This window comes from Nymphaea colorata, chromosome 11 (assembly GCF_008831285.2).
Source record: "Nymphaea colorata isolate Beijing-Zhang1983 chromosome 11, ASM883128v2, whole genome shotgun sequence".
NCBI classification, from domain to species: domain Eukaryota; kingdom Viridiplantae; phylum Streptophyta; class Magnoliopsida; order Nymphaeales; family Nymphaeaceae; genus Nymphaea; species Nymphaea colorata.
In genome coordinates, this window is record NC_045148.1 from 4,899,324 (window position 1) to 4,971,412 (window position 72,089).

The window sequence follows — 72,089 nt, forward strand, 5'->3', positions numbered from 1 at the left end:
ACTTGAAGATGCTGGAGGATGACAACTAGTTTCCACTAGCAATTGGAAGAAAGGAATCCTTAAGAGCAAAGGGATGAGTACGAGCAAAAAAATCTAGTGTTGGCGGTGGAACTGCTCCTCTTCAAAATAATGAGAATGCAGGGAACTTGATGTGACGGAAGAAAGGGGACTCTATCAAGGGCTTGTGTATGGTTGACGCCTCTAAAAAAGAAAATTGTTCTGCCCTGTTTCCATATCAGGGTTGGGTCACTGCTAACTCCCCTCTGCTATGGAAATTTTATCTTGGAATGTGAGGGGGCTCGTTTCTAGAGCTGCCCAAAGGGATTGGCATAGACTGGTTCAGTCCCATTCTCCTGACATATTCTTTTTGCTGGATATAATGCTAGTTGATGAAAAGCTAGCCTGTTTTAGAAATCATCATACTGATTTTGATATGGAATTAAATTTGGAGGCGGATGGTAATTGGACAAGAATTTTATGTGAGTGGTTTATCATGGAAAGTTGCAGGTATAATTTGTACTGAATGGATTGCAGGTTCAAGAACATCTATTCTGGCGAATGTTTTGATGTCATTGGTGTGTATTTACACACTGATTTGCGAATGCATCGTGACCAATTGGTGATGTTAGGGGCTGTTTTGGCAAATAAACTGGGGCCAGTTCTAGTGATGCAAGTCTTTAATTCTGTGAAAGATGGCTAAGGAAAACAGGGCAAAGAGCTTGCAAAGTATGCTTGCAGAGAGCTTTTAATACATTTATTATTCCATGTTTAATGGAAGTTAGTGACAGTAGCACACCTTTCACCTGGTCTAACCACCATCAATCTTCAGCCGTGGTTCAAAGCAAAATAGACAGATGCTTCATGAATTTCTTATTGCATGAAAAATTCATAGGGAGGCACAGAGTGATGGTGGAGCACATGACTTCTTTTGATCATGCAACATTATTATAAAGTTTCTGGAGGAATGAATATTTCAGTGCAGGCAGAGCTGTTTCAGATATTTTAGGTTTTTGGAGAGAAGCACTAGTTGTCATTTGGTTATTAAGAGTTTGGAGGTTGGACTACAGGGGAATGCCTTATGATTCGGTTGATCTCTAAGCTGGACATACTGCAGTCCTGCTTGAGGAATTAAAATAAATATGGTGTAGAGAAAGTGGATCAGAGAGTTCGAAGGTTGCAGAGGGAATTAAATGATTGCTACAAGGTTTCAAATATGAATGTCCAGATTTGGACAGAAAAAGAATGAGGTATTCGGCGTTGTGGATGAGGAGGAATTTTGGTCGCAAAAGGCTAGAGCATCTTTGTTTGAAAGAGGGAGATGGTAATATCATTCTTTGGTTAAGGGCAGAATGAGCAAGAGGAGGATTGTGCAAATTGAAATGGATGAAGGCACTTTCAGGTCCCCTCATCATATTCAAATTGCTTGCAAGTAGTAGTATTATGAGAATTTCTTTGCTAAAGATAATTCTTCAGGAGACCTACCCAATATGCTTTGGGAAGGTGAGAAGGTTACAGCTTTGGAGAACATGGATCTCCTAAAACCTATCCTTGATAGTGAAATCAAATGGGCAGTCCAGGGTGTAAAAAGCGATAGCTCCCTGATGCTTGACGAGTTTTCAAATGAGCTTTTTCAAAAGCACTGGGATGTAGTCGGGCATGATAAGAACATGGCTATTAAAGGCTTTTTTGTAAAAGGTAAGCTTGTCATTGGGAAAAGCTTACTTCTTTTGATTCCTAAAAAAGAGGGTGCTAGACATATCACAGACTTTCATCCAACTACAATGGAAAACAACATTCTGAAATTTATTTTCAGGATAACGGTTCTAGAATGCATACTATTTTGGAGAGGATTATTTCAAAAAATCAAGGTGCTTTTCTTGAGGAATGCAATATTCATCATAGCTTCTTGCTAGCTCATGAAATGGTCTATGCCATGCATAGTAACAAGGCTGCGAGTATGTGTGCTAATTGGACTTGTCAAAGTCAGTCTGACAGACTGAATTGGGCATTTTTAAGGAAAGTTATGATTTGGTTAGGCTTTGCGCTGCCTTGGATTCATAAAGTTCTCATTTGCATGTCTAATGCTTCTTATGGCCTTGTAATTAATGGAAAACATTGGGATTTTTTTGAAGTCAGCGAGGATTGCGTCGAGGCGATCCATTATCACCATATCTTTTTGCTATTGGTGGTTGAACTATTCTTGAGGAGTCCGGGCAGCAACCTTGAGGAGGATAATCCAAACACCAATCCTTTGTAGAGGGGTAGCTACAGTCCCATCTTTGATAATATGTAGATGATATGCTTTTATTTTAAAAAGCTGGTAGGAAAACCCTTTGATCGATGAATGACATTTTAAAGGATTTTTCTAGAGGCCTGGGCATATGGTTATTAGTGCAGATAAGTCTCAGTTTTTTTGCTTTGGAATCTCAGCTGATACATCTAGTTTTATTGAGAATTCCCTTGTGTGGAAATAAGGTTGTTTCCCCATGAGATATTTGGGCTTACCTTTATCTCCTCATCCAATCAAAGACTCGGATTGGGACCCTATCATCTCTAAAATGCAAAAGTAGTTAAGCTTATGGAAGGAAAAGTTACTACCTTTCGCTGGGAAAACATGTTTGATAATGTGTAGGTTCCTTTGGGGGGATCCAGAAGGAAATCATAAGTTTCATCTCATCTCTTAGAGTGTTCTCTCATTTCAGACTTTAGAAGAAGGTGTAGGAATTAGGAGAATTGATGAAGTGAATAAAGCCACCTTGGCTTTCATGGCAGTTTCCGTCATTGTGCATCCAAGCCCCTGGGAGCATTTATGTAGGCAAAAATATTTTTGTTCGAAAAGCCTGTGGGATACCGGGATTAGGTAGAATGTTTCTCCATTGTTGACAGCAATTCTGCTGTCTTGGAGGAAGATCAGACAACTTATTTCTTGTAACCTAGGCAACGGGCAATTAGCTCTATTTTGGCTAGACCCATGGTAAGAACAAATTCTGATCTTTGCCATTCCTTTCGATAGATATGGGAAATTTAGAGAAGGATTTGAAGCTGAATGTGAAGGATGCAATCTCCAAGTATTCTGCAAAATGTTGGAAAGACCATCACTATGTTTGGGTGGGTTGTGGCATTAGGTTGAACAATGATGTTCATAAGTTAGCTTGGAGGAATGGTGGTGGCATGGCTTCCACAAGACGTCAGATTTGGGAGCAAATCCAGGACAAGGGGCCTATAAAGAAATAGAGGAAATGGATCTGGTCCCCTAAATCACGCTCTAGGGCATGTTAATTCTCCTATGTGGGGAGTTATAACAGGTTGTGGTTTGAAGGAACTTTGGTGAACAACATCAATTGGTATGACTCGAGTTGCTTGGGTTTCATAGGGACTCAGCAATTGTTGCAACGTTTGCTAGAAATTCCAGCAGGGGTTAGACAAGTTCGGTTTTGATCGAACAATGTTAATTGGTGCAAATGGCATCAACAAATGTTGTCAATACTCATTTTTTGAATGTCTACGCAGAATGGCTGCTGGGATCATGTTTGCTGTAGCTATTATTGTTTGTTCTGCTTATATTTCTATAGAGACTATCTCTTTTCTGTTAGGCAGGGAAAGTTCAGCCTAGTAGAGGCTTTTGTTCGTTTTGCGTCAATTCTTTATTCTTTGTATTATTTTGCTTTCTAATGGAGGGGAACCACCCCAGCCCGCTTTCACCGTGAGAGGGCCATGGATCATGTCTAATAGAGGTCAGCCATGCAAAATCCTTATGTTTCTCACTTCTTTTATCATTAATCATCACATGCATAACATCATTCCATGCGGTTACGTTTAATAACATGCTCCTCGTATGCTTGTTATCATGAAGCTTGTTATTTCTAAATTTCTAGAGATTCTATACTCCCAATGGGAATTAAGCCCATCCTGTAAGACGTCTGGTTCATTTAACTGTGAATTTGCATGTCCACCACCATCTCAATAACCCCTTTATTGGCAATTGAAACTTAACAACTATATTAAATTTACAGCTAACATATTTCCATAAAGATCTTAGCCACTTTGGGATTGATTTGATCTATTGTTTCATCTTCTATTTCAAAGTATAGATGGTAATATTTAGTATCATCTAATTTGCTTAACATTTTTCGACAAGTTTATCTTCATCTACTTTTTCAATTTTTTTTTGAATTAGATAACTAAAATCACAATACACTAACCTCATTATTTGGATTTCTATCTTCTGGATTGCACAAATAATTTTTGGTTTTAAACTTTCAACCAAGCAAATGAAAAAAACATCCCATATTTATGACTACTTATCTTTTTTGTTTAACACATATACACAATATTCTGTTTATTTTTAGAATGGTATATATTTCATGTTATGTGTGCATCTTAAGAAAAAAATCACGTTGACAAGAAAATTGTATGACTTGACTTCAATACTCACCAAAAAAGGACCTTTACTGATGCTAAAAACAGGTCAATAAAAATATTTAAAACATTAGTGAAACATTTACTGACATTCCTGATGACAGAAAGAAACATCCTTGTAGCAAATGTCACCGATTTATTTGCAAACAAAATGTGAAAATGTCAGTAAAAATAGTCATTACTTATGTTATGGAAGTGTCTGTCAGTAGGACTTTTAAAGATGCCAAAATTTTGATGCAATGATGTAAACTAATATAATATATGAAGATCAATAGGTGGCCATTCCATGGCTGCTACTATTGACATTAATATTGCCTTTTTCACTATTGGTAGGAGAAAAGCCAAATTTTGTCTTAAATCTTTTGTGCAAGATTCCCTCATTACTGCTAGCCTTGATCTCCCCATGTTTTTAGAAATGGCAAAGTTGAACACAATCAATTCTTGGGATTGTAACTCGTTGCCTACTATTCATGGGGCCATATCTCAAGATCTCTCTCCTCTTCCCCTCGAAATGGAAATTGCTCCCTTACTAGTGCCTGGCCTGACTATTACGCCAACTTTCTTGAAAATAAGGGAAACAAAGTTGAATACCTTGATTGTTGTCCATTGAGACAGGACAGACATGATGTCCTGTTCATTACACTATTGTCATGTTCTCATGAACAATTATGTTCCTTGTCCACCGTTTGATGATTTTAAGAACAAAACATTATGTTCTTCTTGTTCGGCATTTGTTTCGCATATGTTTGTTCCATATGTCCTGTCTGACGTTTGTTTCTGTCATGTCTGATCTATCTGTTCTGTTCGATGTTTGTGTCTTCCATGGTTAGTTTTGTCTGTCTTATCTGGTGTTTGTTTATGTTTTGTTCAAACTGTTTGTTCTATCTAGTGTTTGCATCTTCTCCAATTGTTTTGACTATTATATTTGTTCTATCTGCTTATTTTTTGAATACGTTATATCAAAACATGTCAAAAAAATGATGTACCTGAATTTGTTAAAAGATCAACAATTTTAGCAATTTTCGAGAAATAAAATGTGTGGCACAAAGGTTTGGTGAAATTTTCTCAAAATTCAAAAAGAAACAGGGGCGACATTATAATTTTTAGTTCTCAAGTGTAATACCATTTCGCCCGATTCTCTCTATTTTCATTGTTTGTCTTCTCCTGCTTCTCCTAAACCTTCTCCATTTACTCAAAAATCAAAATGATAGGTATTTGGTAGTGCATACCTTTCAGGTAGAACAAAAGTATCAATTCCCATACCCATGTTGTTTACTATTTTAGTTCCATGTTTGTTCATGAATGGAACTAAAATTCCACATGTTGGAAGGCAACCATGAAATATGTGTGTTAAAATAGCAAAGTAATTTTGCTTGAAGTCCTTCAACCAAATAAAAAGGTGTTATACAATATGTCCCCACCATTAACATTTCAAACGAACTAAGCAACAAATCAGTGAAACAAAGCAAAAAACGATTATGTTACAAGACTGTTCAGATTTGGACAGTCGTAAGTAGCAAACACCTAACCTATAGATATTGGAACCATCAACCTTTGCAAAATTTCAATTGATCTATCTAATTGGTCATTCACGGCAAATTGCTTCCTGAAATAGATCTCAAACCCCTTCTAAAAAAGGTGTCAAACAATCTGTCTGTATAATTCTCATCTTAAACAAATTAAGCACTTAGGATTCAAGGTTAACATGCACTCAAATGGCGACAACAATCAGTTATAAAAATCAAGATAAACTTGTGTAATATAACATCAACTATCATAAAGTCCATTCTCCTAACTTTGATAGGAAGAAAACACTATGGCTTACAAAGCAAAAGACGATGACATTAAGTTGATAAATGTCCTCATTTCTGTCAACTATCAAAAGAATTAGTTCTCTTTCATATTGGAAATCATTTATTAATAAGTTTGAAAGTAGGGTTGTTGTACAATGAGAAGCGAGTCCATGTAGCAGAACCTATCCGTTTGGCTCTACCGCCAAGCGGGGCCGATTGAGGGGCAGGCAGGCAGCAACATCTCCTCTTCCTCTTCCTCTTCCTCTTCCTCTTCCTTGGGCTCCACGTGCGACATCCCTTTCATGTATTTCGTCAAACAGATCCTGTGCATGTTCAGTACTCCAAGAAATAAGATATGAATATATGAATAAAGCAGGTCCAATTCCTTCTCTGCAAACACATACAACAGGTATATTTCCAATAGAATCTTTTTCATGGTTCCAATTTCTCAGCAAGCAACAGAAGGTGCTGTTGGAGAAAACTTAAATCAATACTAAATAAACTGTTCTTAAAGCAATCTGCAAGCATTTACATGAGCACTGCACCAATCAATGTCCTTGGTTTTGTTGCTAACACACAAGATCTTGAATGACATATATCATTAGCATTGTTATGAGCTTGCCCAATATCCTATTCCAGTCCCTGAGTTACTGTCCTCCAATATAAAAGTGGCAGAGAAATTAAATGACAGCAAGAACTTTAATCACTTCTGAGAGAGAAAACGTTTTTGCAAAGAAAAGTAAGTTCTCCAAAGCAATGAAACCAGCACCCTTGTAAAGTTACAATTACTTCCTTCAGTTAGTGTAGATTCAACAGAAACTCACTTGAACATGTAGGGTGGAGACTACTGACCAAAGCAGAGAGGGTGTACACAGCGGAGGTATTAAACCAGTTGTAATTTGTTATGCTTTCAGACATTAAACAAACCCCTAATTTAATTAGGGGTCTGTTTAATACCTCCGCTGTATTATGCTTTCAAAAGAGATTTGTTATGCTTTCAGAAGCGTATTGTTTGCTTCTGCAAATCAAAGACAAATAGAGGGACGGAGTGACAGAAAACAAGAGAAAGAGAGAAAAACTCACCTGGAAAAAGCTATTCACGGCAATGGAACTCCTTGCAGCAATGAAATGGGCATAGAGAGCAACAGAGAGAACAGGGAGAAAGGGGTAGAGCAGCGGGCGGGAGGAAGACTCAGAAGAGAGAAGGGGGAGAGACAGAGGAGGAGGAGAAAAAGAGAAAGGGCGCAGCTCGAGGGGTGGAGACGGAGGAGAAAGAGCTGCTCGGAGGGTAGAGACGGAGGAGGAGGAGAGGAAGAGAAAGTGTGACGACAAGGGGAGCTCGGGGTCGGGGGAGGGCTGTTTCGTGAAGCGTGTGTTGATTGTTCCTGTTCGATGTTCCGTCGATTTTACTAAAACAGAACGCGTTCCCTGTCTTCCGTCATCAAACGACATTTGTTATGCATAAGGAAAGTTCTAAATCTTGTTATTTCAACGTCCCACGTCCCAAGGTCTTTCTCACCAAAGCCTCTGTTTTTGTTAAACAATTAAATGCCACTTAAAAAATCAGAACATGCTGGTGCGCATAACCTGCTCCGCCCCTACCCCTGATATTTGATTAAGAAATCAGATTTAATAAATGACATCTGATTGGCAGATATACATAAATATCCTACCATATTCAACTTCAAATAAGATCTAGTTTAAATAATAAATATCCTTTCTTTCATATTTTGAAATTCGGCTAGATTCAATTCAAATTTTGGATTCATAAATGTAAAAATCATATTTTGGACATATTTTGGATTCAGATTCAAATATAATATAACTTTTCTTCGTTCATATTAAATCCAAATTTGAATTCAAATATGTGAATATATGATAAAAAAATACATTAAAAAATGTATCCGATTCAAATCGAGACCAATGACATCCCAAACCATCTCGTTCGTAGTAAACAACTTATGTGCCTTTGCCTATCAAAGATAGGGCTAGCTGGTGGGCCATGGATGCTTTGAGATTTTGGAAGTATGTATCGTCTCTCAAAAATAAAATTTGGCCTCTAAAAAGATTGGACAAATAATATAGTTTCAGAAATTCATTTACTTCGCCTCGTGGCAAATAAGAAAGGGTATCTTCATTCAGTTGGAAAAATTTTCTCGATTTTAGGAGCATTTGTCTTTTATAATATCAAATACATTTTAGTAATATCAACTTCAAAACACGCCATAATGAAGTCTGATCCACCCCGCATCCGGTTGGTCCGGCTCCATAATGAGTCGGATCCAAGGTTGGCCCAACATTTAAAACTCTAGTTTGGGCCCAGACCTGTCGTGACTCAAAAAACCGAGTCCGAGTCGATTACATCAAAATTTTTTTTTAACATAAAATAATATATAAAAATAATTAATGGTAACAAAATATTATAAATATATATATATAAAGTAATAAAAAATTAAAAAATTATTTTCGAGCTCGATCTGAAATTATCGGGCTCACCCAAACGAGCCCAACAACAAGCCCGGCCGGCTAGAGTCAAGTCGGGCAGGGTACGGGTACCCGGCACCAAGGGTGCGTAGGCTTAATCGACCCTTTGTCGCCGGTGAGATCCAACGCTCATCGTGACCGATAATGGATCTGGGTCCACCCAGTAGCCAAATAGGACCCTACCATCTTCCAGTACCTCCCAAGATCCATTGACCATTCAGTTTGGTATCACTCTTGAATAACCAGGATCCGAAACCCGTTACCCGCAATCTCACCCAACCGTTAACAAAGAAAAGAGGGGTTTGTCTCCAGGAGTCAAACTCAAACCCCAAATAAATGAAACGCGGCTCTTCGTTCGCGGGCAGAGCGGCAGATTTTTTAAATACGAAAATTTCACTTCCCGCTCGCCGGAAACGCGACCAAGGGGTGAAAGAGAGAGAGATCTCCGTGATGAGCACGATCCTCTGTTTTTCCAATTTTATCGAAGTCGATCGTCTCCCTTTCCAATTTTATCGGTTCTCTGCGAAGAGACAATGGCCGTCTCTTTTTATTATTCTTCCTGTAAGTGCTTGTCCTCGGTCTCGATTTCCTCCGTCCGTTCTCGGCTCCAAGGTTTCCGACGGAGTCCGAATTTTGATTTGTCCCAAAATCTGTTCTGGGGAGGTTGAATCGGTAGGCATAGGTCGACGGAAAGATGGGATCGGCGACGGCGATCGACTTGAGCCGTACGAAAGTGGCTAAAACTGGTAGTAAGAGGGTGTCTGAGGCTGCTTCGGTGGAGGTGGTTCTCCCCCGGAAGACGCCTTGCCGGGCGGCAGTGATCGCGTCGCGGCCAAACCTCAAGGAGAAATCGATCCGGTTGCCGGAGAAGCAGGACCTTATCGTCTCAAAGACAGATCAGGTGGTTGAGGATGAGGTTGCTGCCGTGAGCTTGACGGTTGATGGCCCTGAGGATGATTCCGGCGTCCCCCAGAGGGGGCTATTTGATTTCATCATCCATGACGAGGATGGAGTTGCTCAGCCATTGGAGATGCTCGAAGTGCAGGATCTCTTCGTCTCTGGGCTCATCCTCCCACGAGGCAAGGGGTCCCCGGATCGTTCTTTGGGCGTTATGTGCGAGGGTTTTGGGCGGATCGAGATGTGGTCGATCTCTGGCTTTGAGACAGGATCGCCAACTGTCTGGGTCGGCACCGAGGTTGCTGAATACTCATGCCTGAAGCCGGCACCGTCTTACAGGAGGCACTTCGACTTGTTCTTTGACAAGGCCTTGCTGTGCGTTGAAGTGTTCAAGAAGCTCTCCAAGTCATTTGGAGGAGACCCAAGAGTAGGGTTGGAGGAATTGATTGCCGGGACCATTCGGTCGTTGACCGTGAATGATAATTTCTCTGGTGGGAACCCAACAAAGGAGTTCATCGTTTCCCAGGGAGAGTTTGTGTTCAATCAATTAGTAGGATTCGACGAAGAGGAGTCCATGATGATGGCAACTATCCAAAATGGCCGTTTCTCTGAGATGCCTGCATTGATTGCATTGCGAGACGATTGCAGACAACTTCGATTTTCGTCATTTAGACCTCCCGGGAGCATAAAGATCTGTGAAAACTCTACTGGTGGTTCAGTTGATGGGGAGATGCACAAGAGTGAGAAAATGGCCAGGTTACTGCATGAAGAGGAGCTTTGGAAGGCGATGAAGCAGCAAAAAGTGAAATCCCGAGGTAGTTCTAGGAAGACTCAGTACTATATAAAGATTAATGAATCTGAGATAGCTGCGTATTATCCATTGCCAGCATTTTATAAACCGTCTGCTCATGAGACTAATGAGTATCTGTTCTTAGAGGATGACGTTTACATGCTCACTCCTGATATGCTCCCTCGGCGGACTTTGCATGATTGGGCTCTCTACAGTTCAGACTCAAGATTGGTTCCACTGGAGGCTGTGCCCATGCAGCATGGAATTGAATCTGATGTGCTCATTTTCGGCTCTGGTTACATGCTAGATGATGATGGAAATGGGTTCTGTGACTACGCAGAAAATGGCGCTGGAGGATCAGATGCAGATGGCGTGAAGGGGATTCCCGTTTATCTCAGTGCTGTCAAGGAATGGGTGATTGAATTTGGTGGGTCAATGTTATTTGTATCAATCAGGACGGACGGTGCATGGTATCGACTAGGCAAGCCTTCAAAGCAGTACTCTCCATGGTTCCAACCTGTTGTCAAGATTGCGAAGGTTGCCATCTCCATTATCAAAATGCTAAAGAATGAAAGCCGGGTGTCCCGCCTTTCTTTTTCTGATGTTGTTAAGAAAGTTGCTGACTTGGACAAGTCTGATCCTACTTTTGTTTCAAGCAGTCCAGCGGCGGTCGAGAGATATTTGGTCGTGCATGGGCAAGTAATCCTTCAACAATTTGCTGAATTCCCCGACGAGACGATTAGAAAAAGTGCATTCATCAATGGCCTCTTGACAAAAATGGAGCAAATGCGCCACACCAAGCTGGTGATGAAGAAAGTGACATTGAGAAAGGAAGCTAATCAGAATCCTGTAGCAAGGAAAACAACGCGGGCAACGATGACAAAGTTGATCAATCGTATTTGGGGTGAATATTATTCAAATTACTTGCCTGAGGAGGACGCCCAGGAAGGGACTCCAACGGATGAAGAAAAGCCAGGAGAAGAGGAAGAGATGGAAGACAATGAGGATGATGAGGATGAAGAGGAGATAACTGATGTAGTGCCAAAAGCATGTGAGAAGCCTTCTCCTTCAATAAAGTCATCAAAGACCAAGCCCACAGCTAGTCAGGCCAAGTGGAAGGGAGCCTCACTTGGAAAGCTAAAGTCTGGTGAATCACTGTATCGTGAGGCAAACGTTCGTGGGACTGCCATTGCTGCTGGTGGTGCCCTGCTGGCAGAAACTGATGATAGGTTGCTTATACTGTTCGTTGAGTACATGTTTGAGAAATCCAATGGCTTGAAGGTGATACATGGCAGGGTCCTGCAGAGAGGCTCTGAGACTGTACTTGGTAATGCAGCAAATTCAAGAGAGCTGTTCCTGACAAATGAATGTGTCGACATAGAACTCGAAGGTGCGAAGGAGACATTAGTGGTTGAACTTCGACAAAGGCCATGGGGGCATGAACACCGAAAGAAGAATGCTGACGCAGATAGACTTGATAGGTTGAGGGCAGAAGAGCGAGAAAAGAAGGGCTTGCCTAGCGAATATTACTGCAGGAGCCTTTATGCACCAGACAGAGGTGCTTTCTTTTGTGTGCCTTATGATACATTGGGATTAGGGAATGGTTCTTGCTATGCTTGCAGTGTCAGAGAGGCTTGTGCTGAACATTTCAGTGTACTTCCTGGAAAGTCGGGTTTTGTTCACAAGGGAGTGCAATATTCAGTCAACGACTTTCTCTACGTAAATCCACAGGAATTTTCAGCAGAGTCAGGGGTGCACAGCGAGAAGTTTAAGGCAGGTAGGAACGTTGGTCTAAGGGCATATGTGGTGTGCCAATTCTTGGAGATAGAAGTTTCCAGCGGGTCCAAGCATGCCGATTCAAAGTCCACAAAGATCAAAGTTCGAAGATTTTTCAGGCCAGAAGATGTTGGGCAGGAGAAGGCGTATGTTTCAGATATCAGAGAAGTATGATTTATTGACTCTTCTTTCTTATTTGGTTTGTGATTTACACTATAGTGTTCTTGGTTGCCAAACAACCACTAGTCTGTCCTACCAGTCAACTTATTGGCGACTAGGCTTGGGCATGAAAGGCCTATTTGGGCGACGAGTTTACTCACTAGGCCCAACTAGTCATTACCTTAATTTCTTTTTTCTTTTTGTATTTCATTAGGTATAATAACTTTAAAGAAGTTAAAAAAATGTTTGCATTTTTGACACTAGATGAGAGAAACTTGACTTTTAAGGTTTAAAATCCGTTTTTGGTCGGAGGTAAGATGAGTTAGATCTGCTTCTTTCCTTCACCGTGATTGCAGAAAACCAAGGACTAGATCTTTAACGTTAAATGAATGGCCAGACATGAATTGTTATGATTCTAGTATCAGCGTGATTTTGTGTCTTGACCTCTTTGAAAAGCTTTAGTTTGATGCTTTTATGCTCTTGTTTTATGCTTTATTTACAAAACAGAGCTGAACTTTCTGCTTCTGTTGCTCTTCAAGGTTTACTACAGCAATGAGACACGAACCATCGCTGCAGAGAGCGTTGAGGGGAAATGCAAGGTCAGAAAGCAGCACAGTCCCCCTGATACGAATACGCTTGCTATCTTTGACCATGTTTTCTTTTGCCACTGTATCTATGATCCTGCCAACGGCTCTCTCAAGGAGGTAATACTTTTTGCTTTCAGCGCCTTTATCGGCTCTTAATGAACCTTAAACTGGTCAAATGTGCTTATCAACTAATGTTAAACTGAATTCAACTACTGGATCAGGTGGCTTTGTTTCAGTAATTTAACAATTGCTGCTTGGCCTTTTTGCAGTTGCCTGTCTCTCTGCGATTTGAGCCCTCTAAGCGCAAGGCAAAAGACAAAGGAAAAAGCATTCAAGGAGAAGAAAGACAGACAAATGGCGAAGATGCAGAGGGAAATATTGAAACATCAGAAAGGTTGGCTACACTTGATATTTTTGCTGGATGTGGCGGTTTGTCTGAGGGGTTGCAGCAGTCAGGTAATTCTTTAAGGAAGAAACCTGTGACATTATTCAGGTGTCTTTGGTGACTGGAATAATAATTTTTCTGTTGTGAATCAGGGGTTTCAATGACTAAATGGGCTATTGAACATGACGCTGCTGCTGCTGAAGCATTCAAACTTAACCACAGAGAAGCACAAGTGTTTAATGAAGACTGCAATGTGATTTTGAGGTGATTTAGCTCTTCTGTGCTTTTGTTTACTTCTTTCTTTCTTTCTAGTAGGTGGTGGGAAGAGGAAGGTCATGCATGTCACGTGTCCTCTATTTCTTTTTGGTAAATATTACGTACCATTAATTGAAATGGAGATTTGGATTTTTTTCCAGGTCCTTAGATGGATTTGTCTATGCTCTTTGATATAACTACATAAACAAAATATGATGAACTCAGACTGGAAGCATGGCTTCATGCCAATACACCTGTTGGGATCTTGAAAGAGCATATGGCATTTCTTTTTTAGTGAAAGTGTTTAAAAGAATTTAGCAAGAACCTATATACTAGTTTTCTTTCTTATGAAATGCTATCTGAGCTTTCCTAACATCTCCACAACATTTGGATAGCATTCTTTGCAGTGACATGAGAGGTTAGTTCAGGAGCATAAGGAAAATTCATAATTTTAGTTTCAAGCATATAAATTACCAGTTTCAAATTCTGTACGTACCGCTACTCATGTATTAGGTTCTACTAACTTATGAGGGCAGCAAAATAAGAAAGCAGAGCACACTTCGTAGAATCCTACTTTCCACAAATGGTTTCAAATTCTTTTTGGCAGGGAAATAATGGAAAGATGTGGTGATAAAGATGACTGCGTTTCTCCTCCTGAGGCAGCTGACCTTCCTTCCAACCTGAGTGAGGACCAGAAAAAAAATCTGCCTCTCCCTGGTCAAGTGGATTTCATTAATGGTGGACCTCCTTGTCAGGTTTTTTATTTTGTTTTGCTGAAGTTATTTGTTTATTTTGTTCCTCATATAGTTCTGGAAAATTGCTGAGTGCTGGTCATTTTTCAAGGGATTCTCGGGAATGAATCGACACAATCAAAGCACCTGGAGCAAGGTCCAATGTGAAATGATCTTGGCATTCCTCTCCTTTGCTGATTACTTCCGGCCAAGGTTCTTTTTGCTGGAGAATGTAAGAAACTTTGTTTCCTTCAACAAGGGGCAGACTTTCAGATTAACAGTGGCCTCGCTTTTGGAAATGGGTTATCAGGTAAAAATGATTTTTGTTTCTAAATTATAAAGTAGTATTTCATCAAGCAGTTAGGGCAATTCTTCAACTACATATGGACCAACTAGTGAATTATAATTGTTTCCGGATTCCTAGTCAATGAACAAGATTGTAACTACTTGTAATAATCAGTTGGATGTCCACCAACAGACGAATATAGTTTCAATTGTGTTGCATCAGCCAGTCTGGTAAATGCTTGTCTAGTGGTGCTCAAAATATGCGGGAGTCCTGATGGATAACATTCTTGGTAAAACAAGCATAAGTCTTGAGGAAGCAAGATATATTGCGAATATTGTGGTCAATGCTGCACAATGTCACATGGGTATGAGTACAGGTGCGAGTATGAGTGCTAGTACAGGTATGAGCGTGGGCATTTTTCAAAAACCTACCGTACATATATATTGTGCATATACCAATCTTGATAATAATAATAATATTTTAGCTAAATAAACACAAATTCATTGCTTATATTTGTAAAGAACATAACACCGGACAAAAATAAAAAACTAAAATATACCCACAAAATATAAAAAATAAGACTACCGTGTTCAGGCCTGCACCCGCGTCGACATGGGTGCATGGCCTTTGAGGTGTGCCCATGTTTCATAGATGCTGCATGTTTTTATAAAAACAGCAGCTTGAAGGTCTCTCTGGACACGTTGTACTTCTTCAGTCATGCATTATCTTGCTAATACTAATTCCTCAAGAAAACTTCAGTGGTTATCCATGATTTAAATTCATCGTGGATGATTTCTCTTCAATGATTCAATCAAGCTTTTGATTTGGAAATGTTTGCCCTGTTTCTTCAGGTAAGATTTGGTATCCTGGAGGCTGGTACATATGGTGTTGCTCAGTCTCGTAAACGTGCATTCATTTGGGCGGCTTCTCCAAAAGAGACATTACCAGAATGGCCTGAGCCTATGCATGTGTTTTCGAGTGTTCAATTGAAAATAAAACTTGGTGAAGGCTCATATTATGCTGCTGTGAAAAGTACAGCAGGTGGGGCACCTTTCAGATCGATAACCGTAAAGGATTCAATTGGAGATCTACCTCCTGTTTCAAATGGAGCATGCAATCAGAATATTATGGTAAGTGAACTCCGGACATTTTTTTCCTTTTTTTCATTCTTAAAAGAGAGCATTTCATCTCATTTTTGTTTTCTTTTCAATTATAAAGTTTGCTTCTAAATATCTCTGCTAAATAATTAGCTTCATTAAACAATGTCTATTCCATGCACTTATCTTTTATGCACACTGTTCCCTTGCGTTTTCTTCGTTTGCAATTTGCACACGTATCTGAGTGTGGTGCTGTTTGGTGATGAAATGCTAAAGAAGTTCCAAAAATCAAACTAGTGATGTTCTAATTCCTTTTTTTAGCACCTTAGCTATCAAAAGTGTGCCTAGGCAGGTGCCAATATTGCAGATATGTAGTGGGCCCAGAATCACTAGGTCCCAATATTGCAACCCGATTTTCATACCATGTGAGAAGTTCTTAGAATCCAATTTTTAAAAACTCGCCAAGTCAACCCATTGACTCACTGACTGGACTCGACTCGGCCTCTACTGGTCAACCCAGTAGGGAGACTCGTCTGTGTGTGAACCTCGGTCTAACTCGACCAAGAGTAACTTAACTCGGCCATGACTCGGGTGGCTTTCACGTTCAACAACCTATCTGGGTCGTAAAGATTCACATGATTTTAAAATCAGTGCCACTCAATGGCAGCGCTGGCAGCCCTGAAAGAAAGAAAAGGTAGCACTTCATGGGATTTGTGTTAGAAAAGTAAGAGGAACCAATGGGTTTCGACGGCGTTATGGGACTTTGTGTTGAATTAAGAGAAACCCAACAGATTTCCCTTCTAGTGCCTTTTTCTTATCTATGGTGACTGGTGAGGGCTGAAAATGCCCTCTTTTCCATTGCATTAACTACTGCACATTCATCTGTCAACCGGATTTTGGCAGGGGCAGGAAATGCATCTCTTGTTGCTGCCAACAATGTCTGCCTGTCCCCTTGCCGATGGAAATGCATTTTCATTTGAACGAAATCCGACACGACCTCCCCCAGCCCTCACAGCCACTATATGCCCAACACTAAGTCCGCTCTCGCCATGGCTAGGTATATAATCCCGCCGGGAAGTCATGCCCTTCAATCTCTAAAATTTCTCTAGCACATTTTCCCCTGCATTTCAAAGTGCTACGGTCTCCTACTATCACATCGAAGGTGGGCTGGGATTTGATGCTGCATCCTAGTGTTTTGGCAGATTTTTCCCTAGAGAAGTTGACCTTGTCTCCACCAGCACAGTCACCTCCCCTCCACAGAGGACACACTCTACTCTCATCAGCTGCAGAACCTCGTCCCCTGTCAGCGCATGCAGCAAAATCTTTTTCTGCACCTCTGCTTGCTGGCCCAACTCATCTTCCCCTGCCGCTGCCTCCTCAATTTCTGTTGCGATTTCTTCCTCCCTTTCCTCTACCTGGTACATGTGCAGCCTTCTCCAGTCCTAAAGTCCAAGGTTGATCACAATGAAAACAAATCCCCCTTCTGCGCTTTTCCCTGATCTGTTCAGGCGTTAAATGCCTGGCTACCAGCTTGGTGCTCATATTCGAACGCGAACCTGCTGCTGCTTGGGTTGGAAGAACCTCCATTTTGATAGGAGGATTCTTGGGATGTCTCTCTGCATTCCAACCTCTGCTGGTCGTCCCCAGTCTTTTGTTTTTCTCTTCCACCATAAGAACCAACTCAAAACATTCCGTAAGGCTGCCAGGTTTGGATGCTTGAACCTCTATCTTAATGTCGTCCTTGAGCCCTCCCACAAACGGCCCCTACAAGTGCTCCTACTGTCCTACAGGCCTCTTTGGACCATATTGTTAAGGTCCCCAAATTGTTCCTGATATTTCACAACTGACCCTTCTGGTTAAACTTCCACAGTTCAACATTATAATCCAGATAGGCTGATGGCCCAAATTTGGCCTTCATCGCTTCAATCAGAACCCTCCCAACTGGGTTTGCCCTGTTGTATCAGTAGCCACCTATACGAGCGAATGGCTAGTCCTTCAAAATGGACAGCCGGATGGCTCACCCTCTGTCCACCGTCGACTCCATGGCATTCAAAGAACTGTTCTGATTTAAATATCCAACTGAGGGGATCCTCACAGAATTTCGGAAAAATCCATGTTGGTTGGTTTCCAGCCGTTGGGACTGCCGCTTCCCCTTTCCCAAGAAGACGAGGTAGGATCGCCTCCCCCCTGCGGCGCTTGCCTGATGCCCCTCTAAGCCATTAGACTCTATTCTATCAGTGGTCGGAGAGTGAGAATTCTTACCTTTGCTGTAGAAGCTCATCATGGCTGCCAACAATTGCTGCTCACTAAGGATGGCTTGAATCCTCTCATCCATCTCCAGATGCCGCTGTTCCACCGACTGGAGTCTACGGTTTACTACCGCCATGGACTCCTCCATAAGTGCTGTCAGGGTGTCCATGGCCATCATGGTGTCGCGCATCGTAACCCTCTCTGCCATCGCCTCTCTCTAATTCCAAATGTTAGCCTTGCGGCTAACAATATTCTTCACAGACCTCACTTCATGCAGACGGACGCCCAACTCCTAATTGAGTAAATTCTTCACTAGGGTTAATCCCCTTACAGCGAACAGAGTTATATACCTGTATTCGGGGTCTGGGTTCAGTTACCCTCAGACCCGATTCCTGTTCCAACATGTTAACATTCCTATGAACATAAGAAAAACTGAAACAGAACCATTAAAACTGCTAAGACTACAGTTTCCATTCGGCTCAAGCGCATAACAACCATTCTGTTCTCGTGTTTTCTAACTCGCCTATGCTATCCTCTCTTCCTGCCATTGTTTTGAGATTTTGGAAGCTTTCCCATCTACATGAACAAGTTGCCCTTAGAGCTCTAATGCCATAAAAGAGTACAGGGATGAAGAAGAAATGGCTATTTATGTGGATTAACTCTCAACGAGTCTATGTCCATGGCCACAAGATCTATCGCACTCTCGCTAATGAGAGGAGAGGTTTCATTTAAACAACTATAACCGTTACAATTCAAGATCTCTTCCTTGAGTTTAGCACATTTACATGATTTTGGTAACAGAAGATTAGAAAGAGAATCTATAGATTTGGCTACAATGTTGGTCTGAAAGACATGTTGGTGTCAAGTCCTTCCCTATCCCTATATTCAACGGTTCGAGCTTGCTGGTGTTTATCTTCAATGCACAGGTCTTCATGTTCAGATTTGGATTGAGATCTAGATCTGATCTCTGCTCTACTAACTATGAACAGTTGAGGTAGCCCTTTTTATTACTAACCATATTGCTCATCCTGTTACTCATATGACTACAGATATCATATATTATGTACATTAATATGTGTACATATATATACACGTATGTATACATACATAACAAATATGTATATGTATCTACGTCACACGGGTGTGGGTGTGATACGGGTGCGGATACTGGGACGGACACGGCAATTTTCACAATTCCCGGATACCTGGATACGGCAAATATAATATTATCAAAAATTATAAATTGAAAAAAAAACATTAAATTAATAGTTCACTATTAAAGTCACAAACAAAACATTGTTTATCAATATCTTCATTCTAGTCATTTATTAGAAAAACAGAAAAAAAAAACCCCAAAGAGAAAGGGAGAAGAGCTCAACTTAACTTAAAATCTGTTTTTTTTTTTTTTGGTTTGGATCAGGTCTAATCCAGACTCGATCCAAAACGTATCTATGCCGTATCTGCACCCCTATCCCCGTATTGACACAAATACGTGGGCCAAATAGGTGTATCCGTGTAACTTAGATATGTATACAATACACATTATAATTATGTATATATGCAAACGTACATATGTACGTGCATACGTGCATATATATATATATATATATATATATATATATAATGTGCGTGTGTGTATTATATATACATATATGATATAACTATATATATATGTATATGTACATTTATATTGGTTACTTATATAATGTAGATAACATTTTATAAATATATTCTACATTATAATATACACACAGTTAACGAGCCATGTGTTGTACATATTATACATGAAACTTGATAATCCCAGCATTTTAAAAAAGCCTGGTGATGCTAAGGTTTTTGAGAATGGCTCTTGTACTTTTGATCGCACAGTTGTTCACTTACTGCAATGACCCTTCATACATCACATCACTAAATTGAAAGAACACACCATAGTGAATAGAGGAAGGTACATTTTAAAATTACTATAGGAAAGGTGAATAGTAGGATATGTATCAATGGGAACAAGCATGAGAAGTATTTGACAGTTAGATCAAACTGCTGATGCTATTACAAGATTATGTGTCCCTAGAGATGCCAATGTGCCACTCTTTGGATTTTGTTCTTCCCAAGATAGAAACCCAATGGTTAGGTTTAACTCTCTTAAATGGCTAACTGGATACGGTTTTTAACTTTTTACATGTTTCCTGAACCCTATGTGCCAGAAAACAAGCACCATATTTTAAATGCACTGCAACTCGTAGTGTTGGGTACATCTTTAATTCTACCATAAATCTAGACCATGTCAGATGTTTGATTTGAATTGGAACTGTTGCATCCATATCTGAAAGCTTTACGCAGTAGATTCTAAAACTTAAGGCTTATTTACAACTTGTAGATTAACCATGTCTGTAAACTTGTAGACAATGACAATCTATCTCAATCTACAACAGTTATTTTACTATTTTGATTTAAAAATGAACAAGCATACGGGTTGTTTCTCTATCTACTTGTTAAAGTGAACTAGACCATGCCACTCATTGTGAGTTGAAGTTATCTGTTTTTGGAGTCACCGGGACCCCTAATTCTATTGTGCACTTAATTACACAATATACCTCAACGTATAATGATTGCTTTAGTTTTTTTCTAATTAGAAAAATGAATTCCCTTAATTTTCTATTTTCTGTTTGGAGCTTTTTCTTAGAAATGACTAGTTTTTATTGTTTTTCTTTTGGTTCGTTTTTCAATAGTATGGAAATACAGCTTCATGGTTCCAGAAACAAGTACGTTGTGAAATGACTACTCTTGTTGATCACATATCAAAGAAGATGAAGGAAATAAACTTGATCCGATGCCAAAGGATTCCAAAGCGACCTGGTGCTGACTGGCATGATTTGCCTGATGAAAAGGTTAATTTTATCTCCTACTAAGGCATAGCATATATTTGAAGAATTCACCTGGTTTGGTTGGTAGGAGTTGGTGGAGTTGATTTGAAATTTTTGGCTAGCCATGCCTTCTCTTGCAAACTTTACAGTGATACACTTTCTAAAGTTTCAAATGTTGCTTTAGAACATCTTACTCAAGCTTCTCTCCTTTGCCATTGGGAAGAAGACTCAATATCACCATTTATTTATGTTCATGTAGACCAATAACCACAGCATTATTCTGAAATTTTCTCTTTTTTCATCTGGTTCAGATAAAATTGTCTTCGGGGCAATTTGCTTATCTTATCCCGGTCGGTCTTCCTAATTCAGCTGAAAGACATAACCAGTGGAAGGGACTTTTTGGAAGGTTAGATTGGGAAGGCAACTTCCCAACTTCCATTACTGATCCCCAACCTATGGGAAAAGTTGGCATGTGTTTCCACCCAGAACAAGATAGAATACTCACTGTTCGTGAATGTGCCAGGTCACAGGTAACACAAAGCATTTTTTCTCAGTTTTATTGTAGTTGACAGTAGTCTAAGACTAAATCACCTTGCTTTAAGCACAAATTCAGCTTCCTTGACATAATGACTTGTATAGCAACTGAGAGAATAGTTTTCATGATTCAGTGAAGGTTCTAAACTTCTGTGCATGAACTTGTTTCTGGATGGTTTGGTCATATCTTGATTGTACAGCTTCATGAATGTAAGCATTTTGCAATTACATTTGTAGAAGCTTATAAGAGCTGCAAATTAGAATATCTAGACTGCTGAAGATTTTCCATTGCCATGGTTCTCTGAAACATAGAATGTGCCTAAAATGGCAAAGTCAGACAAAATTCTGTCAAGGCCCTGAAAAGGCTAATCCGGATATGTCTAGTGCCTAGACTAGTCTGTCAAGATGATCAACTAAAATAAGACTAACAAAAAGTATGGGAACTGACATTTAAAGTGCTGAAGGTAATAAATGACATAAAAACATCCTCACACGCTCATAAACACAATGGCACACACACATATATATGTGTCAACTATATACATAAACATGCGTGACATATATGCTCGAAATCATAGGCACAACAGTAAACATTGAACAAGCATACTAATAGGTTTATAGATAAAAGAGCACATCAGATATATCCATGCATTTAATGTATGTACTATGTACATATGTATGTATATAAGTTATATGGATACTTTAGTAAAGTCCACATACCCGTGTTGCCATACCCTTACCCAAAGTGGGCATTTGGACCCATTTGGGTACTTTTTAGATAGAAACTGATCCAAACTGCTTAATTTTACTCGATTTAATTTTTTCCAACTCAGTTTTCATTCTGTTTTTAGAGTTATAGTTCATTACGATATAATGTTTTTATTTATGTCACTTGTTCTTTTAATTGTTGCTTTTATTTTGATTTTTTATATCATTTTGCACACACACACACACTCACATATATGTCCTGTTGTACCCTGATACTCATATTTTCTAAAGTTGTCGTATCCATACCTGTACCTCTATACCTATGCCCGAACCATATTCATACCCATGTGACTTAGTTAGTTAGATATATATAATAGTGTATGTATATATAGTGTTTGTGTCTATCTATGCACAGATACAAACACATCACATAATCTAGAAACCTTTTAAAGAAGAAAGATACCAAATATTATATTTAGTGGTTGGACTACCTAATCTGTTGATTAGTTTTAAAAATGAATGAAACAAATGATAGAAATGTAGCACCAATATCTGTAACCCGAAAACAACACTCACGCAGGAAGATAGAGAGAGAGAGAGAGAGAGAGAGAGAGAGAGAGAGAGAGAATGAAAACAAGAAGAAACTGAGGAGAAGAAGCCGTAGCCAAAATGTTTTGCACGGCCTCTATTTATAATCTCATTTTCAGAATTCTAAGAGTCTCCAATCGTAGAATCCTAGGAGATTTCACAAGCTCCAAGGACATTAATTACATCATAGAAACCTAAGAGACTTCACATATTACAAGGATATTAACTACAACATAGAATCCTAGGAGACTTCCCATATAACAAGGATATTAACTATAACATAGAATCCTAGGAGACTCTTCACATGTTACAAGGACATTAAATATTTTAACACATTCTACAAGGAGGTGGAATCCTAAGAGACTCCTCTTCAACGTGCTGGTGAAGGATTTATATTTTAACACCCTCCCTCAAGTTGTGCATGGTTTTGCACCATGTACAACTTGCCTTTTAGAAACCAGAATCGTTCCTTTGTTAATCTTTTTGTAAATAAGTCTGCAACTTGTTCATTTGTACGAACATAAATAGGCTGAATTTCCTTGTCTTCCACCTTTTGTCTAACAAAGTGTTGATCAATCTCAATGTGCTTTGTTCGACCATGTTGTACGGGATTAAAGGCAATGTTAATAGCGCTTTGATTATCGCACATTAACATTGATGTTTTAATCTTTTCTCCAATGTCTTCTAGCAAATGTCTAACTCATGTAACTTCAGCAGTACCTGCAGCCATGCATCTGTATTCAGCTTCAGTGCTGGATCTTGCTACTGCCTTTTGCTTTCGACAACTCCAAGACACAAAATTACGTCCAATGAAAATACAAAAACCAGAAATAGACTTTCTTTGATCGGGATCTCCAGCCCAATCTGCATCTGTGAATGTCATAAGTTGATGTCCAGTAGTTATATTTTCACTCTTACCATAAACTAAGCCATCTCCTGCTGTCCCTTTAAGATATCTTAATATTCTTTTGACAGCATCCATGTGAGTATCTCTAGGTGCATGCATAAATTGGGATACTTGATTCACAGCATATATAATATCTGGTCTAGTAAATGTAAGATATTGAAGTGCCCCAACAATACTTCGATATTGCGTAGGATCTTCATATAACTCCCCATCTTGAGCACTTAGTCTTTGATTTAGAACACTAGGAGTTTCAACAGGCTTACAATCAGACATACCTGACTTTTTCAACAAATCCAACGTGTATTTCTGTTGTGTCAATGTGAGGCGATTATTGTGCCTATCAATCTCCACTCCAAGAAAGAATCGTAAATCACCAAGCTCTTTCATTTTGAAGTTTTGCATCATCAAAACTTTAGCTTCTTCTATGTGTTTTTCTGAATTGCCTGTGATAACAATATCATCAACATATATAAGAAGTAAAGTAAATATGTTTTCCTTTCGATAAATGAAAAAAGAGAGTGATCTAGAGGACATCTCCGAAAACCACATTCTTGAATCTTGCAAGAGAAACTGTCAAACCACGAACGTGAGGCCTGTTTAAGTCCATAAATAGATTTTCTTAGTTTGCAAACCCATGCATGAGAGTCTCTTTTCGTGTATCCTGGAGGTTGTTCCATATATACTTCCTCCCTTAAATCACCATGAAGAAAAGCATTCTTCACGTCCATTTGATGTAGTCTCCATCCATATTCAACTGCCAATGATATAATCACGCGAATTGTTCCCATTTTGATCACAGGGCTGAATGTCTCATCATAATCTTCTCCATATTGTTGTGTAAACCCTTTTGCTACTAACCTTGCTTTGTGTCTTTCTATGCTGCCGTCAGGTTTGTATTTAATTTTGTATACCCATTTGGAGCCCACTACGTTCTTTTCGTGTGGCCTCGGAACGATCTCCCATGTTCCACATTCATGCAAGGCATCCATTTCTTCTTTCATAGCCTTTCTCCAATGATGTGATTTTGATGCTTCATCAAATGAAGTAGGTTCTTCCTCCTTGCCAACTTTTGCCATGAATAACTGAAAATCAAGTGATAAAGAATCATAGCTAACCCACCTGTGAATGGGATGACGAATGCGTTGGGATCTTCTAAGGTGGGGCATGTTGTCTTCTTCACTGTGAGCATCTCTGTCCCTTAGTCGTCGACTGTAGATAAGACCCGAATACCGATGTGCATCGTTGCTCTGTTCATTATTGTTTTCGTGATGACTTAATGTCTGTGTTGGATCTTCTTGATTTTCACTTTGAGCCATATCCGACGGTTGTATTGCTCTCTCTGAATCTTCACTTTGAGGCACATCATTTTCTATAACAGGATCTGCATTGAATAACTGTGTACTGGTCCAGGGATCATAAGATTCAATGGTCATAGGCATTTCATTTGTATTATCAAAACTATGTTCATCAAAAATGACATTTCTTGAAGTTTTGATACGTTTAGTTGTTGGATCATAGCATCGAAAACCTTTATATTCATCAGCATATCCAACGAATCTACATTGAATAGCTTTGTCTTGAAACTTGTTCCTCAAGGCAGCATCAACGTGAACATAGCATACACAACCAAAAACCTTCAAGTTCTTGTAATCAGGTTGTTTGCCTAAGAGTGTAAAATATGGCGATTTAGACATCAAGAGTGTCATAGGCAAACAATTTATTATGTATACAGCAGTATGGAAGGCTTCAGTCCACAAGGAAATGGGCACATTAGTATTATGCATCATGCTCATGGCGCTTTCAACTATATGTCGATGTTTTCGCTCAACTACACCATTTTGTTGTGGTGTGTAAGGGCAGGAAATTTGTCTAGTTATCCCTTTTTCACGTAGAAATTCAATAAAATCAAGCGAGGAATATTCTCCCCCTCCATCACATTGAAAATGCACCACATTGGATGAAAATTTAGTTTGAATCATGGCATAGAAGTTTCGAAATATGTGAGGTACTTCTGATTTGTGTTTCATGAAGTAAATCCAGGTGAAACGTGAGTAAGAGTCAATGAATAAGACATAATATCTTGACCCAGACATGGAATCAATAGGGGCTGGCCCCCATACATCAGAAAAAATAGTTTCAAAAGGTTTGGAAGCCCTTTGATTTATATTATGGAAAGGTAAAACATGACTCTTACAAAGTCCACAACTTGAACATTTTTTGACACTTGAAGTAAGAGGTAAACTTGATCTTGGAATGAGACTATCTGTGACAAGTTTTTCAATGAAATGTCGACCACAGTGTCCTAGCCGACTATGCCACAAATCAGACTCCAAAAATTGGTTAGGGCCCCTTACTTTTGATTGAAAATGGCAAGAACTTGGCACTGATGACGCATTATGAGAAAGAGAAAATGTCTTCAATCCTATATCAAAAGTGGATGAATCCTTGGGTAGACATTCCTTGAGGACGTACATATTCCATTGACGCTCCCCTCTAGCGAACATTTTCTTCGTTTGGAGGTCCTTGACATAGACAGAAGAAGGTGTGAATTCAACAGAAGAGCTTGTATCATCAATGAGTTTAGAAATGGATATGATGTTCTTTTTGATATTGGGAGCAAGAACAACATTAGACAGTGATAGAGACGAGGATGACAATGGAATATGTGCATTTCCAATATGTGTAATAGGATGAGATTTTCCATCACCTGTTATAATGCAACTTCTACCGTAATGAGGGGATAAGTTAGTCAATTTACCTGCATTTCCTGTCACATGGGTAGCTGCACCTGAATCCAAGAACCATTCTCCCTGCTCATTTTGCTTTATAGTCATCTTTGAGAATGCGGCCATCAATAGCTGTTGCATATCTTCAGCGGTGGATTTAGAACTTTGTCCTCCTTGTTTATAATCATGTCTTACCCATTTGTTTTTATTTTGAGGATTAAACCAACATTGTGCCTTCATGTGTCCTTTCTTGTTGCACTGAAAACAAATTGGTATTTTTCTTGAAGTATCCAAAGGAGACATACCTTGGTTATGTGGTGTTGGTAGAATGCCACGACCACCATGGTTGGAGTTCTCATGGCTCTTACCAAACTTTACATTCATAGCCAACACATTTTGGGAGTTCCCTTGATCAGTCCTTTCAATGACTCTTTTCATATTCATTTCATGTTGGAGAAGTTTACCTTGTAGTTCGTTGAAGGAAGGCAGAACAGGAAGGACCTCAAGAGCTGTAATAAAAGCATGATAATCATGCCCAAGTCCATTCAAGGTTTGCTGCACCTTTTCCTTATCAGAAATGTTATTCCCTGAGGCAGCAAGTTGGTCTGCGACGGCCTTAATACGCCCCAAATAATCCATGATAGACGTTGAACCTTTGCTCAAATTCTGAAATTCTTTCTTTAAGTACATAATTCGAGCTTCTGATATTTGGGAAAAGGTATCAGCAAGGGTTTCCCATAATTCTTCTGCAGTACAATCATCAGAAACTGAAAGTAACACTTGTTGAGATAAAGTTGACAAAATATACGCAACCAGACTTTGATCACGTCTCATCCACATAGCATGTTCAGGATTGTTGTCTTCATGAACATCAATAACTTCTCCTGCCTCATTTTTTATTTCCTGTAAGACGGATATTGGTGGAGCCTTTGTTGAACCATCGAGATGTCCAAAGAGGCCTTGACTTCTTATGAAAGGCATGATTTGCCTTTTCCAGATCAGATAATTCTCATGGTTGAGTTTTTCGGTAATAAGGTGAGGAAGAAAACTTGAGGACATGCCAAAATGCGAAAGGTTTTCCATGACAGCAGAAAGGAATGGTATATAGGTAGAAGATGAGAGGGAAAGAAGACACGATATAACAAGATGTGTCCTTGGTAAGCAAGAAGAAAAAGGAACAAGAATTGCGCAAGAGAAAAGTAAATTCAGGATAGAGACAAGATGAGAAAAGAGTTCTAACCAGATCAGACCTGTTTGGGCATTTTGTTTGGTAGAGATAACGTAACCTGGCGCTCTGATACCATGATAGAAATGTAGCACCAATATCTGTAACCCGAAAACAACACTCACGCAGGAAGATATAGAGAGAGAGAGAGAGAGAGAGAGAGAGAGAGAGAGAATGAAAACAAGAAGAAACTGAGGAGAAGAAGCCGTAGCCAAAATGTTTTGCACGGCCTCTATTTATAATCTCATTTTCAGAATTCTAAGAGTCTCCAATCGTAGAATCCTAGGAGATTTCACAAGCTCCAAGGACATTAATTACATCATAGAAACCTAAGAGACTTCACATATTACAAGGATATTAACTACAACATAGAATCCTAGGAGACTTCCCATATAACAAGGATATTAACTATAACATAGAATCCTAGGAGACTCTTCACATGTTACAAGGACATTAAATATTTTAACACATTCTACAAGGAGGTGGAATCCTAAGAGACTCCTCTTCAACGTGCTGGTGAAGGATTTATATTTTAACAACAAATACATGCTGAAGTAATTGCCCATGTGTGTGTTTGTGTATGTATTTTGTGGTTTTCAGATATGTTTTTTGGTCGTTTATGTGCAGGGTTTTTCGGATAAGTATGTTTTCCAGGGAACCATAAAAAACAAGTATAGGCAGATTGGAAATGCAGTACCACCTCCACTGGCATACGCACTTGGTTGGAAGCTCAAGGAAGTGGTGGATACAAAGCACTAAGATCCAAGTGCCTAGATGTAAGCCTTTCACAAAAGTAGATGTAATTTGACAATTTGCCTTGTCAATTCTTCTACTTATTTTCTAACTCATTTGCGCATACCAAGCTCTTCTTGTCCTTCATTATCTATGATTGATAATTTGATGTCATGTTACAAGCTGGAAAACCTTTTTTGTACAGGTAACATGTTGTGCAAGGACTCATATATTTGGAATGTGAAATACAAATCACCTAATTTTCTTGCTAAAATTGCCCACGCGTATCTAACTATCCCTTGCATGAGCAATGCAATAACTGCCCCCCCCACCCCCTAAAAAAAAACCAAAAAGAAGAAAAAAAAGAATCTTTAGTCACTATCTTAATTATCAAAATGTTGTATTCTTTCTTGGGAGGCTGTAAAGAAAAGCTTGGTACTTTTATATTTTCAGATGCATACCAAAATCTTTCCAACTTGTTAGCAGTAAAAATAAGTTGGCTGGAGCTCAAATGTTGGTGCAGGTCTGTCAACCTCTGGTGCTCCCAAATTAATTTCAAATTATGAGATGTGCCAACCAAAAGCTTTCCAATTTGTTAGCAATAAAAACAAACTGGCTGGAACTCAGTTGTATTGTCCAGGCTTGTCACAGAACGGCACTTTTGTTCAAATGGTATTCAAACGACTAACTCAAAGCATGATAACAAGATAGTACTAAGCTCATTTGCAGTTTTATCATTTCCAAGCAGCTCCAAAAATGCATCTCCTGCCTCCCTTCAGCTGCTACTCAGAAAGTATAATGTTGCACTAAAGATCCCGATGCCCTAGTTTAAGGCCCACTTAGAAGTAGAGTAAAAGGCTTCATGTCTTTCACTTGGAAGTAGAGTAAAACAGGTTATGATAAGTTGGACACATATGGGCTTTGACCAATTTAAGAGACTAAAGAAACTTTATATTTCAACACACCCTCTTAAACTTGGGATGATTAAGAGACATCATTTTAAGTTTATCAACAAGTCTTTTGAATTCGAAAGGTGGTAAGTTTTTTGTAAATATATCAGCAACTTGGTCTTCAGTCTTTATATATTCAAGAAGTATTAATCATTTTTCGTATGTCTTTTTTTGTAAAATGACAATCAATCTTGATATGTTTTGTTTTTTCATGGAATTCTGGATTTTTAGCAATGTGAATTGCACTCGTATTATCACTAATTGATATATGGTTCAGTTGTGGTCGTTGTGGACCGGAGTTTCAACTTCTTCTTGTAGCCACCTTATCTAGATTACTTTAGTTGTAGTTTGAGTCATAGCTTTATATTCAGCTTCAGTTGTAGGCAATGTTACCCTTTGTTACTTACATTTTCAGAAAAACTTATACTTGCTAAAAAAGATACAAAATCTAACTGTAGGAATCTATCTCGAGTGGATCCTCCAAAATCAGCATCACAATATGCAACAAGTTTCGAATTGAATGAAGAGGATTTCCTCCAAGTCTATTGAAACACCCCACCCTAAAATATCTAAGGCCCGGTGGAAACTAGTTTAGTGGTTCGCTCCACCCTATAATATCTAATGGATTTTCGGCTGTCACAATGGTACGCTCAAGTGGTGGCGTAACCCGTACCGGTACGCCAGTACGGGCCGGTATGTTTGGATCTAGTTCTGGGTCGGAACTAGATCCAAACCATATTTTAATAACGTAAAAACTAAAATCCCGACCCTCCTTCTCCTCTTCTCAACTTTCTTCCTTCCCTCGGCAGTGAGTATTTGCAGCAACCTTGGGCAGCGGCGGCGATTGGATGGCAACGGACCGGCAACTGCACGACGATGGACCGGCGACGAATGGCAGCAGTGTTTAGGGTTTTGCCTCTTGATGCCCAATATTGTGATTTTGTCTCTTGATGCCCTATTTTGTGCTTAAAAACATGTTTTGGCTTTCCGTGGTGCATTAGTTTTGCCGTTATTCGATGGAATTTGGGCAGTTTTGTTCTGAAAACTTAGGGATGATTGGAAGTTTTTCAGGGTTTTTGTAAAGCTAAAAAGTATGATTTCTCTTGAAAGTTCTAGCTGCTCAAGTTGTCATAGGAGATGGTGGTTTTATATTTTGAAGTCTGTCGATATCCTTTTTCATTTTTCTGTTGCTAATGGAAGACGATGACTTTTACACATCCGAATTCTCCGCTCATGGTTGGAAAAAACAAGTTCAAGGCTGGTGTTCGTGGGTCTGACATGACAAACTTCTTCTTCTTCTTTTTGATCCAGTTTTTGGTTGATATTACACTCTATCTATGGGGAAATCCAAGAATTAGAGAGAAGGAACATTTGATGTTTTTTTGTTCTTTTTTTATTTATGACTTTAGAGATTATCTATGGACTGATGAAAGGAACATTGTATGTTTTTTTGATCTATGGATTCATGAAAGGAACATTGTATGTATTATGACATGTGAGAAGATTTTTTGGTTTTTTTTATTTTTGGTATTATAAATTAATAATATTATAATAGTCACCATACGCATACCAAGATTTACGAAAACACCGTATCAGTACCCGTACCGGCACCTATACCCGTACCATTGTGACATAGATTTTCGGCACTAAGGGAAATTGTTCTAATTTGAGTAGGTTGTCAACTGACGACATATTGGCTTTATCATAACTTTGCACAGGGTGATACATATATTGTTCAATAGTGGCCTGTATTGCCTCAATTTCTTTATTTTTAAAATTTAAAATAGATTATTATAACTTCATTTAGAAAATAAAAAATAGAAGGAATGCAAACTTATATGGGCTCATAATGTGCAGGCTGATATAGTGTTACATTAACAATCGTATAAATTGAAAAGTAGGCTCTCAAGTCCCCTTTCTTTTAATAAAAAGATAGTCATATCACATTATCAATTTTCATGAAGGACTTCATCTAAACATATAATAAAAAAAATATATTATTATATGATCATACTATCTTTTTCAAGGAAAACTTCGAATAAACCCTGCCATTGGAAGATCTGTGGATCCTATGGAGTCTGCTCGATCTAGGGAATGACGGGCATCTTGTCTTTTCATTCACTTGCCATCTTAGACACTCAGACTCAATATGGCAGGGGGAAGGGGTCTCTTGTGGCGAGACACTATTGCTATCGCGCCTAGAAAACCCAAAAAAAATGAAAAAAGACTCTATAGCTCTGCAAACCAAGGGTTGTGTTAGGTCCAAAAATTACGGTGATAGAGGAAAAATACCAGCCGGGGCCTCGCCCGACGTATCCATGCAGCAAGTGGCCGAGACGGATAGCGAATGGCCTCCAAGGGCCTCTGCAGTAGCCAATTGGGCGTCGGCTGCACACTCGCGGGTTGGTGTGGCCGACCGTCCTGTAGCGATGAACAACGTGGCCTCAAGTGGAAGTGTGTCATCCACTCAACAGCAAACTCTCGGCAGCAAGGGCATCATGCTTGTCGCCAGCGAGTAGCAAGTCCTCGTTACGCTCTAGTGCACTGCTGGCCATTAACCCACAAAACCAACAAGTAAATAATCAGCGAATCTAACAAAAGGAGATCAACAAGAATGTAGAGACTTCACTAGCCTGCAACTACGTCGGATTCAAGAGAGAGATTCGGGGAGGCCTGGCTTTGGTGACAGATGCAACCTTTGCCGGATGTTGCAAGAGGACACGCCACTGCAAGAGTCGCTGCTGGAGGGATGACCGAGCTGACATGGTGTCAAGAGAGGGGACTGAAGGAGGTACCCTTTCATGCCTTATCTGCAAGTTTGTCAATTGATCTGAGGCGTCTCCAAGCACCATGCTGCTCCTGCTCCCAAGGATCGCACTCTGCTGCTCACAGGGGACGGCAATTACAGTTTTCCCGGCTGAACAACAGCCCTATCTTCACCCTTGAGTTGGTTACAAGCGGACCCAATGCCCCAAGCCTTACCACAATCTCTCAGGTATAGTACTATTCAGGCTTTAAAGTTACAAACTGAGTGCGATACAAACAAAATTAATCCTCTTGCATCTCACTTACACACCCAATCAACTAGGTAGGTCTCACGCCCAGGGGCTGTGTCCTCGGCACCCTGTTTTCGAGGAGGAGCCCTCTGCTGGTCGCTGGCAGGTGGCCCGGTAGGAATGAAAATGCATCTCTGCCCGTTCTAGATGGTGGACAGAGAAAATACCAGCTGAGTTCTCTGGGCATGCAGAGCAGCAGCAGTCAGGACGAGTCCACGGCCTCCAAAGTCCCACCAGGGATTGCAGACACCGACAGGGAGAGCCGTGACCGTGTCGGCAGTCGGCAATGGGATGCAGCCTCTAGCCAGGGTTGGGAGGTTCTCCTCGCGATGGGTCAGAAAACGTGGGGACAGATTAGCAAGAACAAAAGAATAGCCAAGGAACAAAGGAAGATAATGCTGGAACACTTCACCGAATGGTCGTGTGTCCCAAAAGTTGAGTTGTTGATATGGGGAGGGTAGAGTTCCTTGTGCAACACTCTCTCGACTAGGCACGGGTGCCGGTGCTGCAGGATCGATCGGCGAGGCAGATGCCGTCGTCGCCAGCGCCTTCGTTCCTCCACCCGTCGGGACGTCGCTCATAAGGGGTGTCACACAGAGAACACATAGCTTACTATAGGCAAGGAAAATTGATTAATGCGAGAAAGGATGCCTGGAGACCTTACCAGTCGAACGAGGATCCCAACAAGTGTCTGGGGGAGCGAACGAAATTTTCGGCGTCTCTTCCTCAGATGAGCGCTGAAACAAAGGCCTCAGGGGAGGCAGCCGGAAATCGGGAGGTTCTGGCCGGCTCCACTCACCACGCCGGTCGAGCAGGTGCTTGTTGGGATCGCCAAGGCCCGATGGCGCAGTCTGTAGCTTCTGGAACCCAACGGAGGTCGGCACCAGCGCCGCGAGCAAGGAAAGGGGACGCCAGAAAACTTGAAACAGGGAGAGAGACGGCCAGGAATCCGAAGTTTCCGGCCACGAGAGGCTACCTCATGGGTCGAGCTTGGGCTCATTAGGGTCGCTAATCTCCGAGGACGCTGTCAGTGAAGTTTGATGTGGAATGGTGACCGGAATCGCGAACGGTGGTGCAAGGGGCAAACTCACCGGAGGAACTCGAACCTGAGAACCTGATGGTCTTCTAACGCGAGGAACAGGTAAAATCCAGAGCGAATTGACCGGGTATTACTTGGGGAGGTCAGTGAGACTCGGACGACGCTGTGCAGGCAGGCTCTCGACGGGGTTCACTGCGAAAATTATGAGGAACAAAATGGAAGAGTAACCGGCGGAGAAGCTACCACGTCAGGTGCGAACCAGGTGGTAGGGAGGAGGTCAGTGAGACTCGGGCGACGCCGTGCAGGCAGGCTCTCGACGGGGTTCACTGCGAAAATTGTAAGGAACAAATGGAAGAGTAACCGGCGGAGAAGCTACCACGTCAGGTGCGAACCAGGTGGTAGGGAGGAGGATTGTCGGGGTCATGACGGCATTTGTCACTGCCGAAAATTTTGCCGTGATCGGAGGAAGCTATTCGAGTGTCGTGGTGGTGTGGGGAGTCGCTCAGAATTGCCGAAGAAGAACCACATCACCGGGAATAGTCTGCATCTGTTTCTACTGGGAAAAACGTTCGAAGAACCACGTTGATCGTTTTCCGCCAGAGTTTTTGGAGTTTCAGGGAGGGAGGTACCACATGAGATGGCGATATCGAACAAGAAGCCAGCGAATGGGCTGCCAGGAAACCCTCTGGAATTTTAGAATCTGGTTTACAACTTGGTCGAAAAGCTCGTTCTCCTTCGGCGAGAAGGGGTTTATCGGGTGGGAAAGAAGAAACCGGCTCGACCGGTGTTCCCTGCGCGGAACCGGCGCGTGTGAAAACCGCATGCCTGTCAAACCGGTTCCAACCGGTTCGGATCGCCTGAACCGGCTGAGTTACTAAAACAAAACCCGGGTTGGCTGCCTAGTACAAGCAAAAAGGTTGAGGTCCGGATATTTACCCACCATTACAAACATCCGAAAACCCAAAAGACAAGCGGGTCAAATCTTGTCGATACTGGTGACGTGCTTCCTCCTTCGTGCGCTGATAACGAGCGGTGGCAACGGCTAGCCAAGGCAACGTGCGGTGGCAACGGCTAGCCAAGGCAGCTGACTGGCCTGGGCCAAGCTTGGTAGGGTCTCTTGTTCGTGCTTTTCGACGTCGGACAATGCTGTTAGCCCCAGGTCGCCGTCCTTGGCAGCGCTCCTCGGCTGCCGTCTATCCCCTGGCTCGACTGGTCGGGTGACGTTTTGCAGGGTCTTGGCCATGTTTTGCTCCCTTGAGGCCACTTCACTCTCAGCTATCCCGGCCGCACCTGGGAGGGCTGTAACACCAAGATCACAACGAGTTCGATAATGAACAAGGACCATGGACAAGAATTTCACGATCCCAAAACATGCGCCACGAATTGTTGGTTGTCTGCAGTAATAGGAAAAACTATTCAGGAACATGGGTCGACCAATCGACGTCTGCAGTTGATCTTGTCACCTGAAGCAGCTTAGAGCCCAGACAATGGATGGCTGGGATTGGGGTGAGCTGAGATCTTCGATAATGCTGCCGAAGCACAACACGTGCGAGGGGATGCGTCCAAGTCATGAGGGAGTACTTGGTTCTCTGAGTGCTTGAGGCAGGTCGACCCACGACCAGATGACGCAGATGAGTAGGAGGCAAACTAAGAATCTGCCTCTCGAAATGTCTGCATCTCTATTGTTGCTTAGGTGAAGTTAGGAATGCCACAGAAGTGGAACCGGGTCCCTAGCAACACCACAATGTACGAAGCAAGCGTCGAAGGCTTCGTGTTCTCAAGATGTTGTAGAGAGAACTGACGAAGAGCAGGTGTTCGCACCCCACCCCTTTCTCAAAGGGGGTCGAAATGTGAATCAGTAAAATTTTTTTAAAATTGAAGGGTTTGAGAAAAAAATATAAGAGAAAGGGATCCGCCTGTCGGTATGAGGTCCAACCATTCCTGCCGCCTTTAACATGGGTAATTGAATAAAAGATTAAGGATCATTTAGATCATATACGAGTTATTGATGCAAATCCAATGTGCTTGTGCATTGAGATTTTGGATTGAAGAACCAAAATTCATTTTGAATAAGTGATTTGAACTTGTTTTGAAAATGGATTTGAAGATTGAAGAGTTTTCAAGTTGATTTAAAAACCATTGTTTTGGTGTCATTTGATTTGAAGTCTGTAATTCTTTGGGATTTTGAAGATTGAAATTGGGTTCTTTGTTGTGAACTCTAGATGATTCATGAGTTGAAATTATGATCAACTTTTGAAAAATAGCTAAGTTTTTTTAGCAAAGAAAATTGATTTTTGAATTCTTCTTTTGCCAAATCGAATGATTTGGTTTGGTAGAGTTTATCCTTTTGATGAAACATAAGTTCCAAATTGCTAGAAAACGTGTTGTTTTCTAAATACATTTTGACCAAGACTATTAATGTATTGATTGTGTTTTCTTTTGAAATGAAGTGAAGTTTACAAATTCTTGTTGCAATATGACTTGGTCACTTTTTGCAACTCAAATTTAAATCACTTAATTTCTTGAGAACGTGCATGTGGTGCTATTGATTTTAAGTGAAAGTGAATGCATGAAAGGAGAAGGGAAATTATATGAAACATTCATTCTTCTTTTTCTCATAATCTTTCAAGATTCATTCATTACAATCTATGCATGAAGATTGATTTTAATTAAAATATAAGACTTTCTCTAAATGTGCTTATTATATTGTTGAGCACATGAATTAGAGATTCTAAGAACCTTTCTTTCTCTCTAAAATCAAACAAAATTTCATATTCTTGTCATAGAACATCCATTCATTTCTCGGACTATTAAAACATTTTTGATCTTGTTCTTTAAGAGATACAAAGATGAGAATTTTGGAAGTGTTCTTGAGACTCAATTAATCAAATGTAAGTCTGAAAATTGGTGAATGAAATCAGAAATTTCTAAAAAGCTTTTAGAGAGTTGATTAGGTAGGACTAGAACCTTTTTATTGTTCTTCAAAATATAGCCACTTTGTGGCTGAAAATTGACATCGCAAATATATAAAATTTGATATTCTTAAGCTAATTCCAATAAAACATGGTTTGATTTCAACAACTTACATACATTTTATGTATGAATTGCTGAAAATAAAAGAAAATTTAAGATGAAATGAAATGATTTCATAGCCTTGTACTACGAAAATCAACAAAATGGTCACCCTTCTTAAAAACCAGTTTGGAAATGTATTCCAACCTGATTTTAAAAGAGGAAAATGATTTTTAACAAGAGATTGCATGTGTGTGTGTATGTATTATATATATATATATATATATATATATATATATACGTACTCTACTCTTCAAAACAGAATTTTATCAAGGGACCGCATGATTCATGAATCATGATGATTCATGGCTGGGTTCTTTTATGTAAGAAGATTGAAAACTTGTTTCTAATCTCTTTTACCACCCTTGATCAATTAAATTGAAAGACATGAATCCAAATGACTTCAAATGAGAAGGAAAACAAAACAATGCTCAAGCTAATTTATCCATAATTTTGCCATACAAGGGTGGATCACATTTATAAAATGTATTCTTCCCCAATAGACACTTTCATCACATATGTTGCTGCAAAATCACTTTTTCATCGTGGGATTCTCTCATGGTAAGGAGTTTAAAATGGTTTTAAGCATGTTGTTTTGAAAGGGACGTGACCTTGGGTCCCTTTTCAAAACTTGATACATGGGTTCATCTTTAAGAAAAACCGACGCATGCATGCATTATGCATTAACATGTACATTCAATCGTAGGTTTCCTCTAGTTAGACATGATTCCTAGCTATAAAATAAATGAAAATAAACCCCTTCCTCGAATTGTTGAAATTAAAATGAACCAACAAGAAATTAAAGTATATAGGAAATGACTTAAAATCACTTACTTTGCGGTCGGTCTTGATGCTTGTTCTTCTTCTTCACTTGTTTTCTAAATCGAGCAATCCTAAGCAAGAAGCCAACCTTGAATTTAAGCTTAGCGAAACTAGAATAAGAATAAATTGTTTATTGGAATTTGGAGTGGGAAAGAGAACTTCTCACCACGAAAATCCTAGGTAAGGGTCCACTTAAGCACCATAACTTAGCAAAATCAATGGAGAGAATAGAGGAAAATGAAGAAGAAAATGAGAGAGAGAGAGGGGGGGGGGGAAGAAGACTTGGACGATTCTTCTTTCTCCTCCTTGGCTTCTACCTCCTAGCTCCTTGGCTGCAGCAACTGGATGGAATGCTCAAAATTTTCGTCCTCCCCCTTGGTGGCTAAGGGGAGGCTTATATAGAGGAGCAGGTGGTTCAACCACCTTCTTAACTCACCTTGGGAACTTGCTTAAGACCTTGGAAACTTGTAAAATAAGTTAAAGAGGGTTTAAAGGTGCTAACTGACCATTTTTAGTCCATTTACACGAGCAAGTTGGGCTAGGTTAGGTTTGGTCAACTTGGTTCAGACCTAGCTGATCAACTTTGACCAAAATTTTGGATGAAAATACCATCGCACAGGGTTTTTCTTTATTTTATGCTATTTATTTTTTTCTTTGTATGAAATCAAGCTTGTTAGGTTAAAACCTACTTACTAAGCTTCAAATGTCATTGAATTATGATAATTAAATTTAAATTTGAATAAAATTTGAAAATTCTATCAAATTTGGTTCAAAAAAGGTATTTTCGTCCTTAACTTGATTAAAAATGGATTTCAACTGAATCAAACTTTGGTTTGAAATATTGAATTCTAATTTAGTATTTGATTTATATATTTGACAAATTCAAATATATATGTGCCTTTCATAAACTAATTTAAGATCTGTAGTTTTAATTTGACCATTGAAGGACAAAATTGTCCAGATTTGTTAATTTCAGCCAATTGACCAAAGTCAAAACCCATTTGTGAATAGTTTGACTTTGTTTGAGGTAATTTGATAAATTTGAGCTAGGATAGCTCTTAATTGAGCTGAATTGTACTTCGATAGAGTTTAGTCAAAGTGGGTTCGATTCGATCAAAGTCTATTTTCATCCATTGATGGGGTCGCGGGATAGACCTACCTTTTTTACTGTGCTGAACCGAAGTTGACGGAACCGAGCTGAAATTGGCACCACATTTGGGTGCACTTGGGTCAAACCTACTTGGATTAAGTAGGTTAGGTGAGTTTGACCAGCCTAATTATTGCTTTTTGGAAATTGACTTCTCTTTAAACATGATCTGGTTAAAGAAGAGAGAGACATAAATATTCCTATTTTCCTAGGTTTCTCATTCTCTTTTCATTGAAAATGACTTTTTTTTATTTAATTGAGAGAATATATACATATATATATATAAATGGGGGTGGGGGCGTGACTCCTGGGGGGCTCTTGACCACACGGGTTAGGTGGGGCCCACACTTGGGTCCCACGTAACAATCTAGACTGAATTAGATCCAATTATTGGATTTAAGTCAAAATTTGAATTTTGCAATCGAATTTGGATTGCAAATGACATTTGCAATTGGATTTTGATGTCAAATGACATTTGTAATTGGATTTGGATGTCAAATCCTAATTTAGACATAGTTTGGACTCGTAATCCTACATTGGGATTTGTATCACGGGTTAAATTGAATATAAATTGTTCTTTAGATTCGAAATTAGCTTCGAAATTACAATTTTTTACAATTCTTTTGTAAAATTGTGATATCGCTTCAGTTCTGATGTTGAAAAATTTGAGGTGTTAACAGCAGGGGGTTGCCAAATAGAATTGTGTGCTATATTTGATGTCGACCGACCATCCGCCACTACTCCTGGGGGCACAGATGGCATCAACAGATAGCAAGGACGAGGTGATATAGCCCAACCCCCGCCCAGCCACGATGGCCAAGGGCTGGCCGTATCCGAGCCAATTGGGACCAGAGGAAGCGAGCCTCGACAATTTCATAGGCCAGCCAACACGCAAGGGAGGCTATCATACGCTTGGGCAAGCTAGACGACGCCTCCTTCGCATTCTTCGGAGGAGGCCATGGGCGAGGCCATTAGGGATGGGGGCCGCATTCAGCCAAGCAGGTTAACTGCCCTCTCAACGTGGGATTAACACTAGGGCAGATGCTCAAGGAGGCTAACAGAGGGAATGTGGTGCGTGGCCAGGTAGCTAGGGAGGTTATGCTGCTGAGTGAGGAGGATGGAACAAGGCAGCTTTTGGTGAGGGAGGATAAGGGGTTTTTCCTTCAGGGCGCTCGGTATGGTCCAAAACATGGTGAGGTTAACCCAGGGACTCCGGCTTCACTTGGGCCAGACAGTGAAGGGACATGATCAGCGAAGGGAGGCTATGGGCCTTCAGTGAACATGGCCAAGGGCGGCCTGCTACCTGGGCCTGCCCTGACTGCCACACCTTAGGCTTCGGCCACCTTGGTCGAAGCCCTCTTGGCCCATCTGCACGCAGTCATAGGTGGGGAGTGACTAGAGCTCGACCGGCTTAGGACTGGGAGGGACATGTTGGAGTGTCGCCTGGGGCATGTGAGCAAAGGGAGAACGCGACCAGCACGTTCCTTGACGGGACACGACCCCCCATAAGGCAGGACATGCCAAGCAGGGAGAGGCACGGTGTGGGCAACGTAGGTGGCACACTCAAGGAGAAAATTGGCGGGACATGTTCGGCTGTATGGCGGGACTCGTTTGTCGAGAAGGGACACCATGGCGGGACACACGAGCTGGCGACCTTCATGTTCTGACAGGGCTCGTCCGCGCAGTGAGGCGGGACATGCCGAGCGAAGGAGGATAACGTAATGGGACACTTCGGGGGGTAATCCGGACACGGGTCCGGGCTTGTAATGCGGGTTGGGCAACATATTTTGTAGATTTGGATCCAGGCGCAGCCTTGTGGATACGGGAGTGGGTTTTTGGGGGGATTTCAAACTGGGTCCGGACCCACTTTTTCTTGAGTCGAACTAGAGACCCAGGTCACTATGTGGGACCCGGACGGTTCTGTGTGAGCCGGGATGGCGGTCGGGCACCTGCATGAGCTCGCACGCACGAGCTGCCCCTTTCTCCTTTTTCCTTCCTCCTGCTCTCTTCAAAAGCCAGAGCTGCAATGGATGAAGGGCTTTTTGATCATCATCCTGAGAGTTGTAATTCCTGAAAGTTCTTCCCAGAAGGCCGGCTGGATGCAATTACCAACGGTAGCTCCTCAGTATAAATCAGATTGCCATTTGAGGTTATCTTCTTCCTCCTCTCCTCTGTGTGTTATTCTTTTCACTGTTTCATCCCTTCATCGACAAGAGCTCTCTTCATTGGACGCCACATCCCCATGAGAAGAGACTTTCCAACTTTCGGTGACACGCCCAACACTATTTGTCATTCTCCAATTTGCCCCGATGCACATGCCTTCACGCTGCTTCCGCCCACGCTCATCTGTGGTGAGTCCCTAGAACAGGTTAATGTTCCATTGGATTCAGGCGAGTTCACCAACAATGCTCCTTGCCATCGAGATCATTCCTTGCACAACTCCCATGAACCACTGCAACAGCCGGTTCTCCAGACACTTCTCCTGTTTCGCCTGTGCGTTTCGAGGCCACCAAACGCCTCTTAGTCTTGCAGCAACCTTCGCCAGCACCTGCCGAGCATGATATTGGGAGAAAAAAGTTGGAGGCGGTGCCTTTTGGCACATCCCGACAGTTTGACCCTAACAAAACTGGTATCAGAGCATCGCTTGGACGCCGACGATCAAACTTTCAAGAACGTTATGAACAACGTCTTTCGGTAGACAGAAAACAGCTGAATCATTCTCCCCACTAGATAAGTGTTTCAAATGCATATTCCAGCCGATCGTAGATCCAAATTGTGTTAATACTGGACGACGAGATTCTTGACAGATTTCCACTTCCAACGAGCCAAAGAATGCTCGATTTGGCCCAGAAACTATATCAGAATAACGTTTTGAAGCTCGCTGGAAAGTTTTTGACGTTTTTCTGACGCGAATGATAAATTCTGGCCATCTTGAAAAATCCGGCCAAATATTCCGTCGGGATTCCGCCTTTGTTCTTCGGTCACCGGCGTGTCAGCTGTTTCAGTGTTCGAAGCATTAGCGCGCCACCTAGATTCGCGACTTCCGACACACTTCATGCAACAGTGTCTTGGTAACTCGTTGAATCCCACTTCGTGTCGCGCTTCGCAGTGCCTCCAACAGACACCGCATCCCGCACAACATATGTCACCTTCCTTTCAACGTGGGTGACATCGTTCTGCGTGGCCCGAGCCTCTGAAGCACATGTCAAACCAGGATACTACTCGATTTGCACCCAAACTCAGCCTTCTCAGTCGACGGAAATTGCCGAATCTTCCTCAATCTTTTATGGTCAGCGCTGATTACTCCAGCAACAGTTTGGGACGAGTTTGGATACGTTGAAATTGATTGGGTCTTGGCTTTCTACCGTCCAAATCTCATATTTTTTGGAATTGAATCCAGGGCGTGATAGATTTTTGAGTGCAGATTGTCTGGAGGCGTTTCTTGCGATTGAGAACAGCCTGAGACTCAACAGGAGGACCAGGCTGAGGCGTCACTTCCTCCTGAATGCGACTTTCCTGGAGATCGAATTGGATAGCGAGCTTGGTGTCGCTGGATTCCCATAGATGTCTATTATTTTTTTGTTAAACTTTGAGGAATTTTGGACCGCCCAACTGAGAGATATTTATTTTTGAACAGTCAGAGGTCCCTGAAGCTGCAGATAAAGGTTCCAGCAGTGACTGTCAACTGGATTCTTGATACACTGGAGCTCGAAGGGAGAATACGTGTTCGCTGGCACCTCCGGTGATTGCCTCACCCCATCACATCTTCTCTTGGGGTTGACTCGAGCATCCGGTGACATTTCCAATCAACCATTCTAGCTTACCTTCTGTTTTTTGCTAGTCTCTAATTGTTGTTATACCTTGCCCTGCTGAGCTGAGCTGAGTGCGTGGTGAAGCCAGAACCAGGAAACGGATTGAACCTGTTAGAAGTCATAACTTATGCCAGCCTAAGTGGCACATGCTTCCCCCTCAGATTTGTCTATCAACATGGGTTAAAATGTATCATAGTGACAACTTCTAACATATCTGGAAATACCATGTTTCCATGATTTTTTGAGCAGTGACTCTCGGTTGCCTTGTTGAAGGGTGCAACTGTAGTTGCCGCGACTAAGCTGAAACCTGAGAGAAAGAGGGTGTTCGCTGGCTTCATTTTAGCGATTTCTCTTCCCTAACACATCAGCACACTAGGGGTTCCAAAAGCCATGGTAAAGTGCATTCCCTTCTCCCTCTAAGTTGTCCATTCATAACAGTAACTACGCTGTTCATGTTTGAACAAGGAGTTGTGGCGTAAGGTGAATGTAGCAAGCTGTAGCTGATTGCTTGCTAGAAGAACGAGGCTGCTGGATACAAAGGAGCAGCTTACGCTGCTGCATTTTATCCTTCGTGAACAGGTTCCATTCAAACCACCTTATAGTTGCGTAGGAAAAGGGTGTAATTTTTGTTTTAACCTGCCATCGGCATCCCTGATTTGGGCTCCTCCTTGTGCACATTGCAAAAGACACAGCCCAGTAGTGGGAAGACCTACCCGTGGGGCAATTGGGGCATGGTTTGTTGTGATCTTAGGTATGGTTTGATGAGTGAGATGGGAGAGATTTGAACCATGTATCACTGCGCTCATGTAAAATTTAATGTCACCCCTTGCTGATTTTTGAGAGTTGCTCTTGTGAGTTTGGGTTTCGAAACCACTTGTACTCCTCCTTGGGAACAACTAGGGCCTTGTATAGGCCAGGAACCTTGTAATAGACAAACCTGATGAGTTAGGTTGATCCATGTCTCAGTACAAGTGGATTCTATAGCCACAGTGGACAGACTGGTTTCATATTTCAGTGGTGTTCAGCTGGAAGTTGAAGGACATATTGGTCTCAGATTCAACAGGCTGCATGGTTAGACTCGAGTTGGAGGGAAGTCCGTGATGAGATGGACCTATTTCTGATCACTCACAAGGAGGGGGTCAGTCCTCAGGAAATCATCTTTAGACCGCACGAATCTGGGTTGGGAAATGCCTTAAAAGGTGAGGTTTGAGTGGCTGGAAGACACCCGGACTGCGACTTTGTGATAGATCACCTACCGTCAACCGGTGCCATTTTCAGCTCACGGTAGACAGGTCGACCAAGAGGCTTTGGGTGATTGACTTATCTTCAACCCACGGAACCATAATTTCTGGGCATTGGTTGCAACTCGAAATTCCCATACAATTATATGAAGATGACCTCCTTAGAGTAGGGAATTTGGAGTGGAGGTTTCAGCTAAGATGGGTACCCGCTGCTCTTGATCGAATGTATATTCCAGATCTCCTATCTCGGTCTGGTTATCCAACTGAGGATGAGAGAACTTATGAAGACCCAGCTCCAACTTGGCAGGCTGAACTTGGTGAGGACGATGCAACAAAGATGCATTTGAGAGTGGGCCAGACCGAAGGGGAAAGAGAGCCTCCTATCAGCCAAAATGTGGTTGTAATTGTAATAAGAACTCAACAGCCCCTCGTGCGAGATTTCAAACATATCCCAAGTGGAAAAAAGGTGGAACCCCAAATGGTTACAACTTCAGAGATGAGATAATCTAGCACTTTGATATCTTTGGCACCGTGTTGAAGACTTATGTGCCACACTAAAACAATTCGGTTCAGAGGCTAGAAATGCCATAAGACGGATCCAATAGAGGGTTGAGAACCTAGAGTATCATACGGGGAAAGCCTTAGGAGATGTTGATGTTGCAACATTGTCGCCACTTTATGACAGATTAAGTCTAGCAGAGGGTTCTTGGAGCAGCACCCTTTAGTGAGAATGACCCACCATCAGTTCCACTTCTGGCTAAGCACACACAACCCTTACAACGATTGTCTTTCCATAAAAGAAAAGAACACACTAAGCGGGGATAAGTTTCAGATATAGGGTGAAGTGGAAAACCAGACTTGAGGGTAAGCGGATCCCTCACTTAAGAAGGGAAAATATTGTTGCAAGGGAGGCCAGCCCCGTGAGTGAACCACACATGCTTCAGCGGGAGGTGAACCAGCTGAAACCAGTAGGTCCATCCGTTGCCTATAATCATGTCTACCTCAGGCTGAAATGGCAAACAATGGTTGAGATCGAAGAGAGGAATGAAGCGTCTGAATCAAGTCATGAAAAGGGTGAGTTTCAGCCATCAGCGAGCCCAGCTGAGTTACATGAATGTGCTGGTGCGCTACCAATTGACGGGCCACCTCCTATATCAGGTTCAGCCATTGCTAGGAACCGAACACCAGCTCCCACCTCAAGTGGCGTCAGTTAAAGAATCATAGAGGCACCCAACCTGATCAATATGAAAAGTAGTGGTGTGCCAACTATGTCTCTATCTGAGGAAGAGGTCAAGGCACCGGTAACCAGCCAGGAATGCGAATCCCAACTTTCCTTACGCAGCACTAAACAACTAAAACAAGGGGAAGAATCGGTTGTACACAGCCAGGTTTATCTCGGGCCGCAATGGTTGAAGTCAGCCAAGCTTGGAGGGGCGAATGCACCCAAACCCGTGGATGATGAGGGCAGAACCTACCTCAGCAGAAATACAGCAGGCGTGAGCACGCTGGCATCTTGGGAAGGGGACCTCCCGGAGTAGTCCATCCCTTTAATGAGAAAGCAGCACATCACCACCAAGCCGGGCAGGTTAATGGGATAAGGATTCCTTGTTGGGCAGTACAAAATATTGAAAGTTGTTCTTCAGTCACAACTTATTGCAACCAATGAGAGTGGGCTGGGTATAAGGGGCTGAAAAACCAACATCGGTGGAAGAAGAGGTCGAACCAAAAACTCCCACCTTCACACGATGATAGTCAGTCAGGCTACACCCGAGTGCTTAGGACTGACGATCACATCCTAAAAAGGTCTTGGCATGAGAGCAGACCCAGGCCTGTCGTGAAGCTCATAACCATTGTAGATCAAAGTAAATCCTAAATACTAGCGTGTGGCAAAACTATCACGGGAGACAGCTACCCGAGGACCGACAAGGATAGACAACAATCGGGTCACCCTACACCCTCCCCTCGGCCCCTAACTTGTAAGGAATGAAAAGATCATATCAAGAAAGGCCAGTGCTTCACTTGTGAAGCAAAATGGGGACCAAAACACCAATGTGAATAGTCCCCTAACCTCAAGGAGAAACCTAGAGGGAACGATTCCACCAAGCCTCTGGCCGGATCTCTCGAGGAAGACGGTGCAGCTGTAACTAACCTGGATGATGATGATAAGGGCAGTAGTGAGCACCCCGGTAATAGTAATGGATCCCTAAGGCTGCGAGGCTACATTAACACCATGGGCATTGTACTACTAGTAGATACTGAATCATCCCATAACCTCATCAACCACCAAGTTGCCCATTGGATTGGGGGCGGGGTAAGGGATCACGACGCACTAAGGGGACCCTTTTGTGTAGCATGTAAAGACGTGGAGATCGAGACCCAACACCATCGGTTCCGAGCAGATTTGTATGTATTTGTTGGGTGTGGACCGGATGTGGTGCTCGGCAGCCCGTGACTCAAATCCCTTAAAGATGTTGCCCTAAACCCCATCAACATGACAGTCCGGTTCACTGGAAAAAATGGGGAAGAAATAACCATATTTGCTTTAAAGCAAGGCAGCGATACTGTGGGTACCTTAGGTGAAGAAACAATCGACCCTTATCTCCAAGCCGTAGCATCCGATATTGGAGAAGGGGATCCAACAGTCCCAGACCACACTGCCTGAGGGGTGATTCTTAGAGAAGGAACCATGAGATTCAATCGTCATGGTCAAAGAAACCAGCCCCGGTGGTCGGGAAACACTATGGGCTATACCGGAACTCCTTTAGAGGCACCGCGCCAGCCCTACATTCAGTCTATACGGCAGCCTCATAGGGTCACACGCCAACCACCAAGCAGACATAGCTGGACCTTGGGTGTAGAAAGTGCCATCATTACGTCTATGACACAAGGCCAATCTTTTTGGGACCCCAGTGGTAGAGAGCCACATGAGAAGACCATTCATCGCCACAAGTTGGACTATGCAGAGCCTGAGGGCAAGCTCTATCTTAGAGGGATGGAATTGATAAAGCCCAACCCCCGCTCGGCCACGATGGCCAAGGGCTGGCCGTATCTGAGCCAATTGGTACCAGAGGAAGAGAGCCTCGACAATTTCAGAGGCCAGCCAACACGCAAGGGAGGCTATCTTATGCTTGGGCAAGCTAGATGACGCCTCCTTCGCATTCTTCGTAGGAGGCCATGGGCGAGGCCATTAGGGACGGGGGCCGCATTCAGCCAAGGAGGTTAACCGCCCTCTGAGCATGGGGTTAACAATAGGGCAGATGCTCAGGGAGGCTAACAAAGGGAATGTGGTGCGTGGCCAGGTAGCTAAGGAGGTTATGCTACTGAGTGAGGAGGATGGAACATGACAGCTTTCGGCAAGGGAGGATAAGGGGTTTTTCCTTCAGGGCGCTCTGTATGGTCCAAAACATGGTGAGGTTAACCTGGGACTCCGGCTTCACTTGGGCTAGACGGTGAAGGGACAGGATCAGCGAAGGGAGGCTACGAGCCTTCAGCGGACAGGGCCAAGTGTTAGGGCCAAACTGCCGGGAGGTGCCGACCCCAACTTTTTCTCCCAAGATCTAGCTCGGCTGTTGTAGGCATCTGCTTCTGCATTGTCGGGCATTGAACAGAGGTGAGGAAGCGCTCGGGGGGAACAAGGGAGACGACCGTGGGGAAGATGGAAGGGGAGATTGTGTGGGATGTTGATGGAAGTCGCCAATGGAGTGCAGGGGGATGTTCACGACGACGGAGGGCGGCGTTGGCGTGCAGAGAATGGCAGGGTCTATCCATGGGTCGCCGGAGGACTAATGGAACAGTGATATGTCCCAAGAGCTCTCGGGGGCAACAGGGGAGTTTAGACGGTGAAGAAGAACCGTGTGATGGAAGGCGTGCACCAGATGGAATGGGGACAATGGTCAGCCTCGAGGAAGTCACCGAAAGGAGCTCTTGCCGCCACATCCCCATGAGAAGAGACTCTACAACTTTCGGCGATACCCCAAACACTATTTGTCATTCTCCAATCTGCCCCGATGCACATCCCTTCATTCACGCTACTTCCACCCACGCCTACAACACCCTATTCATCCATGGTGAGTCCCTGGAACAGGTTAATGTTCCATCAGATTCAGGCAAGTTCCCCGACATATTCGGTCATCCTCCAATCACCAACAATGCTCCTCACCGTCGAGATCATTCTCTGTACAATTCTCATGAACCACAACAACACCCGGTGCTGATTCTCCCTTCCTCTCTTCTCCGAACGCTTCCCATATTATGCCAGTGCGTTCCCAGGCCACTGAACGCCTCTCAGTCTTGCATCAGCCTTCGCCAGCACCTGCCGACCGTGATCTTGGGGAAAAAAGTTGGAGTCGGCGCCTCTCGGCACCTCCCAGCAGTTCGACCCTAACACCAGGCGAAACCTTCTGGGCTGCGTGTGCTTTGGAATACACACACTCGCTAAAATAAAAAGTTATTGCATGAAATCCACCAGAAAAAACACAGGGAAAAAACAAGATAGTGAAATCTGATGAAATGAAAGAGAATTCGGAATTGGGTAATCGTCTATCTGCTAGAAATATGATAGGTAGTGATAGAGGCGACACAAATCTAACGGAATGTTCGGGAAATGCAAATGGGTGGTGCTTGGGCACTCATTGGGATGCTCGTTATACCCGTGTGATGCTGCTTAAGCACTTTGAGCATTGGAATTGGCTGGAGAAGTCAAGTGCCTATTTGAAGCATTACACCAGAAAAATGACAGGTGGAACAATGATTCTCAAATCCGATGAAATGGTACGAGATTTATTCAATATGACTCGAACCCTCACTAGATTGTAGATGCAGGGGAGATACCACTTGAGCGCTTCGGGTGTTTGAAACCGCCAGAAGAATCACCACTTTCTTGTTTGAAGTCTGCTGTCTAAAAAATGACAGAAAGCTACAAGGTCGAGTTGTAATGGCGTTTATCACCGCCGACAGGTTCCAAGAACCACACATGAACTTACATGGTGTTCTGCATGTAGTTGGAGAAAATGCAGTCACCTATGAAGAACCATGTTGTCAGAGAACTGCCAACTATCATTCGCCCAAGGCTATCTAAGCAGCATTCTTGTTTATGCTATGGAGAATGATATATTATGTCGACGTGGCAAGATAGTCGTGCCAAATGAGAATGCCTTGTGAACTCATTGATTATCATCATGGGCTTCCTTCTACCAAGCATGAAATAGTAAACAATACAACAATGCACATGAGGGCCCCAAGCCCGACCTGATGGGATATGTGTGCCAATGTACTACATGTCAGCAGAATCCTCTCGGCGACCTCTGCCCCTTGCCCATACGAGTGCACCCTTAGGAGGATGTCTCCATAGATTCACTACCACAATTTGAAGGCAGGGAGGGCGTTCTAGTTATAGTTGATCAGTTCATCAAGTATGGTCTTTTTGCTCCCTTACCAGTGCTTTATTTCCCCACATCAACTAAAATAACATATTCATCAACTAATATACAGACATTGCAGGGTCATTTTTCTTTTTAGTCCAACACACCACCCCCAAATGAGCAGACAGTCAGATGTGGTAAATTGCACCATGGGGACCTATTTGTAGAGCTTTGCCGGTGCGGGCCCTTGATTTGGGCCAAGTATGCCATATCAGGCCATGTACAATCGAGCCCCTCTGACCTTACACGCCTATGAGCCGTGGCTTGCCAGTGAGGAGAACCGAGAACCCTCGTAGACAGAGATGAGATTCTTTAGATGAGATGCCTAAGCAAGAGTTCACCTTCTATTCCATGTGATCCACTCAAGCCATATCGAAGAGATTTACCTATAAGAGCAGCTGGGATGCCAGATGAGCCCCCCATTCCCCAACGTATCTTGCATAGGTGCATGGTGTGCCAAGATGGCCTACATTGTTAGGAGATTGGCAAAGTGGGATCAAGGAGAAATCGGTCCCGCATGAGAGGATGCTACGGAGCTACAAGAGAGGTGCCCCCAACTCCGACCTTGGGGCAGGCCCAGCCCAAGGTGGGTTGATCTGATGTGATTCCATCATAGACCAGCCTATGCAGCTGAGACAGGGCCGGCCAGGAAGGCTGACTATGTGCCGAGCGAGAGCTATCCCGAGGTTGATCAATTGTGCGACTCTCGCACCAAGCCCACCCCGGATGGAGCAGCCTGGCATAATGAATGTTGTGACTGAAACCATTTGATATCATGTTTGAACCTAGAAGTTATTATCAGGAACTATAATGAATGTCATCGCCTCCTTTGATGAGCAGGTTCTCTCAGAGCTGAGTTTTCTTTTTTCTTTTTAGTTGTTTCTTCATATGGTTGATTAAATTTATAGAAAAACTAGGTTTTTGATTTGCATCATTAAATATTACTAGAATTTGGATATTTTGGATCCAAAATACAGCTATTTATATTTTCGATTAGCTAATTAGTGAAATTGATTTTCAGATAATTAGATTCGGATATGAAATTGGATTTCAGTTTATTAGATTCAAATATAAACTCAAATTCATATTCGGATTGGATTAAACAAAAACTGTAAAAAATTAGAGTCAGATTGGATTCAGATATGTTGTGGAATAATTTTTATTTGAATTCAAATCCAACCCCGAACCCGATTATGTAAATATCTTATAAGTCGGATATGGTAAATGATATATTCGATCCGAACCCAATCGGTTGACATCCCTAGTCCTTGCCTTCTTAGCCAATCTGGCTGGACTCCAGGAGCATCCCTGGACTACTATATTCCAAAACCAATTTATTTTGCCTTGATCTATGCTTTAAAACCCACAATGACCGAATTCTGACCAAAAGAACTTCAATTTCATCTTGGACAGAGCCAAGATAACACAGATTTCAGTTTGGCCGTCACATCGAGTTCCAACTTTCAAGCACTAAGCCTGTTGCACATAAAACTTGATCTTTAAGAGGTTGTTTGGCAATGAGAATAGTTTGGTACTGTTCCATGAATTTACTTAAAAAATTGGAGCAAATTAAAAATCAATTTATTACAGTATTTGATGAATCTACCCAATTTTTTTAGGGTAATTTTATAGAATAGTAACAAACTGCTACTATTGCCAAATAATCCCTAATGGTCCCCCATCCATATCTAGGGCCCGCAGATAACTTCGGAATAAACTTGATTCTTATCCTATTTGGTTCAAACCAAAATAGAATAATATCCTAATCTAAATTTAACCCAAAATTCATTTGAAATCCAAAAATCTATAATCAACCGAAAATCTGAGCATGTATCTTAAATCGTATCTAAAGCCAAACTTATTGCAAGCCAAAATCCATATCCAAACTCAAATCCATACATGTTAGAAATCAAAAAACATATCTATACCCCAGAACAAATCTTAGCCAATACCTTCACCCTCTTCCTCAAGCTTCCTACTTTCGAGGGCCATCGACAGATGACCCTAAGCTAAGTTCTCATCTGTATTGGATTGTTGGGTTACAATAACACAGTGTTACTGTCCTATGAATGTGCCCAAAAATTGAGAGAGATTAATAAGACACTCGTGACAGTGTTTTATGAATCTGCCCTATTTTTTGGGACACATTCATGAGACAATAACAATATGTTACTGTTGCTGGACAGCTCCTATGGGTTCATTAGGGATATTCGCTCCGACAGAACACATGTAACAGATTCACCAACGAGCCAAGATGGTGACCTGGATGTTTGATATCAATGTCTTGCATGTTAATGAGATATGTCATAACCATTGTCAGACTTGACGGAAATTAGTTAGCAGCAAACCACATATCAAAGAGTTTGTTGGAATTTGGCTTACTTTGTTAATTTATTTGTTTTGCTTTTTCTTTATATTTTTCTTACTTTTGAATCAAATAACTTTTTCTTTTCTGATATTTTAAGACACTTCCTAAACTTTCTTTCTCCTGTTTGACAAACTTGATGCGATGAATAGGTTTTCTTGGGTCCTTATAAGATCGACCAATGAATACAAAGAAGAGAAAGAAAATAAAATGGATCAGGAGAAATAAACTGATCTTTAACTGATTATAGATTAAGAAAAATATGAAAAGGGAAACAAAATAAACAAGAGAGAAAGCCAAAATTCCTAACATTCCATGACCTTTTACAAGTGGAATAGTTTAAACAGAAAAATAGCGGACCAATGGGTCTGGATCAAAGTATCTAGATTTGAATTGACTTGAATCCAATTGCATGAATTTATATCCCCCTTCTTGGGTCCTTATATTTTGAGATAGGAAAAAGGATCCAAATAAATAGATGTATGTAATTCAAATTCAAAAGAATTGCCAGCTCAAGATCCGCTGTAAGTCTGGTCTGGTCCACTTTGTGTCACACAGAAAGAGAGAGAGAGGGAGAGAGACAGTAGATCAAAATACTGAGTATCTCGGCAATTCCAATGAATTTGCTTCAAAATTAACAGACATTCTTTTCTCCAAATATCAAGGAGATTCTGATCTACTACTGCTTTCTAAATCTTGTTGGTCACTGCTAAAACAATTAGTCAAATTAACTACGACCTACGTAATAGAGAGAACTCACTTGTCTTGTTTGAAAAAATATCATATATATGATTCAGAAAAAGGAAATTGACTCTTAAAGTGTAATGCAAAACATAACAAGTCAAAAAAAGATGAGCTTTAATTAATAAAAAAACAATTAAGATATTTTAATTAACTGTCAATAGATTTCACAACATAATATTTCATCTTATTGATCATATCTCATTAAGGAAGAGAGAGAGAGAGAGAGAGAGATGTTGCACGAAAGAGAATATGAGGGCGGTTTTAAATTTGTAAAATAGAATGTCAAGCAGAAAATATAGATTTATGGTAGAGGTATCAATATCATACAAAAATCAATATTAAATTAAGGGCATATATATAGTGCGTGGTAGAAATTAATATGTCTTCAATGAAGCAATCCATTGACCTTTAGAAAGAGCAGAACAGAAAAATACACTTCCAAACATAAAAGCAAGATAATAATTAATGCAATTTGGCAATACAAATAAAAAACAATGAATCAAAATTAAAAAGCACAATAGCTAGTATAAACAAACAAACAGTGATCGGTCGCCCTAACAGAAAAAGCAAGTTCTTTGTCTATGACAAATAGATCAGCTAATATTCCTCCTAATTAGGAAAAGTAACTGCACTAATGCAGGCAAAACTGGAAAACTTGAGCAAGAAAAGATACAAGACCGAGGCAAGAAACAGCAAATGACAACATAAATGATCATTTTTTCCTTCACAAGAAAGGAATGACATTTTATTGAAAAAGAGAGAAAACCAGCCAGAAGGTAAGACATTTATTATAGGTTCATGAAAACTTGACGCAGGACACCCCACCATTGACGACACAACATGAAGAAAATGGCGGGGGAGGAACAAAGGGAAAAGACACAGAAGCACTCAAGACTGCAGTTGAAGAGCCATCCTGATGATCAGAAAGGTGCCATCTTAAACGTAGGCGTAGCATTTGCTTCTTGTTCGGAGGTGACACCAAAGAGGATGCTCTCCTTCTTCTCCAGCAAGGGGCAGTCTGGTTTCAACGTCTTCATATACATGCGCCTTTTGATCTCCATGAACATTCGTAGTGCTAGCAGACTGTCAGATGCCGCTCCATGAGGAGGCATGTCTTCCCTCCACACGTTAAGTGATCGGGCCGAGACTTCGATCGTCCCATTATCGGCCACTGGGTCGAAACCGAGCACTGCAGCCATGTCATAGAACACTGGGAAGTAAGTATGGAGATGCCTAAAGAATTGCTCGCGCTCAAGGTGCACGCCTGGAGTGTTCTGCAACCCAAACCTTAGCAGCGCCATGAAGTCCAGCCCACCTTTGAAGGTCACCCAACTGATGCTGTCATTTTGGACAATACAGGTGTTGATGAGCAAGTCGAACATGACTTTCAGATCGATCCCTTGCCTCCTCAGCTGCTCAGAATTGACGCCACCACAGAACTCCTCCAAGAAGCTCTCCTCCCTTTCAGAATAAGCTCTTTCTTCTAGTGGCATGAGGTTGAACTCCCATATGCAGGGCCTCTTGGTATTCCAGCAACGTGGCAAGTCCCCTTGTCTGTTACATAAGGCAAACCCCACCTTCACAATGTTCTTGAACCTATCGGTCGTCTGCGCGAGCGCCGAGTAGTTGGCGTCCGAGTCGCCCCAGGCGTTTGTTGCAGGGATTCTTTCTTGGCATAGCAGAAGACGGGTGGAAAGGGAGACAGTTTTGTAGCCGGCGATGATGGCCCTCTCCCACATGAAGGAGAACTCCTTCACGAAATTTTCTTTCCATACTTGTTTGGTGATGACGCTGTTGTTGGACATGGCAGCTGAATGCATTCGAGCAAGAAAGGAGAGGATGCTGTGGATATGCTCAATTGCAATAGAGATGTTGGTTCTTATATAACCTCTCTCGGTTGTGACTGGAAGCATAATTTAGATAGTGAACCTTTTTTTGAAGAGGGAGATGGAAGGTAAGAGAGAGGTGTGGAGACAAGAGAGAGAGAAAGAAAGAGAGAGAGAGAGAGAGAGAGAGAGAGAGAGAGAGAGTGCATGTGAGGTATCACTATAACGGCACATCTTACTTTCTAATCCTGGGTCCAAATTGCCTTGAACAATTTATTTGTTGGGGCCTTTGTTAAGCATACCAATATTAGTTTATGTAGTAATTTTTAATAAGATGATGACTTATAGATTTTAGATTCGGATATTTCTAGTTGCACAACTGAACGTATCAATTGCAAAAACTCATGCCATGCTATTGACAGGTTGTAATATTCTGATATATTAACATAGTGCAGAATGTAAATCATTTCTAATGCCATGTTCACTTTGCATCATCAATTGAACATAGCAAATGCAAAATAAATCTTGCTATTGTTAAACTTTGTCAATGGAACTTGATTTGGGGTTTGGGTTCAATTAGTATGACTAACCTTAACAAGTTGCATATGTGATAATATATCCAACATTTTGAAATTACTTTGTCTTTAAAAATAAGCACTTGTTGTTACATATGGCAAGATGTTCTTGAAATATTGATCTTACTATCTAAGGCAACTCTTTCATTTGAGGAGGAGACTAGTTTGTGCTATTAATGTAATGGTAGAAGAATTTAGCTTGCGTATTGGACTCAACCTCTACTTAATATACTTTTGACTACTAGAAATGCGTGACATAATACTGTCACCAAATATGGTTAGAGTTTGTTTTGTCTCCATTTACCCTTTTTTTGCTTGTATATATCATATACTTTTCAAATCACAATAACTGAATTATTCTTTTCCATATTTTACATGTTAAAGTTAAGGATACATGACAAAATAAAACAATAGTGGTATGAATGCTATTTTAAGGGGAACATTCTAATAGTGGCGAAATCACTGCCAATGCACCTCATGTGAATGCCATTTCATTGTATACCTTAAATAAAACAACATATTCATTTTTGTAGTACTGTTTCCATTAATTAAAAAGTCGCTTCACAAAGTCGTGTGAGCAAGAAAAGAAATTATCTTGCGGTATTTGTGTTATGGTAAAATAATTTACTTTGCCTATTGGACCCAACCTCTACTTAACTAGTGTGCCTTTAAATTCCAATAACATGAAATAATACTTTTGTCATCAAGTATGGTTTGAGTTTGATTATTCTCTATTTACCATGTTTTTACCTACATATATATCATATAATTTCAAAATCACCATAAGTGAAGGCCTTTTTATTAAAAAAAAATTTATCGGTATCTTAAAGTTATGGATGCAAGTCAAAACAAAAGTAGCACGAATGTCATATAAAGGTTAATTTTAATATTGTTGAAAGTATTGTTAATGCACATATATGGATACCATTGATGCTAATGAAATACAGTTAAAAATTAGTCGTGAATTCATAAAAATCAAAGAAGAAAGTGTTTCACACAAAAATGAAATGCAATGGTACTATGCTCCAATGGCATCTTTCTCTTTTATGCCTTAATTTTGTGGAATTTAAATGTGAAGACAATAGTACAATAGTGGTCCTAATAAATGCATCACTGGGAATTTTATAAGTATGGGCTAATTCACATCAAATTACGCAGAAATCGAATGAATACCAGTCTAAAAATTGAATGAAACTCAAATGAATATTTTCGACTAGTTGTAGGTACAACATACTTATGGTTGAATAGTTGATTTTTTTTTTTCAAGGAAATGCTCCCAACTTTTATTGATATAACAACAACAAAATTATTTCAACAACCTGAATTTATATATTTGTAATTCAGAATGTCAAATGAAATACTTTCCCAGCATGTTCTATTCCCCCTTCAAAGTTTGAGTACCTTTTTAAAAAAAATTTAAGCCACCATTTATAGAAAAGTACATATATGAGTACATACCAGGTTGGTTAGAAAAATGAAAACACACTCTCTAACGAAACATCCAGATATGCTAACAACATCAAATTGAAAGATGTTGGTGTCCCTAATAGCCTGGAATAGAGACGAGCAAGACAAATTAACGCAAACTATGAATGGGGGCGACTATAAAACAATAGTAAATTTACTAATTCTCCATGAACTATCGTGCATCTAACAACGTGAAAGCTTACTATCCGATTCAGTTAGTTGATTTCCAAACAAAAAAATACATGTTTCGTAATATTAAAATCAATTTTCATAAAATGAAGAATGAGATTAATTTTGTTTGAAGAAAATAACAATAAACAGATTGCATATAATAAGAGGTAGGCTTGAAACATAAAATCTACCCTATAATATCTGGGACCAAATGGGTGCAAGGGGTAGTCCAAAAATATGGTCAGATGTATATATTTATGTGATTTAGGCATTTGGGCCGGTTCGGTTTATTTATGTATAACTATTCGTACCATTGCTAAACAAAGTAGTTACCAAGTGTGGTTCAGCATTTCATGTTCTTATGGACTTTAATTGGATTTGGATTTATAATAATTTATCTACCCTTGACTAAGCCAATTACTTATATTAAAACTTTTTTACCTAAGCCATATACAGAGGTCACTATAATAGGGTATGAGTACTTATGAAGTGGTAATTACCTCACGTTGTATGAGTGTGCATGTGATACTGTCAAATGGCAAGAGTGTGTTGACAAGAGTATATGAATTCATTGGGTGGACAATTAACCTTGCTCCAAAAAATAGCAGAGGTGAGAGACATTCCCAAGTAAAATAATGAAAATTAATTTCATACAGTTGTTAAAGAAGACTTACCATTACTTCCTTTTTTTGTATACATAAATTATGGGCATTAGCTTTTATGAAAACACACATCCAAACCCACATTTCTAATTAATTTCATAATGTTTTTTTAACTTTAACAAAGCAACTTGTTCTAACTTTGATAAGAAGAAAGAAAAAACTTTACGCTTGCTGCTATTGCTTTTTAAATGGAAATGGGATGAAAAATGTGGCTGGTTGCTATGTAAACACAAATCATGCAATTAAATGGAGATTAATCAACACAGGGGCATGCAGGTCACACTACTATATATCCATGCTTCTAAACCAACTTGCAACCACCTAGCACCTAAAAATAACTTCAAGTTCAAAATAAGACATGTTTCAGTTTAGAGCTTGCGTCGAGTTCAAACTTACAAGCACATTACAAAGAAAACTGGATCCATGGTCCTGCCCGTCCATATGTAGGTTCATCTAACGACTTAGAGACAATCCACCTTTTGTCCAATTTGGTTCAAGCCAAATCGATAGTCGGTCCAAATTCACGTTTAAGAAAAAGTTGATTACAAATCAAATAATTATAGGCAACATGAAATACATCTATACCCAAATCTAGATCCACACATAAACCCAAACTTACTCAAAACCCAAATCCATATCCAAACTCATATCCAAATGAAAACAAGAACAAAATCGATCTACAAGTAACTTCATATTCAAACTGAAGAAAAAGCCTACCCAAGTCCTTGACCCTCTCACTCACGGGCTAGTTAGTGGGGGCATCAATGGTGGTGACCTTGCCTCGATCACCATCCATCTGTATGCACTACAAAAAGTTTAGTTGGTTGCTTCCGGACAACGTCCGGGAAGGTCAGTCTTCACGGACGGACATCGGTAAAAGTTGACCTTTGCCAACGGACATCCTGCCACACGTTGGCGAAAGCATGATTTTTTTTAGACATGTAACATATTTATGGAGTCCTGTGTCATAGTGTTCTATGAATCTATCCAATTTTTTAGCAGAATCACTATATAAGGGTGTTATATCAGGATTCTCCAATCCGAGAGACAAGATAGGGATCCAGTTGATCTCAATGTCTTGCATGTCGATGAGTTTTGTCACGACTACAGCTGGGCCTACAGCTAAGCATATCATGTCACAACTGTGAAAGAAATGAAAATGAACTTTAATGAATAATAAATAATTCAAATTCATTGTAATTAACTGTTCAAAGGATTTTACAACCTAATATTTCACTTGATTAATCTTTTTATTTGGTTGAGGGAGGCAGAGAGAGTTGTCCTCCATTTAATTTTACTATGTATAAATGAGATAAATTTATAGAAACCGACCCATTGATTTTAGCTGAGATCGTCGTCCGAAAATAATAACTAATGCAAATGGTAGTAGAAAGGAACACCAATGAGTCGAAACAAGGCCGACAACAAAATAAGGTGCTCTTTTTTTTTTTGGAGAAATTTTCTGACTAATATACCCCTAATTAGGAAATGCAACTGAACAACAAAAGTATTTGGACAAGAAAAGGTTAAAAAAAAAAAGCCAATCGATCAGAGGAAACTTCTGCTTCCATTTCCACCATCCACTTTAGAATCATTTGATTCATTAAAATAGATTGACTCTAGAGTGGCTGAGGATTGTTTTAGTAGTGTCTTGTTATGTATGTCAATTTGTTGTTAATATTGATTTTTCATTTATTAGAATTTTCTTAGGTGTAGGTTCAGTCACAAAGAACCAGCATTTTGGAGTTTGGGAACCAGGTTCGAGTCCTTTTTGCTTAAACAATCAAGCTGGATCAGAAGGTAAACCGAGACTTATTCCTAAAATTCCTTATCCAAACCCATATCCATAAGAAGAACAAGAATCAAATCTAACTTAACTTTAAGGATGTCAATGGATCAGATTCAAATCGAATATACCCTTACTCGTATCTGGATTTTCGGATTTTCACATATTCAGATTAGAATACAAACAAGAAAGGTCATACTCGAATCCAAAATCCAATAATCTGAATCAGATCCAAATCCAAAAAAGAATGTTGAACTGAATTTGACTGATTCTCAAAATGTAAGAGCACTGGGTACAACATATTTACTTCAAACTAAGTCTGATCCAAATCCAAATCCCATTCAATATTGATGTACATCTGAATCTGACTGGATGTTATTTCTTAAACCCGAATCAATCTGATAACTTAATCAGATATTAACATTTTTTTCATATCTGATTTTTCCAGAACAGTCAGTCGGATGTCCAATCAAAATTGGATATATTAATATCCCTACCTAAATTCATATCTAAACCTCAGAAAATCCTACACAATACCTTGACCCCCCTTCCTCAAGCCGTAGTTCAAATGGGGAATCAACAGTGGAACTAGACTTGAGCAACCATCTATATGGGACCATTAGCAATTCCTCCCAGTAGCATAGTTATAGCAGATTCACCAATAAGTGAGTCAAGATAGTGATCCACTTAATCTCAATGTCTTGCATATATGCTGATGAGTTATGTCATGACTACAGCCGGACCTGATGTAGAAATATTATCAGTAGCCGACCACATACTAACCTGAACTGAAGCACATTATGACACAGAAACTTAAAAAAAAAAACTTGAAGTTTAATTACTAAAAAAAAATAAGATTTTTTTGTTACTATTCAAATAATTTACAACCTAATTTTTCACTAAATAAATCTTTTTATCTGGTCTTGAGAGGGAGGGAGAGAGAGAGAAAGTTGTTATCCACTGTATTTTACTATATATCTTGAGATAAATCTATAGATATAGATAATTAGAAAGGAAAAAGTTAAAATATTATTTACAGGTTTCCGCAAAAAAAGAGGGTGATTATATATATATATATATATATATGCAAAAATATTAGACCAAGTAATATTCATCCTAATCAGGAAAATTAACTGAACGACAACTGCATTATTGAAAAAGGCAAAGAATCTTCAAACAACAAAAGGAATAACCCAAACAACATCCACTTCTTGAGTAGGAAACCATAAAAAATTGGATGCCATTGAGTAGATCCAATCCTTAATTCATCTCAAGCTGAATTGACTGCCGGCTTGGACATGTATGTATGTATGTATGTATGTTCAGTGCCGGATGGGACACATGGAATAATCCACATCCTTGATTGGTTGAGTTCTACAGATAACTGAAAGATATGCTTGTTCCTGCCCATACATATTCGGATCCGTCAGAAAATTTAAGAATAAGCCAGATAATCCTTGTCCAATTTGGTTCAACCCAAGTCGATATTCGATTCAAAATCTACATTTAACCTAAAATTCATATTTATGAAATCCAAAATCTGTAGCCATATCAAAATTCATACCTAAAGTCACAAATCCATAATAATCTGTGGATTGAATTTTACTTGATCAAAAGATTTTGATCCTGCATCAATGGCTCCTTAAAGGACCCTTTCAGTCCTCATCTGTCTCGGCATCAGCACAACAAATGCTAATAGATGTTATTCATTCATAAACAAATTAATGAAACTAAGCAACCATAGTAATTGGAGAATCCTTGCAGGATCCCAAGGAAGGGCTCGAGTGATTCTTGGTCTAAAAGATTGGAGATGATCTGCTATTAAAATGTTGAAAGAGCCGAATGGAGGTGATTATCGACATGTAGGATCCTCCTTTTCTCTAAACGATATTCATGTTCTTCAGTGCAGACCTTCAAAGGAGGTCATTGGTCTTCTTCGTAGACTTATCCCACTCAACGCTTTCGATGAGTGGTTGATATAGAAATTATTCCATCTCTGTGGAATATGGCATTGATTGTGTAGGTTTGTTTTTCCTTTCTTGTATGTATACTATTCTCCATTCCATGCCTTTTTATTTTTTATAGTAACAAAGGCCAGGGAGACCTCTCTTCCCATAGCGATTGCTTCGGAAAGCAACCACAGTAATTTATCAAATATTGAATAGACAAGATAAGAAAAAAGAAAGAACCAAATTAACCTTCACATATGAATATGGTGAAGGTTACAAAAGAATAAGAAAAATCAGCCAGCACTTTCTCTGTATACAAAAATTATGGGCATTAGCTTTACGAAAATTCAGATCCTAGCCCACGTTTTCAAAACGTTTGTGGTGAGAGAGTAATGATTTTTTTAAAAAAAAAAAAAAATTAAGGAACTTGTTCTAACTTTGGTGAAGAAAAAGAAAACTTTATGGTTTAACTTTTCTTGTGCCTCTTAAATAGAAAGTGGATGAAAATGAGACTTTGGTTGCTATGAACATGCGTGGCATGTCATCAAGATTAATTAATTACAAATTGGCGATCCAACCGGGAAACACCCAAGTTGGCTCGGAAACATCCTTTCACTGGGCCATGAGTCAGGATGCAGGTGAGACAACACAAAACTCTGTGAATCGGCTAAGAATTGGCTGACTCGCTAGATCGGTGACTCGGACAAGTCCCCATTTCTGTTACCGCCACCAGAGTTAATTGGCATTTGGTCACTGAAATTCACCTCAAGTCTCAATGCCAATAATGGGTTCTATGCCGATGGAGAGAACTATGGTCATTGTGACTCTTCTAACAGAAGTTTATTGATTATTCTTATGCTGTTATGTCCCATAGCGTGGGGGACGTTGTTCTAAGAGAAAAAAAAAAAAAAACAAACATTGTTTGTGATTACAATAACTCATCATGCAAGATGGTTGGGAGTTCCAGCCTGGTTATATTGCATAAAAAAAAAAAAAGTAAAAACACCATGAAGGAGATTTCTTTTTAATAAATTACCAAAATTCCCTTCTCCCCTTCAATGAGCTGCTCCCGGCGCACGTAACTTTCTCTCCTGAGAGTTGGGCTCCCTTCCCATTTATTATAAAAAAAATCACAACAACAATTCTATACGAGAAAAACATTTGACTACCGTTGTCTTTTATTTTTATCAGCCAATAAAGGTGCTATTTTTTATTTATTGATTAATAAATTTCAGTTATTTGAATGTATTTAGTTGATATTTACTTGTTGTTTTATAGACATGTTCACATTTTTCATCAGTTTATAATGAAAAATACACTATAAACATTTATGACTAGCACGACTAAGTCACCGAGTCAACTCATTGAACCAGTGACCCACTCATCTGCCAATCCGACTCTGATTTCCAGGTTAAAACTTATTATATTAGCCCTCTCCTATATATATATATATATATGTTCATCTAATAATTTAGGAATAATAAACCTATTTTTGACCCAGTTTGGTTCAATCTATTCGATCCAAAAACTTCATTTAGCACAAAATTAATTAATTACAAATCAAGAATGATACTCAACACCAAATACACGCACGCACGCATACCCAAATCTATAGCGACAACTATACCCAACCTTATTTCTCAACCCAATTCCGTATCCAAACTCATGATATACATATAAAAAACAAGAACCAAAACTAAACTTAAATTACTTTGACCTTCTCCCTGAAGCCCTAGTTCAATAAAAGGTGACCATGACTTGAGCTCCCGTGTATATGGGATAATTAGGGTTTGCTCCCAATAGCAGGATTCTGCAATGAGTGAGTCAAGATGCATGGGGATTAGTTTATCACAATGCCATGCATGTTGATGAGTTCTTTCTTTCACGACGAATGCTAGGCTTAGTGGGGACATACTGTGAGTAGCGAACCACATATTAGCCTGCAAAGAAGCATACCATGTCACAAAGTAGTCAAAGAAAACAAGATGAACTTTAATTAATAAAAAACCAATGAGATTGTTTAGTAACTATGTATTTAAAGGATGCTACAGCTTAAATCTTTAAAGGATGTTACAGCCTAATCTTTCACTACATTAATCTTTATGTTTGGTTGTGTTAGAGAGAGAGAGAGAGAGAGAGCGCTATATCTTCGACATTGCTAAAAAAGCTCTACAAGATATCGGAAGCATAACCATAGAAGATGCGTACTATTCCAAACAAATGTGTTGGAAATGTTAAAAACTGGTCAGTCGAATAAAACACAAAATTACGCATTTTTTTATAAAAACATAAAGAAATAGAAAAACACATTTTATTCAGGTTTTCCAGCTTTTTCACGTTCTTTCTCATTTTCCATGTTTTTCATGCTTTTTTGCCTTTTTTTTTCCAATTTTTAGTTACCAGATTTTTATTGACCCTCTTCCTGAAGCCCTAGTTCAAATGGGGCATCAACAGAAGGAGCCTAACTGAGCTCCCATCTTCATGGGGCCATTAGGGATTCCACCCAGGAGCATAGTTATAGCAAATTCACCAATAAATAAGTGAGTCAAGATGGTGATCCAGTTGATCTCAATATCTTGCATGTTGGAGAGTTCTATCATGACTAAAACTAGACCCCATAATGGTAACCAACCACAACTTTAAAAAATGAACTTTAATTAATAAACAAATAAATAAGAGTTTTTAGTAACTATTCAAAGGGTTTTACAACCTAATTTTTCATTAGATAAGTCTTTCTATTTAGTCTTTTGAGAGAGAGAGAGAGCTGTTATCCACTTTTTTTTACTATATTGTTGAGATAAATTTGTGGACGTAGATAATTTACAAGGGAAAAGGCAAACATTATTTACAGCTGATTTCCACCCAAAAAAAATATGAAGGTGAAATATATATATATATATATAGATGATTTTTTCTTTCGGAAATATTAGACCAACTAGTATTCTTCCTAATTAGGACAATTAAATGAACCACAAAAGTTCTTTTGAAAAAGGAAAAGAAACTTCAAACAACAAAAGGAATAAGCCAAACGCCATCCACTTCTCGAATCAGAGACACCATTCAGTGCATCCAATCCTTAATTCCCACTCAAGCTAAATGAGTTGCGGCTCGGATATGGCTAATGTGGCGATTATATTTGTTTGTATAGCGCCAGATGGGGCACATGGAAGGGCCCACATTTTCGTTCGGTTGAGTTCTATAGCTGACTGAAGCACAATGCATGGTCCTGCCCATCCATATTCGAGCCCTGCAGAAAATTTATTAATAAACCTGACAATTTTGTGACCAATTTGGTTCGGCTCATGAAAATTTATATTCAATCGAAATCTACATTTAGCCCAAAATTCATAAATATATTAAATCCAAAATGTATAATCAATCCAAAATCTGTAGCCATATCTAAGTCCATATCCAGACCCACTTATTGTCAGACGCAATAAAATCCATATCCAAACCCAAATGCATATATATCTAGAGAGAGAATTTTACTTGAGCCAAAGATTTTGCTCCTGCACCAATGTCTGCATCATCTACCATTAAAGCACCTTTCCATTTGGCTATATAAGATAGGAACAACTTAGAAGCGGAGGCAGGTGTGGGCACCAAACTAATTGCCCTGAATCCACCAAAAAATAAAAAAGATAACTGGTAATGGTGTCTAAAGTATCAATATAGTAGCAACTAATTTTCCTTCGTCTACACTTTTTCTGAAAATAGCCTCTATGAGTGAACCATAAGAAGCCATGGTCATCATAATTATCCTACTTGTGTTTGAATGCTTCAAATTTCAACACCTTACCATTTGACTGACCAAAAAATATGCTTGATATCATCAAATATATGCTAAAAAAATTACCTTTGATTTTCAAGTTGATACGGGCCGAGGGAGGCTCAGGTTTCTCATTGCTTGTGAAGTTGTCAAAGCCTGGATTGAGCGTCGCTGCATGTGGGTCCCAAGGTGAACCACCCACATGTAATTTCTTTTAAGGTCAATAAATGTTGCATGACTTGATGCCCCCATTGACAAATTGGAGACTTGTCTTGCTAAGTATTTTAATCTTCCATGTGTAGTCATTTCAGTTATCGTTATGATTGCTAAGTAACTGGATATTGATAAGCTTAGGAAAAAGTGCATTTCGCATATTCGTTGAATGTATTATATTTATGGAGAGAAGTGCCATGATTTTTAATTCAATTAGAAAAAATTAAGACTTTATGCAATTGCAGTTGGAATTGTATTGTCTTCTCCTCATTTGCTTTTGGGCTAAGCCAGATACCCTTCTACACTACATTCTTATAACTTAAAAAGAAAGGGCACCACTTTTTTGTAAAGGTTACACTTCCACAAAAACTAACAAATAAGATAATGAAGTAATCTTGCTTAAAAAACAAATAACTTTTAGCTGGAACGACAGAAGAGTGTAACTTAATTAGTGATGTAGTTACTATTGAAAAAGCAATTTGCAGAGAAGTTTTTCTGTTTTTTGTTAGGTTTGATGAAAAGTATGTCTTATTAAAAGAACATCATAAAAAATACCTCTTTTTAAAATTATAAGCACAAAAAAAAGCCAAAAATAAAAATTTTCCCATCTCAAAATATTATAAAAAGAGAAAATTAAAAACTGAACTTCCCTTTACAATATGCGTCTCTTTTTATTTCAAAACTAATATATCATCCTATGGAGATCAAAAGAGAACTTGGCCAATTTTGTGGGCTTGGGATAGAAAGTTTGACCATTAGACATAAGGCAATCATGTTTTGAGTTTCGAACTAAGCACGGAAAATCTCATGAGTAAGCTAAATGATTCAAATGTAGTGCCTATGAACCCTACCATCAATCCACACTGCAGTTGTTGTGAATGTACCTTGGTATGAAGCTCTTGACCTCTTTTAACAAGAAGTTTGTAAAAGAAATTGATCACTTCTGCCTTACGCTACTTTTGTTGGTAGTCATAATCAAATCTCCATCATTTCTCATAATCCTCTTCTGGTGGATTATATCTCATGGTTCTACTAAGGATTAATGAGCTCAATTACATCAGGTTATTTCCTTGTTGTAGTATGTGTTTGGAATGAGCTTCACTTTTTTTATTGTTGGTATACCATATGCCTAAGTTGGATATGACTTGATCTTATCCTGTGGAAATGAACGAGTCTTAGCCTTTCCATTGTTGAGTAATGTGTAAGTTAAAGCAAAACACATAGTATAAATCATTATGTATATGTTCAATATGAAATTTTTATTTACAGTAATGATATTTTATGCAATTTTGCTTCGACATAGAAATATATATTTTTAAGTTTTAAAAACTTACAAAATTATGCATCATTCAATTGTTGTGTTGTATTGTTGTAGCATATATGTTTAAGAGTTATGTAATGTATGTGTGTGATAGTTGTTCTCTTATCTATTTTATTTGATAGTTTAAAATAGTGCATGAAATAACCATATGTCATTTGTTCTTGTTCAAATTAAATATTTAATCAAGATGATAAACTACAATAGCATGACAATTGAGCCAAGTATTTGATTGATATGATGTTAGAGTCTACTTGAATCCTCAAGATAAAGACATTGTGTGGATTGAAAGAAATAGCTATGAAGGAGGTTAAGAGAAGAATGCAAAGACATAGGGAACATCATTCACTACAGAGAAAATAAGAAACGAGCTTAAAAGAACAAAACCCAATTTATCAATGATAAAATAGATACTCATTGCTTTTGGATTTGGGGTGGACCCTGATAGAAAAATGATAGTGATAGACAACAAACTATGGGATGAATATGTACAAAAGTTCACAGAGAGAAAAAAAAAATATATGCATTCAGTGACATGAAAGTTTATGAGCATGCAATGAAAATATGGAATAGTTTTACAACATTAGGTGACAACAAGAGTATAAGAGATGATATGCCATTGATTGATGTCTAGATTAAATTAATAGATGTAGAAGATGAGAATGATTCCATGCTCATTCGTAGCTCCTACGAATAGTTTTGCAAAGCTATAACCCTCTAACATGGCAAGGGCAAACAAGTGCTCCAGAACCCAATCAATAACAAGTAATAAAACTATAGAAACAATTAGTGAGTTTATACAATAGCTTATAAATGTCCAATCATCTTTTATCATGTAGAGGAGTGGAGTGATTTTGAGAGAACTTTATGCAAAAAAGAAGATAGATCATTAACGGTTTTATAGATCAGTAGACATACTTGGTAATTTGACAAGGCAAACAAATTTCTCATGATCTCCTGTGAGTTGCAGGCAAGCTGGCTTCATAAAAAGATTAACTAACAACATGTAACATTAATATTAAATGTTTGACACTTGTTCATGTCAATGTTGTTGTTGAATTGTTTGACACTTGCTAATGTTAATGTTAATGTTGCGTTATGAATATGCATGTTCATCTATATATTTGTCAAATTTTGTTATATTTATATTATGTTAATTTTAACATTATATGTTGAATCTACATGTTCTATTCTCATGCATTTATGAATTTACTTTCACGATGGACAAAATATCTGTAGTTATCTTCATCTTTATTCTGTGGATGCTCATTGAATACTTGAAAGGCTGAGAAGGACCTACTAGAAAGTTGGTACATATCAATATACTAGCATATGCCCAATTTGTATGGCTACGTGCACAGACACCGAAGGAATTGTCCAGATTTATCGAAAGTGAATTGTAAAATATATGCATTATTGTAGAATATGTTAAAAAGTAGTGTTGTTACCTGATACACAAGAAACACAGTTAAAGAACAAATGGCAATGTTTCTCATGATGTTGGGACCTGACTACCATAATTGGCATACCCAATATGATTTTTAACATTTGGGACATGTAGTTAGCAAATATGTTCACTAAAACAATTCTTTGTATTACACATGAGTACTTTGGATGTGGAGATGACAACACACTAGCATGAATTAGAAGAAATCCATGCTTCTATCCATACTTAAAATTAAAAGAACCACAATTCAATCGACACTAGAAATCAAATTTAATGTTATATAACATAGAAAATATTCAGTACATTACAATATTAATAAAATTGGTTGGAAGCATTATATGGTATACATATTATAGTGCATATGTAAGAGATTGTCAAAACTATTAGCAAAATAGAATGGCATTCTATCACAAAATGTCTTAGATATAGTGGGATTTGACATATGATTTCACTATGTACTAACCGGTTGGGAGGCAGTGCAACTAATGTAAGAGTATTATATAATGTACTAGAAGATGACATTTATCTTTTACAGGTTCTACATGGTAAGAAACTAAACATTAGTTTATTATGTTCAATCAAATTGTTTGATAAACAAAATACAACTTGTTGTTTATGAAGTAGGTAAACATTATCTTGCAAATGCTAGATATCCAAACATCATTGGATTTTTTACTCTATATAAAAAATATGCATTTCATCCATCTGAGTTTAATGATATTGGATCAATACAAATCAAGACGATAGAAGAATTGTACAACATATAGATATTCATTTCTACGTGTCAGTGTAGAACGAGTATTTGATTTTTTTAAGACAAGGTTTTTCATTCTGAAAAATCATATGTTTTATCTAGTATGTGCTCAAGTTCAAATTATACAAGCAACATGTGTTTTGAACAGTTTTATAATCCAACATAATCCAAACGGTGAATAGTTTCCCTCTAATAGAATCATCAATTATTAAACAAATGACATTGTAAATAATGATAACAAAAGTATTCAACAAATACAAACATGTTGAAGTAACAATGAGCTTCATAATCACATTTCTATTTCATGTAACTTGATTACGTCTCAAGTAAGAATTTATTAAAAACTTATATCAACATTATGTTATATGTAATTGTTTTATTTTTGTAATGACTTTATTTCAGTAGTATACTAGTCTATATTCATAGTTCATGTGTTTATTCTTACTACTTTATTGTCATTTTATTTTTGCAAATGCATGAACTAAACTGTGATGTCGCGTCCTACCTTATGTAGTTTCCAGAAGAGGATAAGATGATAATGGCAGTAGTGGAAATACATCTAGGCTGTAATGGGTATTTTTTATTTATTTTTATAGAGATGTCTTACAATTATTTACTTGTTTATATGTGTTGCACTCCTTTAGAAATGAGAATTTCCACAATAGTGCCCCATAGCCAAAAATTGCTGGCTCCGCCACTGCATAGTGGCCAAATGTAGTTTGAGCGACACATGAATGAGAACTTACTTTTGGAGAGTTGTCATAGGTATCGATGTGCTTGTAGCTTCAGGCTTGCTGTCTTTTGGGACTATGAACTTTTATTGATCTAAATTAGTTGTCATTTGAAATTAAACTGAAATTCAATCCTCTTTTCTTCATTTTATTTCAAAAAAATATTAGTTTGAAGATAGGGTTTAAATATGTCCAATGCTAACATTATTAGTAATAGTTTATGTTATAGTTTAATAACTAGTTTAGGGATAGTGTAGAGTAGACATTCTCTATTAAAAGGGTATTCAGATAATTTATTCATCAACTATTCTTTATTTTGTTGCTTATTTAGAGTAGATTTGTTTGGTTTCTTTCTTGTATTTGGTTTGATTTAAGTTTGTGTATTACTTGGATATATTAAATAAAATAGGATTTAAGTAATTTTCTTTTGCTTTTTAAAATAGCTTAATTCGCAATTCACCTTATTGTGTTAATTCATGTCTTATAGTTGTTTATGTCTTCTATTATTACAATTGCATTAGGTTAGAGATAGTATAAGAATTAAGTGAGTTTTGACTAAATATAATGCATGAAATAAAGATATCTTAGCATTCTTGAACAGAAATTTAAGCTGCAAATTCTAGTCGCTTGAGTGCATCATCACAAGAATTTTTCTAAGTTTTCAATGGAAATTTTTAAGTAGGTTCTCCTAATGTGTTGGTTGTCTATCATCCAATTCCATCTATATTTTGAGTTTACTTAGTAAAGTTTCAAAGGACTTTTCAGAAACTAGTTTTTTTTTTTCCTCATAATTCAGGACTCTTTAGGGATAACCTTGAGGGCGTATCGTAGGTGGTTGTACCAGTAAAAGACCGGTCATTAGTTCGATTCCTGTAGGTGCTACTTTTCTGCATTGTAAATAATGGATGCACTACACTTCAGTTGATAGGTGTTTGCACCCCACACAAAACTCAAAGTAGTTTTAAACCTTGAGAGCAGGGGAAGAAGGGGCGGCTTTGATCTCCCATCAAATCACCAGAACTTTTCTGGAATAAGAATATATCAGACACTCTTTATGCAATATATTAAGTTTTCTATTGAAATTTTGACATTCTTAAATTGGGTATATGTAATCTGCTTGTCTGTAGTTCATGGACCAATTTTTAGTGAAATATAGTCTCCTTTGCCCTCTCAAATTTATAGATTTCTAGCTTGTCTCTCTAGTCTGATTTTAGTATTATATCAAAGGTAATCTAAGAATTTAATTAGGTAATTTATTTGTTATATTTTTTGCTTATTCTGAATAGGTTAATACTTTATTTTCAAATTGTGATTTTTTGTTTACTAAGTTTAACTGTGTGACACAGATTAGCTTTAGTAGTTAGGGCTAGTATCTTATTTGTTAGTTTTAGATGTTATGCTTATTGGTTGTCTTTATTTGCTAACGTGCTTGTTTTGTGTTTTCATTGCTTTAAAGTGTTTTCTTGTTTGGCAACAGTAATATTATTAATGTTACTATCACATGAATCTCTTTAAAAAATGAGGTAAATTCATAAAACATTTTATTTTAATATTTTATGAAATAACCTTATTTTTTTAGGGTTCATGAAGCAGTAATTGTTGCCAAACAACCCCCTCTTCAATTTCAAGCGAAGAACTGGACCATGTATCGATCTATGGATTATATTGGAAATAAAATTTTGTATTTGATTTTAGTTCATTTTCAAATATTGTAAAAATTTTATCTCTAATTATGAATAAAGTTGAATTCATTTGGATGGTCTCTGCGTCCTGTTGCTTTCACTTTCCATTAATGTGTAAATTTAACGTATTTACAGTAATATTCAAGAAGGTGCCAAGACGCGCTGCCTGCTACACGCCTACTCCTTCAGAACGTGGGAATTGAGAGCAGGGGGAGGTTGGGGAGGCGGGAAGAGTTTGGCTCTTGGCGGCGACAATGTGGAAGGCATCAAGAAGCGCGCCGCCGTCTCTGCTGTTGGGCTTCTTGTGCAGGAGGTCACGACTTGCTGCTACTCCTTCCTTCCCCCTTGCACTCAAATTTTCAGCAGACCGACCCCAACCCGCATTTGGTGCTGGTGTGCTCTCGGGTACCCCGGCTTCTTTTGCCTGCCGGCTGTATTCCACCACGTTCCCTGAGGCTCCGTCGGCTTCTGGCGACGGCACGGCGATCAATAGCGAGCATGCCTCGAACTTACTTTCGCAATCTGAACACGAAGGTACCATCGATTACTCGCCTCTCGGCTGTCAAGAAGTGGATTGTGCTCCGTTTCTATGTTTCAATGCAATTTGTTTACTGTTTGTTGCTGTTTTTTATTGTCTGAGATATATGGAATTGCTAACTGTCTCTGTCCATTGAGAGTCTCCTGATGATATTGTGTTAGTTTTGATCAAGGGATTTTGTTCGTAACGATCTCCTTTTATGCTTTGTGGCCATGCCAGTTTATTGTGTTGGTTGGAAACTTAAATTTGGGGTTCTGTGATGTTGATTCGAGTTTGTTGTTTTCCAACTGTTGCAGTTTGTGCGCTTAGATTTGTTGTTTTATTTGTTTCCCCGCTGATTCGCATTGAAAATGGAAGCAGATAGACAGTGTGAATGGTTCTGCTGTACCTTTCTCTGAATTACGTTCTATTTCCCTTCTTTTTTCTCAGGGATGATTATTCATTTTTTGTATTATGTGTTGCATATGATGATGGTGTCGAACTTTGATTTGCCTACAAATTTGTACTAAAAAGTGGTTGCAAAATTTAGACAGTATGGATGGAGCGGATGAAGGCGAAGTCGAGTGGGAAGAGGAGGAAGAGGTTGAACCGAAGGTACGCTCCACTAGAAACTGGCAACACTGTATCCTCTAGTGAGAATTAGTAATACTTAACTTCAGAGACGTTTAACTGATTGAAATGCAAAAGCATTTTCGAATGTATATTATACTAAGGTCGTTAAGTCATTTGAATTTGTTGAACGCTTTTGAGATTAATATATAAGGTTTACAGCGATTAAATTTGTAACTCTTTTGTCTAAAAATTGGCTGCTATGGATCAAATGAGACATGCAATTAACTTTTGTGGGTATGTTGTTAAAAATGCTAGGCGGTGGACCTCCAAAAAAGCCTAGGTGAGCGATGTTTGACGAAATATGGTGAAGAAAAAGGAGAAAAGTTGGAGTTTTGGAATTCCTCTATCTATAACAATAAACTGTTAGATAGAACAAGCAATAAAATTATATTTTTAGCAATGATATTTAGAAAATCTGTATGTATATTTCTATATTGTTTTAGATGCTTAAGTGCCAGGGCAAGGTGTTTAGGGCCTTAGGCTGCTTTTCAGCGCCTAGGCAGGTGTCTATGCATACTTTTGCATGTACAACTTTTGGGTGAATACTGAATAGCCTTTCTGCCTTTGTGATAAACATGGTTTTGTTTAGTTTGAAGCAGGTTCAGATCATGTGACTGCAATTCTACAAAGGGCTTTGAAGGCCTAAGAAATCAGGAACCACATCTTATCAGAATCTCATATACAGTTGCTGTTTTACTTTAGAAAGCACGAGCAAAAGTGTAATCTGAATT

The 72,089-nt window shown here is 39.6% G+C and overlaps 3 protein-coding genes and 1 long non-coding RNA gene across 5 annotated transcripts in view; 2 read left to right on the forward strand and 2 right to left on the reverse strand.

Moving 5' to 3' along the window:
* Positions 1–6,147: 6,147 nt before the first annotated feature.
* LOC126410553 (uncharacterized) lies at positions 6,148–7,622 on the reverse strand. Its single transcript, XR_007574737.1, has 2 exons — positions 7,296–7,622; positions 6,148–6,535 (listed from the first exon to the last, which is right to left on the reverse strand). It is a non-coding gene; the product is annotated as an uncharacterized LOC126410553 (long non-coding RNA).
* A 1,510-nt stretch (positions 7,623–9,132) lies between these two features.
* On the forward strand, positions 9,133–28,424 carry LOC116264474 (DNA (cytosine-5)-methyltransferase 1B-like). Of its 2 annotated transcripts, XM_031644740.2 has the most exons (11): positions 9,133–10,408; positions 10,529–12,327; positions 12,858–13,022; positions 13,175–13,361; positions 13,443–13,554; positions 14,153–14,300; positions 14,389–14,586; positions 15,414–15,692; positions 20,636–20,794; positions 21,082–21,300; positions 28,086–28,424. In XM_031644740.2, exons 1-11 carry the CDS (start codon positions 9,391–9,393, stop codon positions 28,215–28,217), a joined length of 4,416 nt encoding a protein of 1,471 aa, XP_031500600.1. In that variant the 5' UTR covers positions 9,133–9,390; the 3' UTR covers positions 28,218–28,424. The 2 variants fall into 2 exon arrangements, with proteins under 2 accessions (XP_031500600.1, XP_031500599.1); XM_031644739.2 differs by having other exon boundaries at positions 9,133–12,327.
* A 24,354-nt stretch (positions 28,425–52,778) lies between these two features.
* On the reverse strand, positions 52,779–53,678 carry LOC116264304 (probable CCR4-associated factor 1 homolog 10). The gene has a single exon (XM_031644444.1). It carries the CDS (start codon positions 53,676–53,678, stop codon positions 52,779–52,781), a length of 900 nt encoding a protein of 299 aa, XP_031500304.1.
* Positions 53,679–70,376: 16,698 nt separating this feature from the next.
* LOC116263972 (uncharacterized) overlaps positions 70,377–72,089 on the forward strand; it is a 3,719-nt gene continuing 2,006 nt past the window's right edge. Inside the window, exons 1-2 of the mRNA XM_031643821.2 lie at positions 70,377–70,742; positions 71,276–71,340. Of these exons, the coding sequence (XP_031499681.1) occupies positions 70,463–70,742; positions 71,276–71,340 (345 nt within the window). The 5' untranslated portion in view covers positions 70,377–70,462. The remainder of the gene's footprint in view (positions 70,743–71,275; positions 71,341–72,089) is intronic.

Bases quoted from the DNA above. Each gene is read 5' to 3' on its own strand.
- LOC116264304 (XM_031644444.1), bottom strand. From the start codon at position 53,678: ATGCATTCAGCTGCCATGTCCAACAACAGCGTCATCACCAAACAAGTA.
- LOC116264474 (XM_031644739.2), top strand. From the start codon at position 9,391: ATGGGATCGGCGACGGCGATCGACTTGAGCCGTACGAAAGTGGCTAAA. The intron at 13,362-13,442 runs GTAATTCTTTAA...GTTGTGAATCAG, and splicing joins TGAGGGGTTGCAGCAGTCAG to GGGTTTCAATGACTAAATGG. The intron at 14,301-14,388 runs GTTTTTTATTTT...TCATTTTTCAAG, and splicing joins ATGGTGGACCTCCTTGTCAG to GGATTCTCGGGAATGAATCG.